The 61,411-nt window shown below is 41.9% G+C and overlaps 2 protein-coding genes across 3 annotated transcripts; one reads left to right on the plus strand and one right to left on the minus strand.

Moving 5' to 3' along the window:
* Positions 1 to 16,999: 16,999 nt before the first annotated feature.
* On the minus strand, positions 17,000 to 34,277 carry clcf1 (cardiotrophin-like cytokine factor 1). Its single transcript, XM_050042336.1, has 3 exons — positions 33,994 to 34,277; positions 22,903 to 23,057; positions 17,000 to 21,526 (listed from the first exon to the last, which is right to left on the minus strand). Exons 1-3 carry the CDS (start codon positions 34,010 to 34,012, stop codon positions 20,210 to 20,212), a joined length of 1,491 nt encoding a protein of 496 aa, XP_049898293.1. The 5' UTR covers positions 34,013 to 34,277; the 3' UTR covers positions 17,000 to 20,209.
* A 1,962-nt stretch (positions 34,278 to 36,239) lies between these two features.
* Positions 36,240 to 55,412, plus strand: ssrp1a (structure specific recognition protein 1a). Of its 2 annotated transcripts, none has more exons than XM_050042408.1 (18): positions 36,240 to 36,316; positions 37,120 to 37,199; positions 39,458 to 39,643; positions 42,891 to 42,996; positions 43,702 to 43,895; positions 44,388 to 44,488; positions 44,743 to 44,872; positions 44,974 to 45,077; positions 45,374 to 45,502; positions 45,586 to 45,807; positions 46,954 to 47,026; positions 49,959 to 50,091; positions 50,177 to 50,222; positions 50,354 to 50,486; positions 50,682 to 50,849; positions 52,519 to 52,616; positions 52,717 to 52,882; positions 54,882 to 55,412. In XM_050042408.1, exons 2-18 carry the CDS (start codon positions 37,146 to 37,148, stop codon positions 54,945 to 54,947), a joined length of 2,109 nt encoding a protein of 702 aa, XP_049898365.1. In that variant the 5' UTR covers positions 36,240 to 36,316; positions 37,120 to 37,145; the 3' UTR covers positions 54,948 to 55,412. The 2 variants fall into 2 exon arrangements, with proteins under 2 accessions (XP_049898365.1, XP_049898366.1); XM_050042409.1 differs by lacking the exon at positions 36,240 to 36,316 and adding an exon at positions 36,656 to 36,731.
* The last annotated feature ends 5,999 nt before the right edge of the window (positions 55,413 to 61,411 follow it).

Raw genomic sequence — 61,411 nt, forward strand, 5'->3', positions numbered from 1 at the left:
GGTTAGGGGTTAGACTCCCATTGTGGCTCCTCAAATTGAAACTGTATGTTTGCACAGTATACTGAAAGACCAATAATAAAATGTATCCTCCAAATTGCTTATGGTGCATTTGTACCCTGTGAGGCGCGTAGGTGCCTAAAAGTAATTAGCACATTCATTGTTTGTCTGAGAACGACAGCCTCCGGCGAGAGCGCTGGAAAATCAAAGGGTTCCCGCTGTGCTGTTGGGACTGTGGGCCAAACGTCTCCCTCTGGCTTGAATTATGACATGAAGCCTTTTAAGCCAGGGGCATGGAGTCACAGGAACCCTGAGTGTGCATAAAACCAACGCAGCACTGGTACAGGACAAGCATATTCGCATAAATATGAGATAATTACACGACAGCGTCACAACCGCCGGCGACAGCACATGATGGATGAGCCAGGGAAAGAAAACATGTAGAAGGCGAGCGGAGAAAGAGACAGGGCTACTGGTGTAACACAAACTGTGGACGGAGGGATGGGAGCGAAAGGCAAAACAATAGGTGGACTGAAGGAGGAGGAGAGAGTGGTGGAGGTCTTAGTGTCTCAGGCCTCAAGTATTACCCCTCTTCTATTTCTGCCTTTTAAGGAACTCCATAACTTCAAGTAGATAATGAGTGCCTTGAAGCAGGCTGAGTAAATCAGACAGAGAACAACGGAGGGAGAGAAAAGGTGTGTGAAGGGGGGTGAGGGTGGATTGAGTGAGGCAGTGGGAAACAGTGGAAGGAAGAGGAAGATTAGAAGTGATAACAAATGAAGCGAAAGAGGCAGAGAGAGGAGCTGAGCTGAGTGGAGATGCGTGATAAGATCTTGCATTAACTTAAAAGCATACTTTAATGAAACTCCACCGAGAGCTTTAGAGAGGGAGAAGCAAAGATGGGTCAGGTTAGGAAAATACATGTCCGTGGTGGATGTTTCTGAGTTCTTGATTTTGAGTTTAACCCCAAAGCCCCTTCGCACCATTCTTTACACTCATCATGTTTCTCTATTTACAGTCTGAGCAGCCGCAGTCGGATTCCCGTCTTTCTTCGCCGTTCTTTTTAAAATGTGTAGCAGAGGGAAAACATTAAAAAAATCCCAAACTTTATTTTTTTTGTTGAAATGTTGTGACTTCGAAGGAGCCTTGAGAGGACACAGCAAAATTCAGGATTCAACAAGACTGCGACCTCATCACTGGGTTCAGATTAACAGTGATTGAGTCAACTTTGAACTTTGACCTCTATTGGGATCATATGTGTCAGAGTGAAGGTCTCAGTATGCTTCAAACAAAGGCTGTTTTTTCAGTCTTTATGCAACTTCTACCACTCCCAGGTCAAGAAAAGCTGGTTTTATATACACAAAACATAAATCTACCCTAAAAAGCTTTGAATATGTACAGCACAGGACATCATGCCTCGGTTTGGATGCTGAAAAACTCCCCAAATCAAACCCTTTTAATGGGAAAAAGGAATAAACCTCAAGAAGAGCAACAGAGGTTGGATCCCTCTTCTAGTACAAATAAACATGCAGACATGTTGTATGTGCTACTGTCACTTTCTGTGTGTACAACCAAGTACAACACAATGAATGCCTTTAAAAAGAGACGGTCCAAAACTGTGCGCTGTTATCCCCATTTGTATGATTCACCGTATCGAGACTATAGACAGACTCTTGGAGGGACATCAGGGAGGAAGTGTGATGCAGCCAGGCCATATGAAACAGGCCTCAACACTTTTGTCTTTAAAATTTTTGTCTGCAAGTTTTTCCTAAAAAGACCCATAGAAAGTGGTGCCTCTTAATCATCTATTATAGCCACTTTCAAAAATTTACTTTTTGACTCACTGGCCAAGGGGACCAGTAGATTAAAAAAATCCTCTGGCACTAGCATGGATTTTACTGCCCCAAATAATATATTGCCTTTTTGTGTCACGTATGTTCCATCTCACCATGTGCGTCACCAATTTCCCATCACCAAAATATTTGTAAGCGTGGGTCAAAGTTTCTCCCATCAAGTCTACTTTTATAGATCACACTTTTGCATGGGAAATAGCGTGTGCCACTTTCAGGCCTAGTTTTGTGCGTATGTATTGTTTATAAATGAGACCCCAGAGCTGAATTTGAAGCAAAATTATCTGAGTAAATTGAACAACTCACCATCACACTCACAGGACAGGGGCGCAAATATAGACAGTGCAAGCACGGTGGCTGATGTCCTGCACAGTTAACAGTGCTGCAAAAGTAGGATAGCTTATGATGGTGAGTTTCTTGGCACTGTAAAAACACATCTTTAGTGTGTATGCGTGTGAGAGTGTGTGTGTGTACATCAAACTCCAACATTAACAGGAGAGGAGAAGCAACACGCCTGTTATACCCCTTTTCCACCAAAATCTGTGTGTGTTTGTTGGTTTTTTAAACATGGGATAACACGTTAAAAACATAGGTGATAGACTCCTCTCCCACTGTCAATAGACTAGAGCTATGCATACATGGCTCTGCAGCCGACAACCATGCTTTTCTGTGTGTGTGTGTTTTTTTTTTGGTGTTTCACATTCAACGTCACAGACAGGCCGGGGAACAGGTTAGTAAACAGTAGAAAGCAGCATGGAGGTTAACCCTTCTAACTCCACGGGTGCGCGGGCGCTCCCACGCGANCTCCTCTCCCACTGTCAATAGACTAGAGCTATGCATACATGGCTCTGCAGCCGACAACCATGCTTTTCTGTGTGTGTGTGTTTTTTTTTGGTGTTTCACATTCAACGTCACGGACAGGCCGGGGAACAGGTTAGTAAACAGTAGAAAGCAGCATGGAGGTTAAATAGGTTAGATATATCTTACTTACTCAGTCTCTCTTTCAAACTCAGTGCAGACTAATTTGGATCGATGTTTGAGCACTGCTTGGGCAGAGGCTGACGGTATTTTGTGGTGGCGCGTCACTGCATCTAGCTGGTTAAGGGGCTAAAATTAGCATGTTCACCCAGATGTTGTGTCACCATCAATGCTGATTGGAGCTGGAGCTGATAAATACCCTTGTCCACTGCAGAGTCTTGGACCCGGGTGTGAATGCCAATTAAAACCTTTCCCATCACATTTAAAAGCCAGATGTAAGTGGGTGTTTGCGGGGGTTTTTTTGTGCAGTGGAAAAGGGGCTTAATTGACACTAAAACACAGTAGAGACTCTCAGGGTAGTTTTTAATTACATAACTTTTTAAGGACAAACATTTCCCTACCAGATTTACTTGCCAAATGGAAACTCTATCCACATTTGGCGCTTAATGGGTGTTAATTTTGGACCCTGTTTATGACACACTTGAACTGTGTTGTGGTGTATTTATCTGAAGAGGCCTTGCCCTTTATTTTCTTATTTTATTCTTATTTTCTGTGTTTGGGACATTTCAGGACACAGCACACAGGTGAGGCTGAGATTTTATAAAAAGGTAGTGACCAGGTGCAAGACTGTAAGGTGCACACACCCAAGAGGAAGCTGTGAGAATCACAGTGGTGAGAAAAAACAAAACAAAAAACATATATAGCAAATCTAAGACTGACCTTCACTTCACGTTTGCTGGTGACACTGGTTACAGACATTCGCTGACAAAGTCCTGCATCATACACCTTTAAAGCTCCTCAAATAAATATTTTATATTTCTATTGTATGAGGAACCCACAGACAATTATCATCCAGCTCTGCATTCCCCCAACTCTATGGAGCATTTTAGCATCTCTCATATTTGTCATTATTGTGGTTTTTGTGGCCTGGAACTTTGGTGTTTTGACTCTAACTGCACTCATAGTGTCATTTTCAGCCACAGCAGACATCTTTTTAGTGAAAAAGCTACCTTCAAGCACCAAACAGCTGCCCCCAAGAGGCCAATAAATAAATAAATTCAAGTTTAAAGCTGCCTTGGAGTGCTCCACATAAGCTTCTACTTGTGGGATCTGAAACTGTTAACACTGTTACACATTGGTGTTAATCTAATGAGAAAATAGACACCGTAGTAAAATGCTTTTCTTGCCAGCTTGGCTAACTGCAGCTGCTGCAGACTCTAAAACAACTGTATCTGAGCATCTCTGTGGTATAGTTCAATTTCCTATTTTTCAGTCACCCTCCCTGTCAAAAATGACAACAGTCACTTTAATGGAAAACAAATAGCACCAGAGCTCCAAATAATAATCTCATGTGATGCCAAGGAAAAAAGAAGTCCCATTCTTTACCCTGCTTTCGAGCTCTGTCTCTGTTTTACTGTGTTTCTCTGTATTTTGCTTTCCCAATCGTTTGGTTCTCTGTCCCTAAACCACAACAGTTGTGGGAAATCAGTCCCAGCTGTCAGCACTTTGATTTGATTGTAGAATGTGTCAATCAAGCCGGGACACGTTGCGCAAAATCTAATTCTAGTCACTCGTTATTTCAGCTCCCACCGAGCTCTTTGCAGTGGGATTAACTTTGACTGTCACACAGAGCCGAGGAACCCAGGGCGAAACTGACCAGCGCATCTGATCTTTGTTCCATCTACCAAGCAAACCAAACATGAAAGCACAAACTTATTCAAAACAACTTGTTCTGGATCCCTTTGATTATTCTTGCTCCTAGCAGTAAATACTTGCATGGCAGGGTTGCATGGCAGCTGTGAGATTATTCTTTTTTTTTAATATTCAGAACTGTCTGCAGTCAAACTGCCAGAGACTCAGCACTGTGGGAATCTCTCCGCTGTATATCTGTAGTGGTGTGGTGGTTCTGCAGGTTTTAGAGTTCACATCTCTGTCAAACATCAAACTGGTGTCACAAATAGGATGTGAATCAAAAAACGCTCAGACTCATTTATCCGTCTGGTCAGAAATAAAAAAAAAAGCTGAACCCAGACTCTCTTTCTCTAAACTTTTCTTTCTTGCTCATCCTTGTCGTCCATCCTTTCTGGCAGACACAAGCATGCCTTGCTGGAGTTTGTTTTGGTCCGGTCTTGTCTTAATGTGCTGAAATGGTGAAAGACCAAAAAGGAATTAAAGAAAAGAAAACTCAGACAGCGTGACGGAATGAAGAAATAGCATCATATTACCGTGGGGTTCTTAAGAGGACCGTAAAAAGATATGCACTGTGTACTTTCCAGGCCTGGAATGAGAAAATATTTGGTTCTGCCTTTTCCTTTTGAAATGGTGCACTGTGGGAGAGGGAAAAAGAAATAGTCCAGTGTTTGTGAGAATTTTAGACAAGCAAAAGAGGAGGCCTGGAACGAGTGTGAGCGTGAGAAAATGTGTGTTGTGTCTGTGCAGGTGTGTATAAGACACTGAAGGGGTGTGAGAATAAAGTGGTCTGCTCATGAATGTCTGTTTCTCTATGTGTTCTTTTATAACTCAAGCTGTGGGGACAAACTATTATGGATTTGGGGAGTAATCAAAATAAACTATTGCCCTTTACAAGTTTCTTTTTTTTTTCTTTTGGTCTACAAATACCATGACAAGACCACAAACCAACAATGAATTAATCAGTTTCTCAAAATGTTATGCCTTTCCTCGCATGATGCCAGTTCCTGAAGATGCAAAACAGGCCATAAGAATATAGTTTGAATCCTTAAAAACACATTTCATGCTCTTCATTGTTCTCTGCAAATCACAATAGGATGTACTTTCTTACAGAAAAGAATAGTCATCTCATGCTCATCGTTTATGAAACTCCACTGTTCGGAAGCTTCCTTCAAGCGTCCCTGTGGGGCCTTGATACCGTTGGTGGGTGTAGTTTGGAAGAAAGAAAATTTTTCCTGTATGAAACTGCTCACAACAAGGTCTATCGATTATCTTGAGTAGCCGGGTCATGATTTCTGGAAAGAGACGTTGCTGTTGACTTTTTCAAATGTATTCTTTGGTGCTTTGAGCTCCACAAGCCGAGTGCCATCTAGCTCCATCATACTGGAGAGAAGGCAGACATCTCTATGGCCAATATCTCCAACACTCAACAGCTCACACCAAAACAGTCTAGATTCGTAAATAGCACTAGAGGTAAGAGGTAAAATATGTAGTTTTGATTTTGAGGGGATCTGTCCCTTTAAAGCTTTTCTTGTTTTTTTTTTAATGATTTTTGCAACTCTTTTTTTCAGGTGTAATACTGTGCGTAGAGTTGTTTCTGCTTTGCTGATTCCGTTCTTGTGAAAGTTTCTTGTTCTCAGGTCTCTGTTGGAAAAGACATCTTAATCTCAATGAGACAGCCTGATTAAATAAAGATTAAATTAAAATGATTCTTAAAAAGTGAGCATGTGTAGTTTTAGCCATTTTTACTCAAACATGAGTTTAAGTATTAAAAGTAATAGTACATTTGCTGGAGACTATTTCAGCCACGGACTAACACACATTTGGTGCTCTAATGAATGCTCTGATGCAGGACAATGTTTGTGGGTTCAACTGAAAAAAACTGGAAAAGTGTGCAAAGTTGAGTGCAGATGTCCGCCAGGTGGCAGTAATCCGACTGCCATTCAACGCCCGAGCAGATTGCAGCCCCTCCAGAAAATTCTTGTCTAGCTAACATGCCGGAAGCATATCATAAAAATACATGCCTCATCTATTTTTCACGTCACACAGAGCTGATCGAGTTTCCCTGCTAACAGGCACTGTGTATAAAATATAGGTACAATATATTTATGAGGATGAATGTATTTATAATGACTAAAACACAACCACAAATCTTTGATCTATGTTGCTAACAGCTGGACTTTTAACTGTATTAACTTTGTCTGTAGGCTACAGCACAACAAAGTATGAAATGGAAACCAATAAACACAAACAAAACAGACAAGAAAATCATTTAACTATGTCCTGCGCACATAGCCTATCAAGGAAAAATGAACAAAACAACAAAATCTAAAAGTCTACAAAAAAGGTAGGCAAAAAGCTCTACTTCTAAAATGATCTTGGTCTGGTGTGACGCTGTGTGGAGGAAGGAACAAAACTGGGTTGCAGCAGGATTGCGGAGAGCTGTGACTAGTGGAAGTGTCCTTCCTGCCTCCCTTATGGTCAAGATGGTGGCGAAGAAAAACAAAAATGTGGGTTCATTCATCTCATTTCGTGCCTAACCTCAGTGGATCATAACATATCTGATATAAAATCAACCTGCAGAGGCTCCGGTTAAAATTAGACCAAATTTTTTCTATGGATGTTAGTTTTTGAACATGACGAAAGCCAAAATGTGGCCTTGGTAAAGCTTGTTGTTTTTTTAGTAGAGACAGTTTCTGGTGGCCCCTAGCGGCCGATTAAGAGGAGCGAGCAGTCAGCAGTCAATGACGGCATAAAACATTCAGTAAAAAAGATTTTTCAACAACTGCAAATCAGCGCAATCACAACAGATCCTTGAGCATACAGTCATAAATGTGCACATAAAATATGAGGCCAACTGGTTAAGTAGTTGCGAGATAAAGTGCAAACAGACTGGCACACACACACACACACACACACACACACACACACACACACACACACACACACACACACACGACCAAATGCATGATTCCCTCTAGGCAGAGGAGATAACTAGAGTGCCCATGTTCATCATAATGAAGGAACATGTCACCAAGTGCAACAGTGTGGCTCATCGGTGTGTTTTAAAGATGACAATAGAGGTATGTAAAACAGAGAAATAAGCTTTATCAGGATTTGGCTCCACAGAAAATGGTTATTAAAAGGTTGCGTTAATGATTGGTTTGGTTTTCATGAGATTTGTTGACAGTAAGAAAAATATAGGATATCACAAGACATATTTTATCAGGTTAAGGTGGGGCTGTGGCATGTAGCCTTAAGATTATAGGGTAGGTCTCCAGGGAATTAATGTAACGTGTCTTCCTAAGTGACAAAAACAAGTGTGCGATTGTGTGTGTGTGTGTGTGTGTGTGTGTGTGTAGGTGTGTGTGTGTGTGTAAGAGAGAGAGTCTGTAGTTCTTCCATAATCTCCTGTCTTTGTGCGTCCCGCAGACAGTTTAAAAGCTTTCTATTTACCTTTCGCACCATTCTCCCATTTTCAGGTCACAGAGTGGGATGGAGGTGTGTGTGTATGTGTGTGTGTGTGTGTGTGTGTGTCTCTGTGAGAAAGAGTGAGACAGAGCACTGTAAGTCCTCCTAGTGTGGGTGGACAGCTGGTCCAAAACAGGCGTTTTAGTCTCTAACAAACCGTGACACGTCAAACATGTAATGTAGACCGCGACACAGCAACATGTAAAACGCCTCATTGACTCCCACCCAAGGCCTTGGGGAAAAGAAAAGAGAAAAAAAACTCTTTTTGCTCACACACAACTGCAGCCATTAATCATAAATGAAATTTTACGAGGGATGGGGAGGAATATGATTGTCATAAAATGAGCAAAACAAATGCGCAGAGGGAAGTTCCTGGCTATAACTGCTGGAATCACCTCAGGATAGCTTGGCTCAGGGAACAAAGGTGCTGAGATATACCCTGTGTTTGGTGGAGTGTGTTTACCTCGCTCTCCTTCGCTTCCCCCTCTGTTTTGAATTTGTGCGTCTGTGCGTTTGCCAGGATACATGTCAGTTATCAGACTTATTAGATGCCATCAAACGTCTGCTCTATCATCTGTCTGTCATCTGGCTCTGCACTCTCTCAGCTCTTCTCCTTCAAAGTAGCTCTTGCTTGTTTTCTCTTTTCATCACTTTCCCCGCACGTACACACAAAAACATACGTTAAATGCAAATGTTGGCAAGACGAGCCGAAAGAAAGGTACAGAGAGAGAAAGAAAAGCAGAAGTGCAGCAAACACACAATCCTTCTCCTAAGCTAAAACACCTGATTCTCAAGATTACACGGAGTCTGAACTGTTCTACTAAGAACAACACGAAGAGTCGTCACAGTTTGTCTTGTAATATGTGGGGATTTGAGAGTTGAGCCCGCTGACCAAGCCTCAGAACAAACTGAGCCGCCACAATTTCATCAAACGTCGAGTTTTTATTGGACTTGAAGCGGGACAAATCTGAACATGATACTCAAGTTTGAGGTGATTAAAGATTGAAATCCGCGCTCCGTGTAATTGTCCCTGACAGTAATCTTCACAATTGTCTTTTACAGCATCTCTCATCATCCATCAGGTGAACGAGCCAGAGGTATTTTTCTTAGGAACTCACAGAGCAAATCATTTTAACACTTACGTGGATATTGGGCAAAGTTTCAACAGGTGTCGGTGAGTTAGATAGCTCCACTGGGATGTTGCTCTGAGTCTGCCAGGTGTGTAAGTCATGTTGGAAAATTGTTTGCTGTCACATTACCCATGAGAAGTTGATAAGTTGACATAGTAAATCAGGGCCTTAATTTATTATCTTTGAGGCCAAAATTTACCACATGCACATGTGTGATATCATGACTTTTCATGGTCAGGTGAGACTTCGGTAATGCCTCATTTCCACTGCATGGATCGACTCGACTCATTTTAGGTGCCAGGTGCATTTCTCTATTTCATTTTCCACCCTGGATAATACCCCACAGTGCCGTCATGTGAAAGTGCTGTAACATCATCTTCAACATTTGCTGGATGCTTTTATTGGCAACCAAATATCTGCACTCCGTTACGGGCTACCATTTTTTGAAATCCTGGTGTCTGAGTGAATAAAACAATTGCAGTCCCTATGACAGTGACTCTGCTGTTTAAAAATGGCAGGTTTGTACAGGATGTGCGGTGACCAGCAAATGCCGATTCTAGTGACGTTTCTCTCTGACCAATCAGTGATCTGCTAGTGATGGAGAAGAATGAATGAGCAAATTTTTTTTGAGAAACTCTTTTTAGTGTTCAGTATGTACCGGGTCAGCCTGTGGAACGTCCGAGTGCTTGTGATAACGATAACGTGTCATAACTTGAATGAATGAGAGAAGACCGATTAAATCAGACTCCAGACTCCTCTGCCAACCAAGACCATTAAATTCATCTGCTCCTCCCACCCGGTCAAAGCTTGGTCAGTGGCCCTAGTGTCATATACCATCATGTCGAGACACTCTATAGCTGTTTTTTGACACTCTGAACTACTGCTGTAGTATAATGAGCAAGAAAATCCTAAAAGCACTGGTGGGAGAGGTGGTGGATCGGTCAAACAAACTCTGGACTTTCACCCGGTAGACTGATATTCATGTCTGGTGTGAAACCAAAAGTCCATCAAGTTATTTTAATACAACATAGTGGGCTGGTATGTGTAGCATATTATGCTAGTGACATGTTACATGACATTACATGATGTTTGTAGCAAAGTAGGTATTTTAAGTCAAACCATGAGTTTTTTTTCCTAAATCCAATCATGTGCTGTTGATGCCTAAACCTAAGGAAATGTACTTAAAACAGAGTACTTGTTTTTAATCTACGTTGTAGGTTCATTTTGAAAAGAGACTGTATGCATTTAACAAGCAGAAACTGTACATTACCTCTGAAAACAGTTTTATTTTGAAAAGTCAGAATGCATACAACATGTGTAAATAGACAAACTGTCCCATGGCGTCCAAAACTAATGCTGGAGGGATACCTAGGTCCTCAAAGTTTGACAGCAAGGGCCACTGACCAACCATCGGTATTTGACAAGTTGAGAGTGAGAATGTGTTAATCGTTCTTTGGACTTCGGTGCATTCATGGACTTTAAGGCGTAATGTAGAAACAACATGGACGCTACAAAGACGATGTGTTGTATTTTGGTCGATACATTTATGTTTCAACTTGAAGGAACCAATACAATGAAAATAATTGGTACACCCCTCACTATGGTCTGTATTGTTTTGACTCCACCTTTTACTACCACCTCAGCGTCCTTGGAACCTTAATCGAGGTGGCACCAGTTACTATCCACAACTTTTGCTGATGAAAAAGCCAAACAGAGAAAGTGTAGTTGAGTAGAGTCGTGCTGTACCATGCTGTGATTTGGCATAAGACACCCACACAACCGTGCACGAACATCCACCCATACAAGCCATTCAGTGATCAGATGAATGAATCGTCAGCCCCATTTTCTCCCTAATTGCTTTTGAAAACATGTCGGGGAGCTGCGCAACACAGGGAATGACAGCTCCCGGTGTTTTCCTAAGGGACTAAGTCAACATGCACAGACAGTGACATGAAAGAGCTCACACACCTCTGCGGTTTTGCTCACTCACACGGACGACCAATTGATTAACTCATAAATCAACCTCATCCCAGGCCCCAGGCCCTGGTGCACCCCTCCACCTCCACCTCCACCCCCACCAACCCAAAAAAAAAACGGCGATGAGAAGCAGCAGCCCAACCCTGCACCCTCCAGCTAAGTAAGTGGAGGCGGGATGTTTCAGCTCATGGCAGAAACCCAGCAGGAGGGTGAGGCCAGGTGGGGCAGGTACAGTGGGTGCTATGGATTTTTTAAAAAAATTTAAGGTGGGGTCATGGAAACGACAGGTATAGGATTAGTGTGTGTTATTTTAAAGACAGGGAGGGATGGAGAAAGAAAACACAGAGGGGCTTAAAGAGGGATACAAATGTGTTAAAAAGACAAAGGGGAAGATCTGAATCAAAAACTGTGTAGTGCTGCCAAAGAGGAGAGAAACATGGGGAGACAGATATGGAGAGAAAGAGGGAAAGAAAGCATAGAGGAATGCAGTAAATCCCTAAGCGACTGAGCAAACCTCTGGAGAAAGAAAAGAGGAATTTTTATGTGCTGCAGGTGAGCAGAACAGAGAGGGAGGGAGAGGGAAGAGGAGACGAGGAGATAGACAGATGGAAAAAGGAGGGAGAGAACGCGGGGGTGGCCGAGGGAATTTGAGGAAAACGTCAACGGATTTGATTGTAGCCGAGAAAAAGGGGACACACGGGGTGAAAATGAAGCAAAAGTGACACAAAATGACACAAAATGGCCACTCATACAGTGAGAGCGGATGGCATACGGATGGATGAAGGAAGGCAGAGAGACATATGGAAAAAAGATCTGGAGACAGAGTGTGACCAAAAAAAAAAAAAAAAGGATAAATAGGAGAGAGAGACAGACAGGGAGGAAGAGGAGGACGGCTCGACAAGAGCATCTGTGTATCTTAAAGGCACACACAGTTTTTTGGGAGATTGGTCAGCTTCAATGATGAGATTGCGCACACTAAAATCATCATGTGACATAAAAATCATGTAGAATATTATCTGAGTGTGAGTAAAATGACCATTTGTAAGGTATATTAACTGATGTATCATGACTTCAGCAGGTAATATATATATTTTAGGTGTTTTGGAGGACAGTGTGTACTCTAGTGCATTTTACTGCATTCAAACAAGACAACGCTCATTTCTAACCCTTGAGTTATATTTCATTTTGTAACTTTCTATCTACAGACCATATGTTCTGAGCACTGAGCCACATCAACAAAGTGTTAACAGGTGCATCAGCACTCATATAACCAAAACAGTTAGAGAATGGCAACTTATTTTACATTTTCTGTTCATGATATCTTCAATGTACCTCAACATAAAAACAAGCAAGTCTCCCGTATAGATAAATCCGAATAGGTTAACATTCTGGCCATCAGTCTTAATTAGACATAGCCTACTCAGGACTACAGACTACTACAGACATTTTATTTGTGAAAACACAAGTTCTGGGTCACTAAAACAGAGATTTTTGAAAATATCTTCTAAGGTGCAGATTTTTCAAAGCTCCTCTTGGCCTGGCGTGCACATGTAGTTGTTTTGGATTCTAGTGTGGACATACATATCTTGCAAAACAAATGTTATGCGGACAGCTTTTTTTTTTTTAGATGTAGGGCAAATATATACATTTTCAGAAGAATCCATATGTGTAGAGAGGCCCTTAGATACCACTACGGAGAAAATGACATTCAGCTGCATGAATCAGAGCTGTAATGTAATTCAAATGTTCTGTTACAACTAAGGAAAAAACATGTTAAGGGCCCCCCCACTTGCACAATGTCTTTCAAATCAACATGCATCAACCAGGAGTAGACTCAAAGTGACCACAAAGAAACACTAAAGTACGTCAAATGCTGTGTTCACGCTACGAGCAACACAGCAACAGTGCAACCAGCTACATTATTGCCGATTTGAGGTTCAACGTTCTTGAACATAATTATTTCATCACCATTCTCGGAACCCATCGGCTGTATTCGGCATCTGACTTCCGACAGACGGCGATACAGCCTCTGGGGGCAGACCCCCGATTTTTTGGCATTTTGGTTTGATTTGGGCGGAGGAGGCGAATTTCCGTTTCCGACTTCCGTTTATATCTAAGTAAATATGCTGAACCATTGCGATGGATTCAAAGTTTGCAGTGACGCCAATTATGTTCCGCCTCGTTAGTTCACTGCATGGACCGTTTAACCTGGCAACAACTGCAGCCGGCTCAAACGTGATTGGTCAATATCACGTGGACTACAAACAACCTACAACCGGAAACCAGGGCTCTTCCGCTCTTCTTCCGGAGGCAAGATCTCCAGGGTTTGCCTACAGACTCTACATTCAATGTAGAATCTGTATATAGAGACTATTTCATCACAGGCTTGTGTGTGACTGTTTCTTGCCACAAAGGTCCTCAACTGAACGTCATCTAAAGTTTGTATTTGGTCATAAAAATACCTAGGCTTTTCATTGTCAGTGTCTGAGCTCCATTTTACTTCACATTTCACTGTCCCATTACATCCCTGTGTGCACCACAATGCACATAAAGCTAGCATAGCATCAGCTAACTCAGCTAAATAACATAGTACCACAGCTTGAAATAAAAACATATGATTAGTTGATGCTTCAGCGCGTCATTGGAGTGCTGAAAATATTGAGGCCAGCTCAACTTTTATTTGTTGTGTCACGCCCTTTCGCAGTGACAAGTGTCGTATGTCAGTTTATAGCTTCCTGTCACCTACTTCCTTTGAAAATGACCTGTAGCCTGTTGCTCTGTTGCTCATAGCTCATGGCATAAAGTAAAAAGAGACACACAACAACCACAAAAGGGGGGACTAAACAACATAGAGACACAAAACAAACAAAAAACCCCACAAAATTACTAAAAGAGATGCAAAACAAAAAACAAACAAACAAAATAGCGATAAAACCACCACAATGTCTTTGTGTCTTGCTCCTGTGCAGGATAGGTGGTGGGATCTTTTGCATGTCTGTGCTCAGAGGCCCAGGACTACAGAGTCTAGTAATATTTNGGGGGACTAAACAACATAGAGACACAAAACAAACAAAAAAAGACAAAATTACTAAAAGAGATGCAAAACAAAAAACAAACAAACAAAATAGTGATAAAACCACCACAATGTCTTTGTGTCTTGCTCCTGTGCAGGATAGGTGGTGGGATCTTTTGTCTGTGCTCAGAGGCCCAGGACTACAGAGTCTAGTAATATTTTATAACGTAGTTGCTCATCTTTTGACTATTCAAGCTTTGCAAGTGCTTCAACTTCCAGGAACAGTGTCTGCGCAGTGAGCGATCCAGACTTTTACTATTACTATACAACTTTTAGACAGAATAAATAGTCCTTAAGGTGTAACAATCTTACCCATTAAAGTCTGTTCACAGGTCTTGGGGAATGAAACTGTTTGGGTAAGAGCAGTTGTACAAAGCCATTTGTGGCCCCAGATGGAGCTGTGTGAGTCTCATAAACTGCCTCAAGTGAGTCTCCAACTGAACTGTTGAATGGGAAGGAATGGGTAGAATAAAAAGACGATATCTTTGATTGTCCTGCACTGATTTTGATTTATTTTTAAATGCCCATCATAAGTCATAATGTTTTAGGAGTGCAGTACTGAATCAGTGCAGTACTCCAACAAGTTCAAATGTTTATTAAGTTTGAGGTGCTGCCAGTAGCCTACTATGATTCACTATATGTGATAATGACTTTCATGGGGGAACATGGAGAAATTTTGCCAAACATTTGAGTTTTTCTTTGTGTTTTCTAAAGGCCCTGACACACCAAGCCAACGGTCGGCTGTCTGTCAATGTTGGACTATCGATGAGCATCTGTCACCCTAGATTTTGTGGTGTGTCCAGCACTGTTGGCACGAGTCTGCTTTTTGAGGCCAATTCAGCATGTTAAATTGGTGTCCATAACAGCAGAGCCTGTCGATGAGTGAAATCTCTCTGAACTGGTAGTTCAGCTCAGTGCACTAGAAGAGAAACGGTGGTGAGGAAAGCAAACAAATGACTCTGGCTAACTAGCATCTTGAGCCTGTCTTGTTAATCCTTCGGTTTCCCCTTTTAAATGACGAATACAGAGTACAGCCGCCTGCTGCTATGGAGGGTTATTTTCTCTCATGTAGGCACAGAACATACGTGCTAGTTGACCATCGGCTGTTGTCTTTGCAATGTGTTCTGGTGCAACTTTTTTGGCGGAAACACAGACAGTGTGAGGTGATGCAACAGTCGGCCTTTGTCGCCGCTAGCTCTTTGATGTCGTTTTGGTGTGTCTGGGCCTTAGAAGGGGGCGAATTGTGAAGTGTGAAGTGTGAAGTGAAGGGGCCAGAAAAAAGACCAGATGAGGTTCTCGCCAAGAGAAGATAAAAGTTCTTTAACAAGATGGCCCACACATCGACTCCTCTGTAGGTCTTGAGTCTTTAATCACGGCCTGCCAGTCACACAGACACATAGGCCTTCTGTCTGCAGCTGCCTGATAGACCGAACAAGCCAATAATGTCGATGCCTTGTCACTCACAGTATCACTTATTATCGAAGGACCGAGCCAGCTGAGTCATACAAACAGGGCTCGGCGATCCTGTTACGTATTAGTTACAGCAATTTGTCTCTCCTCCGCTGACAGAGAGAGACAGACGGAAAGAGAAGGGGAGAGACGACGCTGAGTGATGGCTGTTAGATAGCTATGCATGACAAGCCTCATTCCAACAAAGTTCTGACACACAGAGATAATGATTCACACACGTGCTGCGCTTGCAAGCCCACACTCGGGCAAACAATACACACACACAGATAAATGCACGAACACGTACACACACACACTCAGACCAGACAAAGCGGCCTTTGTTGACTACTGGCGGCCCCTCACTCATTGCTTACTGAATGTAAAAAACACACAGCGTCTTGTGTGCATGTGTGTGTGTGTGTGTGCGTGTGTGTATATATACATATGTGTCACGTCTCTGTCAGTGTTAACCCTTTCACCCACTTAGTAAGAGTGTGTGTGATGATGTGTCAGCGTTGACCTCCCAAATAAGTCACTTCCTGCTCAGCTAATGCTGCTTTTAAAGGTTCATGTGTGCACTTGTTTGTCATCACATGGTCCACCTTTGTGTGTCAGGGTGGGCGTGTGCGGTTGCGCGCAGGTGTGTACCTCGAAGGTGATGGAAAGGAGATTCTCATTGATCCTTTAATATCTGGCCTGGGGCGAGGAGAGGGAGCCAGAGAGCTGCGGAGCACGTGGGAAAAAAGCGTAGTTGAGAGCAATAAAGCCAAACAAGAAAGAACGAGAAAAGATAACAGGTGAGGGGAGCGATAAAAGGGTGGGTGTGGAAAAGAAGGAGCAAAAACGATAAGAGACAGAGGCAGTGACAGAGACAGGGAGAGCGGCGGCATTGAAACACAGACACAACAAGAGAGCCGTGCGGTTGGTGGGATTATGAGGGGGTGTGTTTGTACCTGTGCCTGTTTCATGTAAATCCCTCACTGTCACAGGTCAGAGGGATGTTTTTTGGGGGAAGAGGAGCTTCGTGAGATAGTGTGATGAGAAAGGAAAGCAAAGTGGGAGGAGGGATGATGCAGTGGGAGGTGGGAAGACAGAGATGAAAGGAAAAATGAGAGATCGTAAATTTTTACCAGGACAGACAAATAAAAACTCTCTCGTACCCCGCCTCTCTCTCGCTCTAGTTTTTTGTCATGAATGTGAGCCGGCCTTTGTTTTCCAGAAAACGGCCCGACCCAAAGCTCCTCTCCCCTTGTGCCAATCACCCGAAACCATCCCTATAAAACTGAAACCATCGCAAACAAAAATCCCATAAGCATTTCTTTTTTTTTTTGTCTCCCCTCCCGATGGGCTCCCAAATGACCAATAACACCACGCTCTGTACAAAAGCTAGTGTTTATTCTCTCTTGAGTTACGATACAGTATATTCACACTGGAGAAAAATAAATAAACATCTTGTTCAATAAATATTATACAGATATGATCCATAACCTTTAGCCATGTCATCTAAGGCACATTGTAAAGACATAACATCAGATTTACTCTGGAAAAGAAATGAGGCCTTCTGTAAGTTGCCAAAGAAAAAGTATCTGATTTCATCTTTGAAAAGGCACAAAAAAAATTCACATTAATGTATCTTACGTTTTGTGTTTAGGAGTGTGAAGTCACTTAAAGGAATAGTTTGCCATTTTTGCATTATTTCTGAGAGTTAGATGAGAAGATCCATCTGTTCAGTGTGATTGTTAAATAATCCATATGCAAACAAAAATGAAGCTCACATCCATCTGTCCACTTGAAGTGTAAAATTTACACACATTAAAAGTTATATGGTTTTATGTGCCGGACTACTGCTGCCATCAAATGGGGCTGTATTGTTCACAAGAAGAGTCCATATGAACACCTCATCTTGTGGTATTCATGACCTTGGAAGTGGAAATTTTCTGATAGCTCTAAGTTTACGAGCTGTGACATGTTTGCTGGCGTTCTCAGAATTGGTGGAGGCCATGGATGTTCGTTTTTTGTTGGCTGATAAATTAATATATTGTAGTTTTAGTCATATAGAGTTGTTCTTAATGATTTTATAATATGTCTGAGGAAAGTGTTGACATACCTGCAGGCCTCATCTTTTTCCTCTGTCATTTTGCCTTTGCATTTCCTGCATTATGCAACCTGCTCCCTAGCTTGCTAAACTGTTAGCCTCAGTGGCTTTTAGATGCCGACAGTAGCCTATACATGTGTCCATGTTTCCTAGCTCTCCTTGTGCTCTTACAACTTAACCTTGAACGCCAAGCACATGTACATGCATCCCATGTGGTAACCACGAGCTCACAAGTTCCATTTGAAGGTAGCATATTTTTTAGCTAAGGACAGTGAGTTCCTGGAGTCTCCCCTGGTTGCCTAGCAACCTCACTGTGACAACCATTTTCCACAATAGCAACTTGACATTTTTACACCTCGGTTTTTGTCTGGATTAAACAAACAAGATATTTCTGGTTAATTAGTAAGTGCTGCTGTTTGGATTTTGTCGCCTTTGGACAGAGTCAGGCTGGTCCCCGTTTCCAGTCTTTACGGTAAGTTGAGCTAATGGTCTGCTGGCTCTATCTTCATACAGTACATGATGACAGGACATGATGTGTCAAGTAAGGTGGGGTGGGGCACGGATTTTTACCTGCTACACAGACACTGGTATTTCTCAAAGTCAAGGATGCTTCCTTGGTAGGGTGGGTCCTTCCACGTTGGGACCAACAGCAACTAGGCAAGACTCCCTCTTAGCATTCCGTGACCCATGGTTGGAACAGGCTGGCAAGTGCCCAGGTGTGCATCATTACAAAAGCCTCGCCTTCAATTCTGGCAAATCATGTATTATTACTATTATTATAGAATTATAAGTACATCATGCCCACTGAGGATACACACATTCATCATTGAAAATTCGCTAAAGGAAGGACTAAGTCCTCGATAGAATTTGAAGGATCCTTCGCCAGAGTTTGATGACGCAGCCTCCTTGAAATTCAGCGGTTTAAGGATCCTTCCTTGACTATGAGAAGCACCACTAGTCTCTGCAGCATGTGGTTGCTACCAGCTTCACTGTGTGTGTATTGGGTTTTTAGAAGTGTGGACTATATTAACTGGTGCTGAATTATTTAAACGGATCATTTTAACTACAGGAGATATTTATTTTGATGTGAAATGTGGAAGCACATGCTTCACATTGCCTCTGGTAAAATGAGGTATTCATTTCAATAATTGACCAGCGTGGACAGATAGAGAAGAGACATGCAATGCCCACATGAGCAAGCGCAGCTTCCGTGGACAGTGGAGCAGCCTCAGTTGATTATAATGGACCCACTCCGCTGCGGGCATGCTGCGGCAGACATGTCACACCATGTCGGTGTCCCATGTATTGTGGCTGCAAGTGCACAAATGTGAGAGAGGTTTTGGCGGTCTCATCTTACTCTCAGCAAGAAAGCAAATAAGTGTATTTCACAAGATGTCAAACTATTTCTTTACACAAAGAAGACAAAACTGTTTCTTTAGGATAATTGATGCTATTCTAAAACATTTTAAAACTGTGTAAAATATTTGTTGCTACGGAGTGAAGTAATTAAAAACATGGTATAAATGAGTGAGCACTGAATGAAAAGCAGCAAAGAAGTGAAAGATTTGTTAAGGCACCAAGGTGTGAGTGCGTGCGTGTGTGTGTGTGTGTGTGTATGACTTAAGTTACCCTCTGGGACTCAAGACCAGTTTATTGGGGACAGCTTGTCCAGTCGGGAATAAAAGCTGTGTCCCTAATTTTGGGTCACTGGTTTTGGTTAGGGTAAGTCTTCAGGAAATGAATGCAAGTCGATGTAATGTCTTCTGATTGATGGAAACACAACGGTGTGTGTGTATGTGTGTCTAGACAGTATGTGTAGCGCTGTTGTAGAGTTACTGTAACTGACCAGTTGACTTCTGATTACTAAGCAGTACCCCTCTGCCCGTTATTTCCAACGCTCATCCCCTGACTCACCCCTCCTCCCGTCTTCCTATCCCTTTCTTGCCTCTTCCTCTCCTCCTCTTCATCCCTCTGGCCATTTCCTCCTCTCCTTTTGTCTTTTCTGCCCATTCAGAAAATTTCTTCATTTAGAGAAAATGAATGTTTGCTGATTCACACATCTGGGGGTCACTGAATCAGTTTGCACTCAATGGCTGCACTGTTTGTCTCTCCGCCTGTCACTCGGTCTAACCCCGTGTGCGGTGTGTGTGTGTGTGTGTATGTGTGTCTAACCACCTACAGTGGTATTTCTGTTGATCTATGAGCCGTGAAGTCCGGTAACTCAGCCCAGTCTCAGTGTCTCGCTCAATGAGCTGCTATGTGCATCAGGCGGGTGACAGTGCTGGTAATGTGTTGGCTTTGTGTGTGTTATATTCCATTAGCGCTTCTGGTGACCTGCCAAATAGTGCTTCATTCACTTATTCCAGTACGGTATGAATGAATGTGTTAAGCATGAATGTGTTAATGTGCTTCTGTCTGTTTAAACCTCTCAGTTTGTTTCCACTCAGATTTTGTGCAAATAATAGATTTCCGATAAACTGCACTCGAGTGTCTCGACGTCTCAGCCTCTGAGTCTCTTCTTGAGGCGGTTAAAGTCCTTCGCCGACCGCCACAGCCAACTCTGCAGCTCTCTCAATATCCAAAACCCCTCCACTTTCCTGGCAAAGTCGTTCATCGTCGGCCGCACCGACAACAGCGAAGAGGAGGTGGAGGAGGTGGAAGAAAGGAGCGGAGTCAGAGGAGGTGAAAGGAGGGAGGTGCCCCTTTGTAAAGACAGAGGGACAGGCTGGGAGAGGAGGGTGTGCTCCTCACCTGCTCCAAACTGGTAGAGCAGGGAGAGGGTGGACAGAGGAGGTTGGAGGGTGGGGGAGAGGAGGGAGCGAGGAGGCCGACGCTGATGATGGAAAGTGGAGGAAGAGGAGGAAGCTTCCATGTTTGTTTGCCTCTCCTCCGCCACTATTACCCCTCTTCTCTCTACAATGAATCCATCTTCTTTTCTGAGTGTGTCGATGTGATGTGAGTTCAGGTTGTAGCTGTACTGATTGCTGATGGTTTGGATGGTCGGTTGTTGGAGGGAGTCGTCTGTGCCTGGGTACGACACTTCTACCCTGGGTTCAAACTGCCTCTCCTTCTCTTCATCCTCACTGATACTCAACAACCGTCTCCTCTCCCATCTCTCCTCCCCTCCCTGTTCCTCCTGTGCCTCCTCTTCCCATTCTCCTGCTCTCTCTTCTTCTCCAGCAGCCCACTTCCAGCTCTCTGGCTCTTCCCTCCTCCCTCTCCTCCCTCTTTCTCCTCTTCCCTTCTCCCTTGATCCCCCACTCCTTCCTCCAGCTGCGGCCGCGTCTGCCCTCCTCCCCTCTTTCCCTCTCCGCCCTCCGACACTGTCCTCCCTCTCTCCTCTGACCACCCTCGTCCCACTTCTTCTTTGGTTGTTGCGCTGACCAGACTGTGTCCTCGTCCCAGCTCTGGACCTGTAAAGGCTCTGGCTCATGAGTGGAGCAGGCCGGTCACCTCCTGCCCCCCTTAGAGGGTACTGCAGCTCTCCGCTGTTACTTCCCATGTTTGCAGATGAAGGTGGAAGTGCGTAACCGAGGGTGGTCATCAGTGCCGATATGGAGCCCAGCAGGCCATCCAGGCCTGTGCAAAAGTGCAGTAGTGAGGTTTTGAGGGAGGGGCAGAGGGTGGAGCGGGCCAACTCCCTAACAGCTGCCAGCAGGACAGAGTAGGCCTTCTGGTTCTGGGCGAGCCGAGCTTGGTTTTCCAGGCCGTGCCACAGCTCCAGGCGGGTGGCAGCGCTGGGCAGGGACAGAGCGGTACTGTTGGGTCGAGGAGGGGAGAAGTCTTTCTCGTTGAATGGGGGGCCAAGGTAGGTCAGCTGGAGGAGATATTCAAAAATCAGAGGGATGAGAAGGTTAATTGGATGATTCTGGTTTGTCACATATCATAATTCATAGTTTGGGCAATCATTCATCATAACACTTTTGGGCATGGGCTTTTACCACCTGGAATACATGAGGTCAGGCATTGGGTGGCTACTCTTGTGCCAGCTTTTAAGGGTTGCAGGTTGCACCTGAAGTTCCTAAGCAACCATAACCTACTCAGCCCTACCAGAAATCCCAAGTTCAAAGCTTATCTTCCAGTCATTGTTAAGTGTGTATTAAAATATTGTCTGTAGGACAGATCGCAAAGCTCTAGGTGGCCCTGCACTGAAGCAATCAACCTCTGCTCCATATTTACCATAGACTGATATTTACGAAGACAGGAAAGATATCTGCAGGCTGAGATTGGTAGTTCTTGGTCACATGGCAGTGAGCATTGCTGCCTTCCAAAAGTTGAACCATCATGCCCTGAAAAAAGGGCAGAGCTCACCTAGTAGGCTAAACTCTGATGGATGTTAAGGACAATCAATTTGCAATTTGGCTTTGTTTTCTCCTCAGAATTAGTTTGGCAATATTAACTCTCTTTTAGCTCTGTTTTTGGTCTAAATCTACAAAAACTTCTAAAACATAATATCTGGAAATATCTGGATCTTCAGCTGCTAAATGTTCCACTGTGTTCATCAGCTATTTGCTAACTGTGTCTGTTGCCTATTTGGTGCGGAGCAGGTCGTGTACAGTGGATAATTTTGAGAGATTTCTTTTGCGAGTGCTTGTCATTCAACCATCATTAGTGGCAGAAATCAAGCTTAGTTACTTGCAGTCAGTTAGCCACACATTACCCCGTGACCCACACAGGCGTATTCAACAAACGTTAATGTCTTTATAATTTTGTATTTGTCAGATAGCGTCAATTATTTATGTTGCGCTTTACATGTAATTAATGTGGACTGAACAAGTTTTCATATATTGCATTTATTGAATCCCCAGACCCCCCAGCAGATTGGGTCCCTGCTTAATGTTGACTCCATTACTACAACCATGCTTTCACAAACTGTGGCAAATTCTGAGAAGCAAGTGGGAGTGATATGGAGAATTAGTGCTACTCGCTCCAACTCCAATTCCCAAAATTCACATTACAGAAGTGGATGGAAAAGTGCATAAATTCGCATTTTGTTTTGCAGGTTTTCTGAAAATTCTTCATTCTTCATTGCATTTGGATGAAAATCTGGCTATTGTTTTCACACTGCCATTGATACACTGTTATACAAATACTGATTTTAACAGCTTTAATGTGAACCTTTGTGGCAGTGTTTCTAATTGTGATTAAATCAAAAAGACATACTGAAATAGAATATCACCAAAACTGACTCACATATATGACTTTGATTTCCTTGAGCTGATACTCCAGGTATTTGGTCAGCTCATATGTGCTTTCTATCGAACTCCTCTCACTGGCCAGGTTGTGTGAAGAATCAAGGGCTGTCGCCATGGCAGCAGCCAATATCAGGAGGAGCTGGTGTTGAAGTGCTGCGGAGAAATAGAAAAATAATTAAAACTTAAACAGACAGTGTGAAATGTTTCTTCAAGGACACTCATCTCATGAGTGTCCAAGTGATAATTAAAACACAGCGCAGAGGTATTTGTAGTCATAACACTGAGGTGATATTTATCTCAGGCGGTATTTTCTCAGACATTTCTTGATTATTTAACTTGGTTTTTAATGAATTTGATGATTTGAGAGCTCAACAGGCAAAAATCACCTCCAGCTACAGTTTCCAGACGTTGTTGCACCATCAGACTGTTTATAGGATTTTTTTTTTCTTTTACAATATTCTGGTTTATTTCTTTGTCTCTATGGCGATGGCCTCGTGTGTTTACATATTGCCAGGTCAAAGTCATCTGACACTGCCAATAAAGCTTTTTCCGTTTCCCATCTAATTTTAGAGGTTTCTGGCTGTCGGAGGTTTACTCTGGCTTCAAATAAAACCTCGCTTAATAGCTTCAGACAGTCAGACAAATGGCTCCTATGTTCAATGCACCAGCCTGTCAAGCAAACAGCCGCTTCAACACACACACACACACACACACACCATACGCACACATCAGCTCATTCCTGACTGATATCCCAAAAACAAAGACATGTGGCTTTCTTTACAATCACAAACATTAATGTGTTTGTATCAGTTTTATGTTTGCTGTGGACTTCTTGTTTAGGTTTCAGAGTGTTTGTATAGGTGTTTTATGTTACTGTGTGAGTGTTTGTGAGAATGTTTGTAGCCGTAATTTAATATGTGGATGAAATGTACATAGCTGTGAGTGTATACAATGATTTTGTGTGTGTGTGTGTGTGTGTGTGTGTGTGTGTGTGAGAGGGGGGGGGTTGTAACACTGGGAACCTTTTAGTGCCCCTGTCTCTGGTTTCAAACAGAGAAAATTGGAGCTGAAAGGTGGTTTTCAACATTTAGGAACTTCATGTACGTCCACTTCTCTTGCTGTCTCTTCCACTTTCACACTCTCCCCTTTTTCTCTCTAACTCTCTCTCTCTCTCTCTCTCTGGAGGCGTCTTCAGCCCTTCGCTCGAGCGCGACACATTTTTCTTTTGTCGTCTCTGCTCTCCGACATCCTTTTCCATCCTCTCTGCGCTCTCTCTTTCATCCTCCTGACACCCAGACGGTAGGCAGTGATTCATGCTTGTAATTATGGGCAAAACATGCTGCTTTTTAACAGGTGTGAAATATGTATTGCACAATGTCTGTCAGCGTACTCGCTGTCTTTCTCTGACTCACCTCGGGCCTCCCGTTGCTTCACCAATCCCTTTCTCCTCTCAAACCTGTCATGCCTCACTCAAACTTTCCTTTCTTTCCCATCATACCTTTCCCCTCCCCACTTTGCCTCCGCCCTCTTATCTCTTTTCTGCCTCGGGTCAAAATAACAGCTACCAATTAACCCCGATTAGCTCTCCTACTCTCCCTCTAATGCCTCCTTTTTCTTTCATCTATCCATCACGACAGGCCCCACAGGATGAAGAAGTGAATGGCTTCAACGCTTAAGACGCGTTTTCGGTGGTTCTAAGAAAACAAGTTCTGACCGAAAACAGTCAACACTTTTTCCCTCTGACTCAACCGCTTACATGTGATGTGTCGGTATGCACTCCCTAACAAGGGCTGGGTAGAAACTTTATGGTGTTAAAAACTCCATACAAGTCATTACACAAAACTGTGTCATATGCTGTGCTATTCAAAATGAGAATGTGTTGTAAGTGCGGTGAGCGTTATAAAATGTGTCACAAAAGGAAATATGCAGTTGGGAAATTTGTTGTATTGTTTAGTTTTTTGTCTTCTGTGCCTTTACGCAAACATGTGGAGTAACTGAAAGACACGAAATCATCAGAGTACATTGAGGAAAACTTCACCCACTAAAGAATCCTTTGTATATCAATTACTCACCCTATGTTACGTCAAATTTGTGAAGAAAATTTTGTTTTTCTCACATGCAGTCACGCAACACAGAGCATTCTTGAATTTCAGTAAACTTGTTTTGTATTAACCCAAGTCTCATTTATCCAGCCCTTTGCTCAGTATTTCCTAAACGCATGCATTTTAACTAAACCTTACTACTTAAAACACCTCTGCATGAACAGTCATGCACTGATGATAGTGCACCTGGGAAACTCAGTGGAATGCATGAGCAGAGTTTAAATTCATGCACTGCCCAGGCACATTCAGGGCTGGCTCTGCATCTAATGATTATTTTCATTAAAAATTCATCTACCAACTATTTTCATGATTAATGGATTTATGATTTGGTTTATAAATTGTCAAAAATTTGTGAAAACACTCTTCATTTACTCTCATATATGTAAAAGAAAAGCAGCCAGTTTAAGAAACTAGAAACTAAACTCACATTTAGAAAGCTAGAACCAGCAAATATTTGACACTTGCTTGAAAAATGTCAATTAACAAATCGACTAAGTGTTGCAGCTCTACTCAGGGTGCTACTTGCATGCCAAAGTAATTTGAATAGTAAGGTTTTAGTAGAAAATGCATGTGTTTGGGAAGTACTGAGCACACGACTGGATAAATACGACTTGGATAATGCTGCACAAGTTGTGTGGGAATTTGATGTACTTTGCTGTTGTTAAATTCGGCCGTCTTTTGCTTCAATTCATCAAGAATTTTCTCAGTTTTTGGATTTGTCTTTCAACTTGGAGGCCTGCCAGAAAAACAAAGTTTTCATCATGAATTTCACGCACCACTGGTGAGTAATTGATAACAAATGATCATTTTGTGGGTGAAGCATTCCTTTAATCCCTTTTATTATGTAACAAATTGCAATGATGACAACGAGTAACTGTGATGACATAATGTTTTTAAACTAGCCTAACAAGCTCGAGCTCGCTGTAAAAACGTTGCACTCGTCGAATGATGAGTTTTATTGACAGATTGAATGACAGACTGGGAAACTGGCAGTTTGAAATTAAAACAGGGTTAGAAATGCTTGTCAAACAAACAGCTTCCTTCGCGGCTGGTAACTCTTCCACTACCTGTTGACCCTGAGTTGTCGGCTACATCAAAGCCACCTCCCAGACTATTTTCTTAAACACTGTGGTTGGGCCCGGGCAACTCCCACATGCTCCCACACACACCTTGAAATCAGTCAACTAGGACAACCCCCAGTCAGCCAAACCTCCTCCGATCTCCTCAACCGCAAAAGCCTCATCACCTGTCAAAAGCAATAAGCATCTTTCAGCGACGCCTGAACATTTGGAGCTCATAAAGCCGCGGGCTCCTCCCTCCGCACATCCACCATTAGCATCAAAACACCCCGAAATCAACACGACATTGCTGAGTAAACAGCCCTGGAGGAAGAGGACACACAGCGTGCAAAAAGGGTCCCATTCAAAAGGAATAAACAGGTACTAAACGAAAAAAGGAGCCTGGGACGCAGAAAGAAAATTTTCCCTGGCAAAAATCAACCCAAACTGTTCCAAACCATTTCCTTTTGTCTGCAGCCACATGCTCGGAGATGATTGCCAGACGTGAAAGCCTCTTGTTGTTTTGATTGAGCGCTGACATGTCTTAAAGCATCCTCCGCTGTGGATTAAAACAACCGCTCTTTTGTACGAGTAAACTGAGATAACTCAAACCCAGAGCCCTGTTGTTGTTATATAATATTACATTGAGCAACTACACTATAGTCGGCATATAGCCCGACATCAAGGGGAGCCCTGCAGGCTTGGGGCTGTGTACCTGGCAGGAGAAGCACACTCCGCAGGGCAGGGTTGAAACCAGAACATTCTCCGTGGGAGGATTGCATTACAGCAACACAGGGGTTCCCTACAACGGCCGACCATGACCTGCCTCTGTGCACTTATGTGTGTGTATCACCACATATTTTGGCACACACACCTATTAGGGTTACACACATGCACACACAGGGGAGCTCCATTACTCACAACAGATCTTTTTTTTTTTTTATCTACGGTTTGTTCGCCGATGTAAAGTCAAATCTGGCACTGCGGAGTCTGGCTGCCATCTGCAATACAGAGCTGAACATGAGGTTCGGGCGCCAGAGCTTCAGAGCTCCTAATAGGTCAAAAATAAACATCGGCACAGGTTAAGGGTTCAGAGTTGAATTTTGGGGCGCAAGGGTGTGTTCAGGGGCAAAAAGAGGCTTGTAGCACACTTGACATTTACACTCCAGCCTGTGTTTTGGTAAACCAGTGACCCTGTGGGTGCTGTACCGCTTCCATCCAAGAGGACTAGTATTTCATTTTTCCCAACATGCACCACCACTTGAGGTTTTAAACAAGCACTTGAACAGAATTTGGTATTGTGGGAAAACCATGTGCGAGTTAATCTCTCCAGTCTGGTCCAGGAAAAACTAGCTCCGGTGCCAAAAGAGGTTGCCCTTCATTGATCTAACCACTTGAAAGAGGTCTTAAACAGAAAGGAAACAGTAACAGTATGTAGACGATGTTAGAATCCGGTCCAAATTAGATGTTTATTTACTATGTTTATTCCACAGCAACATTGATTAGGATGACAGCAGCATATTGTCATGCCATAGTTTTCGTGAGCATACATTGTAAAACTGACAAGATTTAACATTAATCAAACCACACAGGCTGATTTTGGAACAAAAATGCTGAAACATCATCCGTGGTGTGTTTTCCAGAACCAGACAACATGCCGCAGGCGACATCTCCCACTCCTCACACTCCAGTGTTTTCTGCTACATCAGAGGACGATACCAGACAGCATGAGGCACAGATGTGACTGATGTATCCAGCCATGTTTCATGCTATATGCACATTATGTCATGTTGTGAGTTACTTTAAAGACAGATTTAAATTCAATCTGAAAGTCTGGAGACACATCTCTAGAAGATTGACTTGAACTGGATCCAACACGCTCATTACTCTGATTTAATCTGACTCAAGTGTATTGTTTCTAATGTGTGTGTGTTTTTTTAATCCAGACTTGATGAAAGAAATCTGGTTACAATCTGATGATTTGATTTGTGCTGCAGTTTATTTCCAAACTGCTACATATACACTGTAGAAAGAAGTTACTAAAATCAAATGACACACACACACGTTAGCTCATTTAGGCCCAATAAATGATAGGGGTGTTAACACTTAAAAGCCAGAGTACTGGGGAGTTTTACTGTCCTTCCTATTCCGCCGACACTGCGGTGTGAATGCATCATAAACTCAGGGTTCGTGTACTGGCTTTTTCGCAACGGTGACTTCAGTGACTGATCCTGTTCAGGTGTCATCACCCATCGAAGATCTGCGCTGACATGTGATGACACCTAAAAAATGTCCATTTGATGAAGAAGATCGTTTGATATGCAAGGGTGAAGGTTTTGTTTGTGTGAAACAGGGGGTTTGAGGGTCCTCCAAAAGAAAATACCAAGCATCAAACACATAATTTCCTGCATCCTGGTACATTTTTATGCACAGATTTGTGCCATTTCTGCATCCATTGTTGGCAAAATTTAAAGTCCTCTGCTACTTCATGTTTTTACTGGGCTGACAAATGGGCATGTTGTAAATATTGAAGGAGACGTGTCCCCTGTCCTGCCTGAAATTTACACCGATATGCTTGAAAGCTGCAGAAAAAGCAAGCAAGTGAACTTTGAATTTAGAATATTTTATGACAGATATGTGTTCCCAAGATCAAGAATGTTTCTCCACACACACCAGATAACTTCATTATTCAATATCACTAAAATCCACACGTTATAACTTTGATCAGTTGTTACATAAAGTTGCTTTTTGTTATCTGTAACCACTTTTTTACTCTCACACAAGGGTCACATTTCTTTCTCAGAACACGCAGCCGTCCTCTGACTCGCCTTGCATATTTGTTGTCATGTAGCTAACGTGTCAGAGATGGAGCTGGAGGCTCATTGTGGCTTTGTTGACAGAAAAGACCCATCTGAGCCAAACTCGGAGGAGCTGTTTGTCTCTTGCATAGTTTTTTAATTATCCTGCAGCACTGTACCTGGTGGCAATCCTGCCTTCTGTCATAACACTTAACCCTGAACATAAACACACCTGCGCAGGATGCCAGGGGGAAAAAATCATGCACACATGAACAGGCTGATGTGAGGGATACACAGACAGTGGAAGTGGACAGAGACACGCGTTGGGTGCAGGGGGGGGGGGGTGACAGTCTGGGGTCAGGGTCGGTGTTGTGTGTCTGTGTACAGTTAAAGGCCAGATTTATGTGCAGTCTGTACTCAATCAAATGTGCATTCCTTTACTAACTCAACACACACTAATGTGCACACACACACGTGCACACACAAGCATCCAGATTGTGCACTGGAGATTCATGTGCGCACAAACGTTATCCCGAACAAATACGTATAAACAAACACACACAGACATGCACAAACACACACACACTTTTCCCATTTCTTGTCCCGTGAGATTCCTTCCTCTGGACTTTGTTCATACGGAATTTCAAATTGATCCTCTTGGCATCGGACACGCGCTCGGGTTGCCAAACAACATCAATGACCCAAAAACAAAGGCGAGAAAAAAAAAACACTTAAAAAAAAAAAAAAATCCAATAAAATTTTTGTTTATGCTAAGAAACTCTGTGAAACTATTTCTCACAAGTCGTAAACTCAGCGTCCTGTTTAGATCCCCTTCTTACCCCGATGTCTGTCTCCCTCTTCACCTTATAAGCCAATCCATCCATGCCTTTCTTTTTTTTTTTAATCTTTGGATTCCACTCGCTCCAAGCTTTATCGCCATGTTTGGTTTCAATTTCGTTGTCGCTTCATCTGTCCCCCTCTCTCCTTAAATCTTCCTGAAACATCAAACCTCCATTTTAAAGTCTCCTTCCTTTCTCTCCCTAATTACCGTTCCCCTCTCTTCCTTTCACTAATTGGCTCCACTCGCTTCCTCCATCGACATCTTTCACTGCCTCTTTCCACTTTTTCAGACCTTCGGTTTTTAATTTACCTCTTAAACCCCCCCCCTCCTCACCCCGGCTACTCCCCATCTCCACCTCATGGTTTTCTCTTAAATAATACCCCAAAAGAGAATCAGACAAGAGCGCGCTGCTGGATTTTAAAGTCTCTGCTGTGTCACTGCTTTAAGAGAAAGTAGCAGCAGTGGGAAAGTAACAGAGCTCTGACAGTTGTGCGGTAGTACTGAGTATACAGCTGAAACGATTAGTCAGTCGACAGAAAACATATCAACACCTTTTCTGATAATAGATTCATCATGTACATTTTCAAGCAAAAATTGAAAATATTCTCTGGCTCCAGCTTCTCACATGTGACGATGTGTTGCTGCTTCTTTGTCTGATTTCATAGTAAACAGAATATATTTGAGTTTTGGACTTCTGGTTGTGCTTTGAGTAAAGTAGTAGGAGTAATCTGCAGAGTAGTCCCTAATAAAAATATTTGTACGTTGCAACCATTTCGTGACGTCTTGTTTTTATGTCTCGTAGTTGTCCTTGTTAATCATTTTTATTTTAACATTTATTGCCTGTTTCAGTGGTCTTTTTTTAGGAGCATCACTGATGGTCTTTCTTTTAATTAATTATTTGATTGTATCAATATATTGTCTTTAATTCAGTGGCTCGCCAGGCTCCTGAGCTACACCGATGTCTTCTTCGAATCTGTGTTTGCTGTTTGACTTGTGCATCTTTTGTTGTTTGTTACTGTGAATTAATAAAGTTATCAATCTATCTGAGTATTCATTTCAGGAAACTATTTCACTTTTTGCTCCAGTTGGTGTGTTAGACTGCCTATATGCTTGAATAAATTTATAGGCTAATAATGTTTCACCTGAAGACCTTTTTACCATGGTTTTCTGCATCACCTAATATCAAGCAAGATTTCCTTTTTTGTGCCTTTATGTGACAGTTAGTTATTTTGCAGTTTCAGATTTTAAAAATGAGAATTCAAATATTTAATGCATTGTTATACGGCCATGCAGTGGCATGAGGAAGTTATGATGGGCCCTAGTGCACACTGTTGTGCATGTATTGTCTTAACACATACTACACTGTGGTTGCATGACTTCAACATTGCCACCATACAGTAACGTGGCTGTAGAGCAGTGGGTCAAGGAAGTTATGACGGGCCCTTGTGCATGCTATCGTGCATGTATGGTCTTGACACAAATACAGACTTGACATTTGATAACATCAGCATACATATTACCCAGCAATCATCACTGCATATCTGGCCAAAATACCAAATAAAGTGAGAAATGAATCGTTCAACTGAATAGTTTTATAGTATAGACTTTGCAGCCTATATAGAAAAATCATTAAAAAAAATGTAACTAGCCACGGACTATTTAAAAAAAAGAAAACCATGTCGCAGATGGGTTTGTCTTTTTGAGTACTGACATATATATTTCCAAGGTGGCAGTCTGAATCACTTGCAAGGGCCCGCTCTCTCTACGGGCCCCCCACCCCAGGGGCCCCAGTGCAATCGCACTACCTGCACTGCCTATATTTCTGCCCCTGCGGCCATGTAAAAACTTAACATTAGCTCCACTCTGACCTGCAACATCATGAAGGTGCTGAGAACATATTAATCCATCAGTGATACTGATCCAATAATATAATTCTTTATTCTTCCTGCATTATGTTTACTGCTTATCTTGCAGGTGATACGAAATCATTTTTTGTCTGTACAGTTTAAAATGAGGGGCTTTTGCCGTAAGAGAATTTTCACATTGTGGTATTCAGTGTCTGAATCTGGAGGGTGAGGAAAGATATTTCAGGGTCTTGAAGGATCGGGACAGAGGGGAGCAGGAGGAGGAAGAGAGGATTTGAAAGGAAGGAGGGAGAGGAAAAGGAGTTGGTGGAGGGGGGAGAGAGAGAGGGAGAGTTTTCTGAAGCGAGGGGCCATGTTAATTTGGGAAAAATGTAAACAGCATGTGTAACTGTTCAAAGCGTGACCGACTCATTTTATATCATTCCCCTCTACTCTCTCCTCTCTCTTTCCCTCTGGGTGCTGCTAACTTCTGTCAATCGGGAATCTGCACTGCATTAACCCCTCTACCGCCAGTTCCTCTCTCCTTCTCCCTCCCTCCCTCCTTCCCTCTCTATTTACTTTTATCTGTCTCTACCTCTCTTTACTCCCTCTCACCCCCAACACACACACACAACCTCCCCCCACCTCCACAAATCCTCCTGACATCCATATATATATACCGTGAAGAATTGAGGATGGCGCTGAGCGAATCAAAAGATGTGAAAGGTTCACTTTTTCCTCTCTTTCCCCTGCTCTCTCTCTCTCTCTCTCTCTCTCTCTCTCTCTCTCTCTGTCTTTGTTTCCTCCTATCGGCGGGTGTGTTTAAGCTCACTGGTCCAACACACACTAACGCCTTTATCTGAAACACACCGACACTAATTCAACTCTCCCAGCAATAACAGGCCTTGTCTCTCTCTCCTTCTCTGTGTGTGTATGTGTGTGTGTGTGTTAGAGAGAGGGATTGAGAGGTATGTGTATTAAATGGGAGAAAAAACATGAACATGTGCATCGATGTGTGTGAACATGTGTTATGTGTGTGTCTACCTGGGGAGGTAAGAGTATTGTGTGTGTGTGTGTGCATGCGCGTGTTACAGAGTGAGAGAGGTATGTGTATTTAAATGGGAGAAAAAACATGAACATGTGTATCTATGGGTGAGAACATGTGTTGCGTGTGTGTCTACCTGGGGAGGTAAGAGTATTGTGTATGTCTTTGTGTGTGTGTGTGTGTGTGTGTGTGTGTGTGCGTGTGTTCCCGACCAGCTGAGCTCTCTGTATATTTATTTGCTCTGAGTATCAGAGGGAGCAGCAGTTTGTTCTGCGCTCCACTCTCCTCATCTAGGTGGTCACATCATGTGAACCCAGCCGGCCGGCCATCAGCAAATTTGGCCTCACGGTGTGACCACCTATGGGATGAAGAAGAGGAGGGAGGGAGGGAGGATATGGCAGGAGGAGTGGAGGTAAAAAGAGAGAAAGGAACTTGGTGATCTTTTGCTCAGCGCATCATTTCATCATCCCTCTCTACTGTCTTTCTTTCACCTCCTTTTCCTTCCTTTCATAGACACGGAGCAGCAGCCGCACCAGTCATCCCAGGGGGACGTGTGTGTGTGTATGTGTGTGTGTATGTCCTTTCACACCCTGACTAACGTGAATCATGTACTTTCTCATATCGGTGACAGCTAACTAGACAGGGGCTTTAGCTGCCTCTGACCCCATCAACCCCTGTCATTTTTCACTGTGAATAAAAGCCACCCCCCTCCCTCTCGCTTTTTATACACACACACACACTTTCTCTCAGTGTTTTTACTCTGTCTTTGTGGTCTGTGTATCTCACATTCTTCTCACACAGCCTTCACATGTCTTGGAGAACTTGTAGAAAATCCCCAAATGAATCAAAGTTCATCTCTGTCCTGAACGGGTCCATTCAATGTGTAATTTTTTTTCCTGTTATTATTTCTTTGAGGTTTGCTGATGAGCCATAAATCATACATCTTCTCTTATCAAGAAATCATCTACAACCACATTTCAACTAATTTAGGATGTATGAAAAGCATTAATGCACAAAAACACTTTTTGCATTTCCTTCCAGGGTGACAAAGACAATTTAAATGGAATATAAGAGCATGTTTGTAATTTGAATTTTTAGGGTTTAGCTGCAAAATGTATGTGCAATTAAACCATAAGATATGATAATATATAGAAAGTGAAAAAAAACACGACTTAATATTTTACACACAACATTTTTTCCACAATTTGGGATATTAACTGGATTTGGAGGAAAATAAATCTCAATATCAACGACAGGAATATTGCGCCTAAATAATAGGTAATAATCCTAAATATAGAGCAGGGCAGATGATGAAAATTAAAAAAGTAGGACCCCATACGTGTTCTTCTGTTTGCTGTTTTTATTTAACTTTCATAAAAAATATTAAATTGATGCACTTACCTCCGCAAAACCTCCTCATTTTCTCCAATGTTTTATTCCGTTCAGTTCACAAGTTCATCCACCGGTGAATTTAGGAGCTTAAATACACCGATAATGATGTCTTCTCTCCTCTTGTAGATGAGTTCGCTCCCTAAAAACTTTCTATCAGTTATATCTGCCCTCCTGCCTCAGCCAACTCAGGAGAAGATGAAGGAAAAAATGCGCGTGGTGTCGATTTAATCCAATAAGTGGATGTATTGATTATAGGAAAGGATGGAGTTTGAATATTGACGCTGCGCTGACTTGGTGTGTGTGGTCTGTGTGACGGACGGAATGACTGCGGAGCCTTTTTGTAGCCTACCTCCTCCTCCTCCTCCTCCTCTTTTTTTTTTTTTACCCCTTTCTCCTTTTCCTCCCCTCCTTCCCATCCCCTGTCTCTCCTTCTTTCGTTATCCTCCTCCTCGGTGCTGGTGATTCACCGGGGTTGACGCATCACAGCTCAACTTGACAGAGCCGCTGAACCACGGGACTTGTCACAACTCATTTCTGTCTCTCTCGGCTCGTCATCCTCCTGAACGCGATCTGACTGCAGCCGTTTGATCTTTAATCTGCTTCGCTTTAATAAGGTGCGAGTCCGGCTGGATCAGATCTGTGCGGGCTCACAGGACCCGGCAACCCTGTGACCCTCAAATGATCCAGGACGCAGGGAATTACATGTCCTCTCTTTACTTCATGTAGCCTATCTGGTGTTTGCCTTCCTCTCTTTTTATATTAATCATTTTAAATCTCCGTTAATATTTTATAATTCGTGGTCCTTTCCCTAGATTAAAAAATATTTAAAAATTAAGCGCGCTTTTTCTCGCCTTGACGCACAATAAGGCCCAAATTAATCTCAAAATAATTTACAGACACGCGAATTAAAACTTCAAATAATAAACTATATACAACAAAAAGTCCTTAAAAATACTACAGTTCAAAAAATGATTGCATTGAGCAGCCTGTGATGTGAATAGCTGTCGACATGAATATTATAAGAACACCAGGGCCTATAAATTTAGAGGCCTCCCACAAACTGCGATACAGTTGCGCCACACGTTACATCAGTGGATCATACACATATATATACACTGAGTCCCTATTAGGAAATATTCCGTCTGTTTTTGTGTCTGTTTCTAAGAAAGGCAGAGGATGAAGACAAGTGATTACCTGCTCCACTGCGTCTCTTTCTTCTCTTTCTTCTCCCTTCATTCCTCGGGTTTTACTTTTTTATTGACGCTTGGATTACGGTGATCTTCTTCTCTCACCTCCAGCTGTCACTCATAGCATACCAACAACAGCCCACGCCGTGGCGCGCGCATGTTTGTGCCTGTGCACGTGGGAAGAGATTCATATGAAGAGGTATTACCACTGATTGTCAAATTGTCCTGGAACCAACTTAAAATTAATTTCTTTAAATCATGTCAACTGCTTTTGTTTTATTTAATTGTTTGGGAGTATGTACAATTTCATTTGACATGATAAGGGCCTTAAATGGATCCCAATTTAATATACTGAGGGTCCATTTGTTTATTTCAATTTTCTGCCTTTATTGTACGTCACATTTTACATTTTTTAAATCAAATTACCATCAAGCATATTTAAGGCCTAGTAGAAAAACTACACGCTGCACAGAGTGGGAGAAACAGGGGAGTTTACACAGGCTAAACTGTTCATTTGTGCCCAAAGGCCCTGAGCAGCTTATGCAGCCATGAGTTTTATTTGATCCAAGGCCTTCCCACAGGCACATGAAATCTGCTGTGTATCATAGAGTTTCAAAATCTAAATAACTTTTTAGACTGATACTTAGGAGGCTAAATTATGTAATATCAACCACTCAATGTTATTACTAAAGTCTTTGAGTTGGCTACCCTTGTATTGTTTTAGGCCACTCTGTGTCCAGTACTTTTTTTATTTTATTTTAACTTTTCTGACATTAGAATAGAATAGAATAGAATAGAATAGAAATATACTTGGCCCTATTTCATTAGATGAGTAGTGTGCCATCCAGCGGTGATGAGTGCTCACTGCAGTCTGCTCTTTCCCGCGCGGACTCTGTCACAACTCTCTGTTTTTAAACAGAACTTAAAAATAGTAGCTCGATAGTTAAACTACTGCACAAACGGCTGCATTTAAAACATAGCAGAGTGCGTATACTTTCAGTTTTAAGCTTATTTTAATGGTAAAAAGAAAAACTCTTCGCCAAACCGGAAGTAAATACAAACACCCGCTGATTCTTTCCTGTGACGTAGCGCTAGCTTCCGATGCTACACGCGGGAAACAGGCGAAGCGGCTCATCACATTGACAGTAAGATATGAAGTTTTCAAATTGTGGTTTATGGCGTGTTTAGAAGCCAATTTTGAGATATTATTGAGTTACATAGGAGTATAAATCGCCTACGTGCTTTATTTGGAGCTATTTCCGGTGTAAAAAGTAATACTGAGTATCATTAGATTTCCTTACACCGGCCTAGCTCTGCTGGAGCGCTCGATTTTATGTATGGTGTGTCTTTACTGGGGCGGTGCCGTAGCGCGTGTCGTCTGTTAAAGTGAGGGCTATTCGAACGCAGTGCAACGACGGTTTATAAAAGAAGTGCACCCTAAGCAGTTCAAGTTAGCATAGCTATTGTTAGTGGCGCAGCACGGATATTACTTATCGTTTTTATCAAAAAACAGTTCGACCAAATAGTTGAACTGTTACCGACCGCAACTAACCGATTTATGTAAGATGTAAATAGTTATTTAAATGTTCGTAAAACTCTATCCAACTGCTAGCTAACAGCCAACTGTTAGCTGTACTGTTGTAAACTGCTAACGCTAGCTAACAACTCTAATGTGACTCGGTGATTTAAACAGAGAGCACAGTAACGTTAGCTAGCATCAGTCTGAGATAAGAATATCATAAAGTAAACTTGCGTGTAACTGGGTTGTAGTAATATTTTAGTATTTATACCATTACAGGACGGCAGGGTTTTCCTCTCTCTTTTCAGTGACTCAGTGTGTTTTCATCCACATCAAGGAGAATAGGGACTTTATGCCTCCATCTGAAAATACATTGTACCAGCCCTGTGGATGTTTGGTACTATCTTATGCATTTTCTTCTGTCTGCAGAGCATCAGTCGTCGCCTGTAGCTGAGATGGGAGACACACTGGAGTTCAACGAGATTTACCAGGAGGTGAAAGGCTCCTGGGTCAGTATCCTCATCAACCACCCCTGCTCTATAAACTGATGTGTAGAGAGGAAGCATGCTGAAAGGCAGCCCAGAATACAGTCAATACACAGGCTGATGTATGTACTTGATAAAGTTAAGATACAGGCACTGCAGTATTTTGTATATAGGGTTGCAGCGATATGCTGGTTTCAGTATATACGTCATGGTATATACTGAAACCAGCATATCGCTGCAACCCTATATACAAAATGTTGGTGGTTATTACACCGTGTTCATTTGCTTATCTACGATATTGGGGAAGAAAATACATCTGAATGGAGAGTGTCCCCTTTATTGTAGATATTTTTAAGGGGGAGACTTTTGACACATACTTCTATTAACAAAATGGTTTCGGGTTTCCGTTATGGCAAAAAAACATCTGTTCAACCAAAAAATAACCCATCCATTTCATTCCATTAGGGTCATTCTGACCTTTTTATTAAATAAAATCTGTAATACTGTGTCATTTAGACGGTAATTGTACCCTGAAAATCTCCTACCTGCAACCCTAGTATATATATATATATATAATAATAATATATATAATATATATATTTTATAATGTTTGTTCATTTGTAATGTTAAAGTGTGTGTCCTGAAAGAGCTGTGAAATTGGTAACTTTAATTAAAGTAACTTTTTGTCATATTTGCTGAAATGTAACTATATCAGTACAGTATTGCACGAGACACATGATCTATAAGAAAACATCCTGTTTCTCTGCCTCTTCGTCGTGCTTTTAATGGTATTTGAAAGAATCCACAGCACACGAACGAAATCAGCCGCTCAAAGCCGAGGAGTCTGTTACACAGCTGCCAGTCATGTCAATCACTCTGTAAACTGTGATCAAACTGTCAAACTAAGCATCGCTGATCAAATATGAGTCAAGATTCCGTTACTGCATTGCCTGTTTCTCACTGAAAATGTTTTCAGAAACATAGTAAAGTGTACTGTTTAGCTGTAACAAAACACAGCGTACTGGCCGGAGCAAACTTTCTAATTTTACAGCTAAACAGCACATTAAAACATGTTTCTGAAAACATTTGAGGTGAGGAAAGGCAAACGGTAAGAGAATGTTGATTCATATTTGATCAGTGGTGCCTTTGAGGGTTAGACCGCAGTTCACAAGCAGTGGTCGATATGATCGACAGCTGCGTTTAAGACTCCTTGGCTTTCCTTCAGCTGAGGTAGATTCTTGCCTACAATGAGGCAGAGGAGCACAATTTTCACACATTATCTATCTCATGTACTACTGTCAGGATAAAGTGATAGTTTCAGTAAATATGTAAAATAATATATATATTTTTTTTTATAAAAGTTACCAACTACAACTTGAAAGACAGTCTACCAACTGTATAACGGGCATGGGTCTGAAAAAGTAATCTGCTTTGTATTTACTGACACTTGTACAAAATAATTAATACAGACTCAGTTATAAATATATCAGTGCATCTCAGTTTTAAAATTGAGCAATAAGGCACAAGAGGCTGTGGTTTACAGTGATTTCAAACGGCTACAGGACGTTGTAAGGTATGATGCACTGTAAACTGAAGTGGCTTATTGCTTTTATGAAACGGTTACTACATAAATCTGGCAATGATCCATAAAACGAACACACAGCAAGAAAAAATAATGCAATTTATTGCTAACAAATCACTCCTGAGCTGAGCAACTGAGCTATACTGTCACAAAAATGATACTGCTCGCAATTGACAACATATCTAGAAAGATATAACATAACATAAGATAACAGGCCACAAATAAAAACATGCAAGCTAGTTAAAGTTACACTACAGCTTTGGATAGAGATATAAGGCTGGTGGATTGGGTGGCAGCAATGACGGGTATTTCTCCAACGAAGTGCAACAGGGCACAGTCGGTTCCCTAGCTGCTCAAACATAAATCCTTCTAGGCTTTGGGCTTCAGTTGGTGGTTGCCCTCTTTACCTCTGCGTCCCATATGACAATATGTGACTAATTGGCACAGTAATACTAACATTTTAATGCGGCCACAGCTGTGTTTTTATAGAGTATTTTACAACGGCTTCAAACGCAACTTGGCCAATCATAATTGAAGACTGGAACCAAGCGTTCTATAATTGATTTGATCATTTTTGTCAGTTGACTAATCAAAGTCTTTTCAGCTCATAAACAAACTTTCTGGGGGACTTTAAATCCCAGCATTTTAACACAAGTCCTGTTTCTGTTTGTGTCTCTATCTCTTGCCTTTGTTGCTGCAGAACGACGGGCGGCTTCGTTTCAGCAAGCAAAATGTGGTTTATAAGAGCAGCAAGACGGGGAAGGTGGACAGCATCCCGGCTGGTGAGCTCAACCTGGCCCAGTGGAGACGAGTGTGTTTAGGTCACGGCATCAAGCTGGGCACCAGCACAGGACATGTCTACAAATATGACGGCTTCAGGGACACGGTGAGTGTGTTTTTATAAAGCAATGCTTTTACAGTTAGGTAAGTTTAGAGGCCAGATCAGGCTCTCATGCTTCTGCATGATGCGGTCATGTCATTATTTTTGCTTTTGGGATACCTAAACAGACTCTAAATCCTTCTCCCTGGTTGGATTTTTCTGTTTCTGGGAAATATTTGTTACTCTACTCAGAAGAGAACAAGGCAACAGTGGAATATTACAGTCTGTTTTCTTCAACACTGTGTTTATGACAAGAGGGTAACACAAGCAAGGGGACCGCCGATAAACAACTTCCATCCCGTGTCTGACATTTCCATGGAAAAAACGCTACCATCTTGCGAAAAGGCCACCACTTGAGTGTGTGTGCGCGCATGTGTGTGTTGCTATCAAAAGTATGTGAATGATTCGTCTCCTTTCTCCAAAGCTCCTAATGGGATTAATGAGGGAAACCAGCGCTAGCATGTGTGTTCCATAAACAGTGTAATCATCGGCTCATGTGAGTCAGTGTTTATATCAATCCACTGAAACAATTTGGCTCAGAAGACTGACACGAAAAAAAAATTGTGGTCGTGTTTGTTTTTTATCACCCAATTTTTTTCATTCCCCCGCTGCTCCGAGTGCATGCGCAATGTCAGCACTCAAGTGAAAAACTGGAACAGAGGAGCGGGTATAACCTGGACTCTGTGGCTGCGAGCGGTGGCGTCTCCTGGGGTTAATCAGCGTACGTTTTTGGAGATGGATCCTCTCGTCCCCGGAGCGCAGGGTGTGATGTCATTGTTTATTATCCCACAGCCAGTGTCAGTAATCGGGAGTTGGCTGGAGGTTTAGCCGCTGGCGAGCTGTACAGGAGCTGCGATGCATCTGTCCTCGTGAAGTGTCCTTGAGCAACGACTCTCTGCCAAAGAGGCTGTTATGTAGCTGACCTGTAATTGTCTACTTGAGGATCAGGGAGTGTAGAGGAATGTCTATCTCCTGTTTGTGTCGCTTATACGTGTAGATGGTTATTGGCCCAAGATAGCATCTTTAACATCAAGAGTGTGGCGCTGAATGTACGCAACTGATATTGGATATAGAGCAGAAACAGACGATTGCTTGAGTATTCAATTCTCTGAAAATAATCAACATCTATTTTACATAATAAATGATCTATTCACGTCACTTACCATGAAAAAAATGCTCAATAATGTCTATTTTGGCCTCTCAAACATGAGTATCTGCTGTTGACAAATCAAGACATCACCTTGAGCTTTTGAAAACAACAAATTAAAAGTTTTTGTGCAGGGCTGGGAATCAAACCGCAATATTTTTGGGTTACAGGACAAATTGTGTCAACTACCAAAAATTAGATTAAAATGTCTGGTCAGATTCATAGTCTGTATGTTATTTAGGCAAAGCTCTTAAACAGCTGCTTGTCTGTACACAACATTTAACATTTTAGGTGTCTCACTCATTTTGTTAAGTGAATAAAAGAGTTTTGTAGTAAAGCTTTTTTAATATTCCTCACAGTAAGGTATACAAGGTCCCCACAGTCATGGGAAATGGGGAAAAGTCATTGACTTTCTCAGTCTCTTTTTCCAGGCCTGGGACAGTCACGTAATTAGTAAAATCCTTAAAGGCTTTGGAGAAGTCATGTAATTTGAGTGTAGTGTAGTTTATCTGCAGATACATGTATAGAAAGTACAGGAAAAAATAAATTAAAATTCAAAACATTGTGCAGGAGATGTTAGAAACCAAAAATGGGTTATGAAGATATCTCTCCTATTAAATAACAACAGTCATACAAAAGAAGAAAAAGATAGACGGACACAAAAGATGCAAAAGATTTGTTGTGACCGATAAAATTAAGTAATTACAGCAAGCTAGAATTATGTCTGAATTTGAGTTTGAATCGGATATGTTCGACAAACAGAAAAATAAAGTTGTGACAGTATGATTTAACATGTAGGGTCATGAATCCCAAAGTTTGCCAACCTATGCCGTGCCCCACTACTTAAATTGTCCTGCAGTTTTGAAATATCTGCAGTAGTTCAGATAGTTCACATAGTTCACATCTTTATTTGGTTAGTGAGTTTTGGTCATGATTCTCAGATTTTGATCCATTAGATCCAATAAAAAAAGTCTTGAAGAGCTTGATCATGAAATTATTTTATGCCGTCCATGTGTGCGAGGAGGCAAGAAGAAGCTGACTGGTTCAGTGGGCCTTAAAAGGCGGGAGCAGGAACGTTTTATCAAGTTTTTGTGATGCATCTGTAGTGTTTCAACAAATGAAATGTTGAAGGTTGTAAAGAGACCGTGGTTGAAAAATGTTGTAATAAAAGACAGACGGTTATGTTGGGTAAGACTGTGTGCGTTTGGGTCTGTGGTGGGTAGTGGGGGGTCTGTGTTTATTATGATTAAATGAGCTGAGCAACAACAAATCTGCCAAAACTGTAATGAGGAGTAGAGAAACACTCAACAGCAGGCCTGATGAGGACACTGGGAATGAACACACACACACACACACACACACCCCTACACACACATTCACACATGGACACAAACAGGCCACCTCTGCACAAACTCTTGATTTTTTTTTTTTTTAATGCATTTACACATCTGCTCACACATGCTCTCCTATCTAAACAATGCCTTAATCCAGGCTAACAAATGCACTCATGAACACACACACACACACACACTGGCTCTCTGGGCTCTAATTGGCTGTAATAACCTTATGGACAGGCAGATATCCAGGTGCGTAAACTCTGTTTCCCACAGTCTCTACCCTGCACACACTCGCACACCACAATCACTTCCACATGTGTGTGTACTACGAGGACAGCGTGTGTATGCGTGTGTGATTGAGCATGTGTTTGTCGCTGTGTGTGACTGTGTGTGTGTCCTTTCCAGTTGTAAGCGGGCCTGCAGGATAAATAAACAGGCTGATTGTCAGCGGCGGTGTGGAGGGGAGGAGGACAGAGAGGGCAGATGGATTACATTCACCTCCAGTGTTCCCAAGAGGCCTCAGCGGCGGGCGCGGTTATAATTGCGTCGTGATTAATTAGCCCTCCGTCCCCTCAGCCTTTTTAGAGGGTGTTTTTCTAAGCTTTGACCCATGCGATGCCAGTGTGTTAGTGCCTCACTTACATGAAGCCGCTTTCTTCTTCATTTATTTGCTCTGATTTTCATCACTTCCTCTCCTGTCAACTTGGTTTTATGCTTTACCCTTTGTCTCCTCACCTCTCTGATCCCCCTCTCATCCTTTGATAATCAGGACTTGGAGAAGATCTCAGAGTTTTTCAAGGCAAACTACAAGGTGGAGCTCGAGGAGAAGGACATGTGTGTGAAGGGGTGGAACTGGGGAACAGCAAAGTTCTCAGGTACAAATACACACAACCAGAATGTCCTCACCAGCAGGCTACTGCAGATTAGTTCAGGCTAGTCCTGCAACTAATAATTTTTTTCATTGACGATTAATCTGGCAGTAATTTTCTCAATTAATCAATTGCTGTTTGGTCTATAAAATGTTGATCAGTGTTTCCCAAAGCCAGAAGATGACGTCCACAAATGTACACAAGCCAGGACATTTAGTGTACAGCCATAGAGGAGTAAAGAAACCAAAAAATATTCACATTTAAGAGGCTGGAAACTGAATTCTCAAACCAATTAATTGATTACAAAATTAGTTGACGATGAATTTGATAGTTGACAAATAATCAATGAATCACTGCAGCTCTAGTTTTGGCACAGGGACTCTGTATTCATGTGTAGTCAGTCACTTTCATTATCAATTATTCTGCAGATTTCTCAATTAATGTTGTTTATTTAATGTAATTAAAAACCACAAAAATGCAACCAGCAGTTCAACTCTGTGTCTAAAAATGAACAGTATTCTTTTGACATGTATTTGTAATAATCCAAATTATCTGTAAAGACCAGACCAAACCTGAGAATATAGAGAACTTTTAAAATCTTTACACCATGCTGACCTGGTGCTTATTTCACCCTTACCAACTAAAATGTTCTGCAATAATAACACCTAATGAAACAGATTTAAGAAATTGGCTGTTTTCCTTCCACTGCAGGGCCACTGTTGTCATTTGATGTAAATGACAGTACAGCGTTCGAGATCCCGCTGTCCAACGTGTCCCAGTGCGCCACGGGGAAGAACGAAGTCACTCTGGAGTTTCACCAGAATGACGACACTGAAGTCTCCCTCATGGAGGTCCGATTCTACGTCCCGCCCAGCCAGTCTGATGAACGACAAGACCCTGTAGAGGTGAGGATTTTAGTACATTTTAATCACAGCACGGCACACACCCACACGGACCAAACAGTGATGATTATGTCAACGAAGGTAACTGCACAGAGATGCAGTTTGGAAAGTGGAAAATTCTGCTACAACGTCCTTCATATTTCTTGTGTATAAAACCATTCTGACACCCAAAAAAATGCTTCTGCTCCCCTCATTTTATTTATAACATAGTAATTAATACGTGTATTCACACAAAACTGAAAAGCAAAAAGTAGATAGTCTCTCTGTTAGTAACGGCAAATTAAGACACACACAAACACGTAAGCACCAGCCACTGTGGTTTGCCATGGCAGAGATATGCACACTAAACTGCACCAGCCACTGTGGTTTGCCATGGCAGAGATATGCACACTAAACTGCAGCTTAACTAAGGCATACAGCCTTTTGAGGCTTTTTTTTTTTTTTTTTTTAAAATATGTGTTGATAATAATGTTAATACTGTGTGTTTTCTTACAGGCTTTTGCCCAGAATGTGTTGTCTAAGGCTGATGTGATCCAGGCCACAGGAGACGCTGTGTGTATCTTCAAAGAGCTGCAGTGTCTTACACCCAGAGGAAGGTAGAAAATCAAAACAGTCACTCACAGATTTCCTCATTTATGTTATTTTACCAGTTGTAAACAGTGGCCGATTACCCAGAGCACCATGCAGTTTTATTCATTAATGCAGTGTTGGCATGAGAAGCCACACTGGTATTTAGATGTCCAAACATGACTGGATTAGTCCTCAGCTCTGTCACCTGCAGTACCTTGATTACACCATAGTTAAGACTTTGGTTCGACTGCTCTCTTATTCCTCTTTTTTCCTCACTCAGATACGACATCCGTATCTACCCGACTTTCCTTCACCTTCACGGTAAGACCTTTGATTACAAGATCCCCTACACGACTGTCCTGCGTCTATTCCTGCTGCCTCACAAGGATCAGAGGCAGATGTTCTTTGTGGTGAGTGGACTTTTGTACCTTTACTGTAAGCATTTTTTCCCCTTACTGTTTCTCTCGGTCCTTCTCACACTTGTTCTCCCTGTTTTACGATGTCATCATAGATCAGCCTGGATCCTCCCATCAAGCAGGGTCAGACGCGTTATCACTTTCTCATCCTGCTGTTTTCCAAGGAGGAGGACATCAACCTCACCCTAAACATGAACGAGTGAGTGTGTGACAGTGGAGGACACCATGAATTTATGGGCTGCATGTGTGTTAGGGAGTTTGTGTAAAAGACCTGTTACATTGATAATGCAAGACCTCTCTTACCTAATAATGCAAGCTCACTTTTTGATGTTGTAAAACAAGTGTCCACTAGAGGGAATTAAAGGACTGGAGGAGTCACCTTCATATGTTTACAGTAGCACCAGCTGTTCTTTGCATTGTTCTTATAAATTCAGAAAGCTGTCTCAAGTGTTTAATTTCATCATAAGAGACCTGTCTTTCCTCTGTGTCTAACAGGGAGGACGTTGAGCGCCGTTTTGAGGGCAAACTCAGTAAAAACATGTCAGGGTCTCTGTACGAGATGGTCAGCAGGGTGATGAAGGCCCTGGTCAACCGCAAGATCACCGTGCCCGGAAACTTCCAGGGGTAAGCACCTTATAGACCCTTTCAGAACACATTTTCTAACATACTTGAGAAGATCCTGTTAAATGTGCCTTGTTCTTCTGCAGTCATTCTGGAGCTCAGTGCATTACCTGCTCCTACAAAGCGTCCTCAGGCCTCCTCTATCCCCTGGAGAGGGGCTTCATCTACGTCCACAAACCCCCCGTGCACCTGCGCTTCGAGGAGATCTCTTGCGTCAACTTCGCCAGAGGTACCACCACAACGCGATCCTTTGACTTTGAGATTGAGACCAAGCAGGGAAATCAGTACACCTTCAGCAGCATCGAGAGGTGAGGATGCTACACACAGAAACATATAACCGCCTATTGGGAGTTTTTCTGGTCATGAATCTGTAATAAACATTGTGTTTGGTTAGCACCTATTCACACTTTTAAAGTTTAGAGTGTGTAGGGGCTTAGAACATTACACATGTTGTTGCAGCAATTTTTTTGATACCATTTGTTACACGGTTTTAGTGCTAATTTAAAGCACTTTAAACCACTTGAGAATAGATAAAAATTGTGTTAATATCCCTCCAAAAAACCACATTAAACTCCAAAAACTCAGGGAACATCATAGAAAAATCCATGCTGTGATTTTGAAGATTGTGATTTGGAGATTTGTGTAAGAATTGCAATTTTCTGTGATTGGATGGTGAGCACTTCTGTTGTGGAAACTGCTCAGAAACCCCCTTATTGTCATGAGACCTATAAAAGCCTTACATCCTCTGAGTGCTCCAGGTCTTTAGTTTGTGGTTGTTATGGGGGAAAACATCATCATACATGAATACAGTTGGGCTCATTGAATCCACAAGAGTCTCAGCTTTCCAGTCATACCCAATTTGTGCAATTCCAAGACTGTTTAGAAACCCTTCTATGCAAAAAGGATAAAATACAATAGGTGAAAGTAACACGTTAGTACTGCATGAGAATCATGGCATGCTTTAAAGTGGGCATGTCTGTAAATGGGACACTTGTGGGTACCCATAGAAGCCATTTTCATTCAGATGTCTTGAAGTGAAAGATCAGGGGACCCCTGTGAAAGTAGCCATGACAGTTTTTCCCTCGCTAGAATTTAGCCTATGCCTTGAGCGTTATTTAACCCTCTTCCTGACAAGCTAGCATGACAAAGTTGTTACCAATGGATCTCTTCTAGTTTGATAAGATACCAGAATCGTCAGCTCGCTACAGCCTCTGAGAAACAGTAATGTCGGCAGAGGATTCCAGCCCTTGCACAAACATTTAAAAAGAAAGCAAACATTAGAACAGAAATTTAGTGTATTGATGTATTTGAAAAATACTTAAAGTTTCATCCATTGTTACTGAGATAAATGTGGCAACTCATCATGATGTAGATGTCAGATCATATCGTCCAGCCCTGAACCTATCGACTGAATTTCATCCAAAATAACCCCAGTCTTTCTCTTTACCTTTCAGAGAAGAGTACGGAAAACTGTTCGACTTCGTTAATGCCAAGAAACTCAACATCAAGAACAGAGGATTCAAAGAGGTAACTCATTTGTTATTGTAAGCAAATAATGTACACAAGTTTTGTCAGACTTCCATCCCAGATATTGATGCTTGTTGCCCTTCTCCTGTGTGTCTGTCCTTGTACCCCTGTAGAAGAAGGTGGGTATGGTCACGGGCGTCATGTGTGAACTATGCACTTGATTTTTATCGGTGTGGAGTGATTTCTGCTTGCATGGCGTGCCGCTGCGTGTGTGTGTGTGTTACCGAGGATTGTTTCCTATAATCTTGATTTTGGCGAGATGTTACCAATACGATTGCTGTTGGACCTGATGAATCCTGAGTGATTTACGACTAATCATGGGACATGGGGGTGAAGGAGTGTGTGACTCTGATAACTAAGTGAGTGTGTGAGTGTGTGTGTGTGTGCGTGCGTTTGCATCGTGCTGACTAATGTGTGGCCCGGGGGCTTTTGGTGTGCTTTAACACTCGACACGGCTGTCGGCATGACCACTGCCTGACATCGGCAGTGCTGATTGGATTATGCCGTCACGAACAAGTTCCCGGTCTGTCTGACAACACAGTCGAAGCAGCAACGTGGTTCCTCTGGTAACAAGGCCATCTGTTGCCATGGTGACAGGGTCAGCCGAGTAGGTCAATAAAAATGAATGGGCCTGCTCTCCATTTCCTGCTGGTGTTTTAATATGAGCCTCCTGGCTTGTCGTCAGTCTGTTCTCTGGCAGACACAGATATTGATGCATGGAGATGGGAAGGATCGCATGGGAGGAGAAGGAAACTGTTTGGTTTTGGTCTAAGATAACATTACAATACAGTGGCACTATGCTTTTCCATCTGCTAACAGACAAGTCTGTGGTGTAAAATCCTTCCTTTCATTTTTGAGTGACATCTTTTGTGAAAGAAACTTGGCTCAAATAAAAAGGAACAAGTAGCCTTGTGAAGAAATTTAGAGGCTATAATATTCTGACAAATCTGATAATCGTACACCTACTCATGAACATCAGATGTCATTCATAAGGTAGCTATTTGTAATTTACTAGAAGGTGAAGCAGTTGAGAGAGTTTGCTGAGTCGGACTTGGGACACTCCAACAAGCGAGCGTCACGACAAACAGTAAGAGAGATGTAGGTTAAGAATTTGAAAATGGCTTAAACATGAGGCCCAATGTTTGTAAAGCTTTAAATCCATGAAATCCAACCCAGCATGGTGTGTTATTTTATTTTATTTTAATAATTGGTAAATCATTTAGTCAGTCAAAGGAAGTAGGTTACAGCATTGCAGAATGCCCCCTGAAAGTCTGCGATTCAAATCATCAGTCGGAAACTCCTCAGTGGGGAATCTACGTCCACTGGCCATTTTCAGTGGAGATTATTCAAGTCAAGCAGTCATTTTTTTTCCAGTGTGCCTCTGGAGATTTTTTAGTCCCCAGATCTAGCTATGGAGTGAGCGCTCCTTACTTTCATGCCGCTCTCTGGGTCAACAGCTGCAGACCTAGACCCAGAGTGTGTCTGTCAGTAGGACGGAGGCAGCTGCCCAGGGGGAAGAGAGGCTTTACCTGGTCACATTCAAAATAATGTTATCTTCTGCCTTCTGCTTATTCATTCATTTTCCGTAACCGTTAATCCTGGTACAGTGTTGCAGGGGGGCTGGAGCCTATCCCAGCTGACATTGGGTTAGAGGCGGGGTAAACCCAGGACAGGCCGCCAGACTATTATAGGCCTGACATCTAGAGACAGACAACCATTCACACTCACATTCACACCTACCAACATAAATTGAGGTCTTTGGACTGTGGGAGGAAGCTAGAGAATCAATTGAAATCTGGAGAAAACCCACGCTGACACAGGGAGAACATTCAAACTCCACACAGACGGGCTCCAGCGGGACGACTGGTTCAACACAGAACCATCTTGCTATGAGACGACAGTGCTTACCACCTTTTGCCTTTTGCTTAGAGGTGGTGAATTTACAGCTCACAGCAACTTGATGTGCCACAGTCTAGTATCGTTAGCATAGTTAGCACTAGGGCTGCCACGATTTGTCGACTAATCGATGACTAATCGACTATTAAAATAATCGATGACTATTTTAGTAGTCGACTAATCGGTTTGAGTCATTTTTCATAGAAAAGCACTATAAAAGTACCCCAAAATACTCTTACTGCAGCTTCTTACGTTCAGATATTGACATCTTTACACACTCTCCCGTGACAGTGAACTAAAACCCTTTGGCGTGAGTATGAAACAAGACATTAGATGACATAATTTTGGGGTTTGGGAGAGACAGACCGTCATTTTTCAACATTTTAACACATTTTTCGATGAAATGATTAGTCGACTAATCGAAGAAATAATCGACAGTTTAGTTGACAATGAAAATCGTTAGTGGCAGCCCTAGTTAGCAGGCATGAATTCGTAGGGCAAACTTGGCTTATTTACTATAGCTTGTCACCCTGGACGTCCTGCTGAACCCTGTTCAAACTCTGAAACTATAAATGGAAAAAACGGAATGAATAATTGAATATTCATTATGAAAAGACAAATCAGATTTGACTGACATCATTTGGAGTCAGGTGAAGCCCCACAGTATCAATAACTGATTAATCGTTCAAGTCCTATGTTAAGTAAAAACCTCAGATCTCTTCTCAAGTTAGCGTTTGCTTATTTCTGTGACTCTAAATTCAATTTTTATGGTTTTGGGCTGGTGGTTGGACAAAACAAGCAATTTGAAAATGTACCTTGGCCTCTGTGATATTGTGATCAGCATATTTCAGTATCTTCTTACATTTTATAGACAAAATGATTGATGATCGATTGTTAAAGTAATGGCTTACTGCCCTGAAATTATTTAACTTTTTAAGATGAGCTTTGTCTGTCTGCTGCTAAGTCATGGAAGACTCTCCTCTGGCTGTGCTGTATTCTGTGTGTAGTTTCTGACTGTGACCGTGTTTACTTTCAGGGCATGAAGGGTAATATCGATGAGTACAGCGACTCAGACGATGACCAGCACGATGCCTACCTGGAGAGGATGAAGGCCGAGGGCAAGATCAGAGAGGAGGGCAACGACAGCGACGAATCAGATGCAGAAAGCGGTGAGTAAAAGTCTCCCTTTGACAAGAGTAAGCAATGCATGTTGAGTTCAGGAGGTTTGATTTTCTGTCTTGTTTCACTCTTTAGATGAGTCGTTTAACCCCGGAGAAGAGGATGATGACATTGCAGAAGAGTAAGTGACTTTATTTTTTTTTTTTTTAATGAACATTTGTTTTTAGCCTGTTTACCCTTTGTTTCCATATCACCCTGGCTTCCTTTTCCGAGCTGACCTTCCTGTTCTGTTTCTCCACCTCTGACAATCAGGTACGACAGCAACGCCTCAGCAAGCGACAGCAGCGAAGATGGTGGCGATAGTGAGGAGGAGAGCTCTAAGAAGAAGAAGGTCAAGAAAGCCAAAGTGGTGAAAGAGAAAAAAGAAAGAAAACCACGTAAAGAGGTGAGAGAGCCGTCGGGACGGGGAGGAAACATGACAGAAATACTAGGTCATAAGGGCTAAAGAAAAAAAGAAAAAAACCCCACAAGATTCAAGCAGCATTTTTTCCTTTTTTTGTCTCTAGTATTGCAAACAGATGCACAGTGTGTACAAACCTCTTTAACTTACCTTTCAATTTACTCCCTTTACCCTGAACAGAAGAAGCAGAAAGATACCGGCGGCCCCAAGAGGCCGATGAGTGCCTACATGCTGTGGCTCAACTCCAGCCGTGAGCGCATCAAGTCGGAGAACCCAGGCATCTCCATCACAGAGATTTCAAAGAAGGCCGGAGAGATGTGGAGACAACTGGGCAAAGACGAGAAGGAGGTGAGGCAGGAGGAGGGGGAGGAGGAGGAGGAGGAGGAGGAGGAGGAGGAGGAGGAGGAGGAGGAGGAGGAGGAGATTTACTTTAGCTTTACTCGTCTGCTCTCACAACACTAGATATGTAATGGTAGGAGTATTAGTTTGCATGAGTGAATGACCAGTGTGTTACAGAGTATGACTGTTAACATAGAATGACAGAAAAGCAAAGATTGATTTTGGTCTGCTTGGATTTTGTAAGTTTTTTTTTCTCAGTTTTTACAACTTTTTCCTCTGCCTTCCCTGTGACTCACTGTGTCATCAAGATCGTGTCTAACTAAGCCTTTTAAATGGTTTCTTAATGTAATTTAAAAAGGAAAAAGAACCCAATTTAATCTTTTTCATATTTGTCAGAAGGGAGCTTACGCATATCTCAGGTCAAGTGGAACATGCAGTATGTTTTGGGTTACAAATGTATTCCTGTGCTAATCGATCTCAGTGTATTTAGTTTTTTAAAGCAATGAAAGAATGATGAAATCAGACTGTTCTAAAGTACAGTATCTCAAAGAGCTACAGCCAGAGGCAGTGTGTTGTTTTTCCCTGGGTTGGTTCCCTGTTATTTCCTTCCTCTGAAATAATGGTGAAGAACAGCGGGTCCAAATGCCAGGACTTGAGTTTTTATTAAAGCCCACTTCAGACCAAAGAGTTGTGACAAGAAGAAACCATCCTAGAACATTGCAGAGAAAGTTGCAGCGGTGTGAACTGGCCTGTCGCAGCTTGACTAAGGCCAGCTGATGATGTCACCTGCAGCTCAACTGGTCAAATCGCTGGCTTCACCTGTTTCTACAGCCAGTCAGCTTGTAGTGAAGTCCGCTGGTGAACTCAGAATGACATCACATTTCATCACTATTACAAATACAACTGTAGCCAGTATGTCACTATCACTATCCTCATTAATATTCTAAGAAGCTACAAATTATATTCAGCCACAAAATAAGCCTGAAAAGCTGGAAGTCAGAGAGGAAGTACAGAGAGTTGTTGCATAGAGATGATACACCGTCGCATCTAGTTGCATTGGTGTGAACTGGCAGGTTGCAGAACAGCACATTGCAAGTAGTTGCCTGTTTGAACTCGTTGCATTGTGAATCGTTGGCCTGAACTGGGCTTTACACGTCTTAGGTCTAGCTCGGCTAAAAACAAAACATCCAATCAATCATTACGTTTTTGTGTTGTTCACTACGGAGCCTGTGTGTAACTGCTACTGACCGATAACGTTATCTTCACATCATCTGTTCAATCGACTTTACCAGTTTAGATAACAGACACTCATCTGTCCTGCTGTTACTACATAAATGTGAACCAACCACAGACACTGGCCTCGTTGAAGGACTCATGCTGTGCACCTGCTGCAGAATAAATACATGTGGGAAATACTGTAATGGTTACTTGGTGTTATTTTTAGCATTAAAAAAGCATTAGTTTGACCTGGCTGGGGTTTGTGTTGGCCTGCAACCCACCAGGCCTCTACATTTCATGAGGAGACACTTAGATTCGATAGTTTCATCACATCAGTGCCACACTGAACTTGTGCTAAGCAGAGCAAGGTTTCAATAAATCCAGTTTTTTTATTCATTCAACCAATTATGTTTTATTTATTGCTTTCCTTTACATTTATCTGGTTCTCTGTTTCCTGCAGGAGTGGGAAACAAAGGCAGGAGAGGCAAAGAGGCAGTACGACAAAGCAAAGAAAGAGTACAAAGAGAGCGGTGGAGGAGCAACTTCCACTTCGAAGAAGTAAGGCTTGTTAGACACAAACTCACACTTGTTCGTTCTTTCTTTGATACAGTAAGTTTTAAATATATTTAACTTTTTCTCCCCATCATCCACCCCTAAGGGAGAGTAAAAAAGGAGGTAAGAAGGAGGACAAGAAGAGGAAGTCTGCCGGGGGAGACAAGGACAAGGAGCGGGGAGGCAACGACAGCTTTAAGAGTCGAGAGTTCATCGAGACCAGCGAGAGTTCATCAGACTCTGACCACAAGAGCAAGTCCAAGAGGAAGAAGGTAAAACCAGAGATGGTAAACGTTATTACAGCAGCATCCTGTATCTGAATCATCCTCTGAATGTGTCTCTGTAATCACTACAACACTCAGACATCACTCGCTGTAGACAGCCAGTCTCCACATATGTGATACACAATTTTGTGTATTTAAAAAACATAGATGAATAGCTGCTCTGTGAGAATTGGGCAGTTTTATTTTGAATCATATTTGATGTTGGAGTGAATCTGAACGTCCAAATCAACTAATGTTAGGAGGAGAGAGGATTTTTGTGATTGCGAAGAACAGCTGCAGAGGAGAGGGAAAGGACCAGAGAGGACTTGTGACCAAATTTCACAGAAAATAAAGAGATGCAGGGAAGTTGCAGGTAAGAACTAGAGAGGGAAAGAGTGACAGGGAGCTAAGCATCTCTGGTATTATGTGCCAAATAATTCCCTGTTGTTAGTTGAGCACCCTGTGAAATACATCTCTTCCTATGTGTAATGCAGCTTTCTCTAGGCTGATACTGATATTGCTATTTGGGAGCTGAAGAACTACAATATATATGCAATTCAATGATGTATCAGAGAATAGACATTTTTAATATTGCATTAAGAGAACAGCATCTTTACAGGGATTCATTAAGTTTGATGGGAAATTCTGTTGATATATTAATAACTTCTCAGTGCTCTCTGTTGGGAAAACAGTGTAAAGGAGAGTTTCTAATTTGTCTCAAACATATGTTTTTGCATTTTCCGTTACTTGCCGGCTGAGATATACACAGATACCAGTATATCTTTGACAAACTGATATCTTCACTTTAGCCAAGGAAAATGTCAAAGAAGGAATGGTCATGACGTCAGTGACAGTGTTCAAGAAGATTCTGGTGTTAGTTGTAGGAGTGTCAACAGGGTGGGCACCTGCAAATCACGCTATAACCTTATCTTAAAAATCCTTCCACCAGATTACAGACCACACATTACGTGATGCTTACTGACAATTTTTATCTAAATATGCACAGTCGGGGCGTCGGTAGTGTAGTGGATAGTGCAGGCGCCCCATGTACAATGGCGATGCCTCGCCGCAGCGGTCGCAGGTTCGACTCCAGCTTGCAACCATTTGCTGCATGTCACCCCCCCCCCCGCTCTCTCTCTCTCTCCCCCATTTCACTCTATCCTGAACATTAAAGGCAAAAAGCCCCAAAAAATAATCTTAAATATGCACAGTCATTTCCCCTGGTATTGGTCTCCAAACAGATCATGTCTCTGTTCAGCAGAGGCTGAGATGCAGCTGCTGGACAGAGACATGATCTGTTTGGAGACCAGTTAAAAGATTAAAGATTAAAAATGTCCATAATCATCACACAATGTGTCTTTTAATCTGGTCGAAGAATTTTTCAGTCAAAGTTAAAACAACAAGTGACACCCTGTGGCTCAGTTGGTAGAGCAGGCGTCCCATATACAAAGGCAATGTCCTTGCCGCAGCAGGCTCAATTCCAGCCTGCTACCATGCTGCATGCTATCCCCTCTTTCCCCCCATCATGCTTAGACTGTGCTATCTAATAAAGGAAAAAAGACAAAAAAAAACCTTTTAAAAGGAAAAAAATTAAAACAACAAAAATGTGAGTGTAGTGTGATTTGTCGTGCCCGCTCCATTGACTAATAGAACTGACACCAAACTGTGGCTCCTTGAACGCTGTCACTGACGTCATGACCGTTCTTTCTTTTACATTGTCTTTGCCTCTAGCCTGATCTCAAACTGTCAAACTTTTTCAACTCCTGGCTCAGCCTTGTGAAATGTACTTCTTCTTGTTCAGCTAGATGTTTTCTAACAATACAAGCAGGAGGAATCCTCAAGTAAAAGTTAGTTATACAAGTAAATGAACTGGTAGTTTTAATTTTATGATATTAAAACCTTCGGAGTTGTAGGTCACAGACATGTGATGGTTATCATGTAGCAGAGGAAACAAAAACCATTTTGTCTTTATTACACATCTCACGTGTACTTTTTTTATTTTAACCAGGAATCAGAGGAGGAGGAGGAAGAGGCCGTGTCCACACCTGCCAGCTCAGAGGAAGATTCAGACTAAACACACACTGTTTTACCCATCTGACACACACATCAAGGACCAAGCATTTATACTCTCCATGTTGATCTCATACGAACGGACTGACAGACAAATCAACAGATATGAGTTGCATTTGCTTTTCCTGCTACATGTTTTGTTTGAAGAGTACACACTGATGTTGTTGAGATTTGATCAGGTTTTCCCGCTGACAGACAAGTGAAACAGTGACATGCTGGTGTATCACTTTTCCCAGAATTCCTGAAGGGTTTTTTTCATCATCTCACCCACAGGGATGGTTGTAGTTTTATAGCACTGAGGAATTATTAGTTGATTTGATGTGGATGTGACAGAGAGGAGCAGATGCAGAATTGTTTTGTTGTTCTTGTGTAGAGCATTTAACAACATCAGTTAAGTGTTGTCTTTTTTTTGTGTTTTACCATGTCTTGTTTTCAGGCTTGAATAAATAAATGAACCATTTTTAATAAATCTGCATATTGCTGTTGTTTTTAACACACAACTTTTGTATCATGCTGCTGGGTGACAGCAGCTTAAATTTACATCGTATTTCTTATTTTAGCAGGAGATTAACTGCAGCCTGCTTGGGGAAAAAATGTTACAAAATGATCTTTTAAAAAAAATCTGAAGTTGTCAGATATGACGGCTGATAACAAACAGGTACTCCAAGTAATCTGTGAGGTTTTTGGGTGAAACTGACAGCAACTGTGGGTTTACAACAGTCTCATCCAAACTAATAAATAAAACCGGTGAAATCGATTAACTAAAACAAAGAAGATAAACTTAAAGTAACTTTAACTCAGGTTTTACTCAAGTCACATCGCTTCCATCACTTTCCGACTTCATAGGGGTCAAGAGTCAACTCCTGGAATATCAAATCCATCATAACCAATAAAAAATATGCACCTATTCAAGCTATTTACACTAAAATACAGTTTGAAATGTAATCCTGTTAGTTCCATCATTTGTGCATTACAGAGGACTGTAGTAATGACTATAAGACAATAAGACTGGGCAGTCTCAGGTGGTGTCTTCATTCAGGATCCTTGTGGCCTGAGGGTAGAAGCTCTTCCCAAGCCTCTGAGCGCTGGCCTGGTGCGACTGGTACCTTCTTTCCGACCTCAACAGAGAGAAAAGGCCGTTATCTGGTGGTAATAGTCTTTAATGATTCTCCTGGCCTTACTCTTGCAGGGTCCGGTGTAAACATCTTTTGGGCAGGGTAGAGCAGCGCTTAATGTATGTATAACCAAACAAACCACTCTGTGCGCAATAAAGCAGATGCAATCAAATAGCAGTGAAAGAAAAAGACATGGCTATATCAGTTAACCTTTTGAAACCTGGATCAACATCACTTTTTTGTGCTGCATTCAGACGCCTTTACCCAGAATTTAAACCTTTGAAACGTGAACAAATTAGTTTTAATGTCTTTCGAAAACATGGGGGGAAAAGTAATGAACAACTTGGCAAGAAATGTTCTGCAAATTGCGATAAATTATAGTAGAGAAAAATCATTTCGAAAATGAAAAAAGCTAGGGAAAATCGCTAGAAAACTATTCATGATTAACATAATTAAATATTTAAGATTATGTCACAGAATTGTTATAATTTTTTAAGCACTTTTTTCTAGCCTTTACCCTGTTTCTTTTTGTGTTTTACTTTATTTTTTAAATTGCTGATTTTTTAAGTAATTTTCTTGTTCATTTTACCGATCTCTTGCTAATTTTGGTGTCATTTCTTCCTAAGTTGCTTATGGCCTTTTCCATGTTTTGAAATAAATAAATAAAGTCTATTTACTCAGGTTTTAAAGGGTTAAATACAGGAAATTAAAAGTAGTGACAGTTACAATCAACTAGATTAGCAATTAAACCATTGAATCATCTCAGTGGATTTAATAAGATCAACTTAAAGTTCTGTTTAAGTATGCTACAACAACTTTTTTCATGGTGGTCTGGTCTAAGGGCTACTTTCATCACTTCAGTGCATGTGTGTTATGGAAACATTTGCGTGAAGAAATAAGAGCCAATTTTGGCCATCTAATAAAAAAAAATATGCCAGAATGATCACATAGCACAGACGGCCCCAAACAATAAACTTTGAACTTCAACTATTCAGTCAACATGAAGAAGAAGACCTTAAATTGCTCAGGAAAAAGTGGAAACTTTTTCGGTTTCTTTGTCATTTGTTAATGTCAAGGTCAAGAACGGACTTTGAACCTCACCTCAGGCCCTTGGGTTGGCCATATTTCTAATCATACCATGTTAAAACACTTCTTGTGAATAAAATGAGCACGCAGGACAAAAATCTTGGCCGTTCTCTAAATTCTTCTGAACGCACTGCACAAGCACTCATTTATACATTTTACTGTTATTTTTCACAACATGAAAACATCCACCCTTCATCTATAGGAATGATGCTGCGGTTCAGAGAGATCTCAGCTCTTACTGCACTCTTACTCAGGAAATCCCCTGGAGATGTCTTTTCTCTGTGGTGTTGTTCATCAGTCCCATTTAACCAGGCAGGGCGGTTTGGGAGTGTGTGTTATCATAGGGAGTTAGATGGCGACCAAGTGAACATTGGAGAGACAGTGGTTTCAAACGGGAGGCCGAGGTCTAAGTACACAGCGGTTTGTAAAAGGGTGGCTAAATTAGGGTCGAAGTTGGTGGTTTTTAAGAGGCAAACACTCCCGGATGTGTGGTTCACTTTAACTTGGACAGTGTTGGATTTAATGATAAAATACTCCTCCTGCACATCCTGCTGCACTAACACTGACTGGATGTCCTCAGAATGACCCCTCGTGTTTGTTGTCAGTTACATGTTGGGGCATTTTCTACATTAATTCCTCATACACTGATTTTTGCTTAAAGATCTCCATGTATTCTCAGTTTGAACCACTTCAGGCAGCCCCCTGGGGAGTGCGTTGGGCTTTGAAGCCAATTTTTGTAGTGTTCTAACACTGGAATTGAAACTTCCAAGCCCATCATGTGATGCCATCGGGCCCCAAAAGACTTCTTCCTATAAACTTAACATTATGAAAGACATCACCCCTGTCCTTCAGAACCTCCACTGGCTCCCTGTCCCACAACGCATCCAATTCAAAGTCCTTCTCCTCACTCATAACCATAGGCGTTTCTAGCCCATTTTTGGGGGTGCTGAAGCACCCCTAAATTGAATCCCAGCACCCCTAAAATTTGAGAGATTTTTATTTATTTTATTTTTTTACTGTATGTACCTTTTTAACAAGGTAGAACAGTGTCAAAACCATACAGTACTTGGCTGAAACGTAATATTTTAACAACAAAAATACAGCCCCCCCCCCCTTCCCTCAAAAATGGTTTGATCCACCCGATCCCTCCCACCTTTCCCACCTTTCCCCGACTCGGGCTCTGAGCGCTCTATCTGCACAGAGCAATGCGCTGCCTTCCAGAGTGGGTGATATGCAGTAGTGGTGTAAGTACCTGGCTTAAACCAGGATATGTGGCACATTTCTTAACTTCTACCACTCAATACCAACACATTATTATCATTACCAGTCCTCATTTTTGCTGCATTTAATCGTAGGTCACTGTTTATGTTGTTAGGTAGGAGTTAGCTGACGTTTTTTCTAGCTAGGAAACGTTACAGGTGGTCAGTACCACTGTCCTCTGTTTGAATTGGAATGAGAGAAGCTAGCTGTTGTGTCATATGCATGTGTTAATATTAAAGCCAAGGTGCAACTGACTAGCTAACTGACTGGATGCCCATTAACATTATAACTGCTATTGTGTGTATTTATTATTATTATTTTGTAGATTTCAAGCACTTTTCTTTTTTGAAGTGTATTTTTATTTATGTATTTGTATTATATAATACAGACAAGAAGGAAAAAGGCAGAGACAAACATTGAAAAAAAAAAAGTGTTGTGCTTTACTTTCACAAATGTGGGAATGAAATTGAGTTAAAATGTACAAAACAGTGAAATTTATCTTGCCTGGCCGGGCAGCTCTCTGGGTGCTCAGCACCCCTAAACCTTTGATCCTAGCATCGCCCCTACTCATAACTAGGTCCCCCCCTACCTCACTGACCCGCTCCACTGCCACATTCCTTCCCGCAATCTCCGCTCCTCTGTTGCCAACCTCCACGCTCCACCACTCAGGACCAAGCATTGGACAGCTTTTAATGTGTGAATGATGTTGTGTTTATTTTACTGTAGTCTATTTTATGCTAGTTTTTAACTAATCTAAAGCGTCTCTGAGTACCATGAAATGCACTCTGTAAATACAATTTATTATTAATACTATTAATAAGAGACGTCTATAAATAATTAGATACATTTTCCATTTAGTTTGATAACATTTGGAAAGTCTAAGTCATTGTGGCCCAATGATGTGGAAGCAGTGCCAATCATTTGGGTAATTTCATATGCAGCAGGTGAACTTTTGTTTTTTTGACTCCCATTTTAACACAAAAAATATACACATAAAGTCAGGGAGTAGATGTAATGATGCTACAACACAATGAGATACAACAAAGAACAATAAAGGTAAAAATAATACTGAAAATCAAGAGAGAAAAGGCATTTTTTAAATGAGCAGGCAGCAAAAACAAGAAGAAACAATCAGGTAAATAAAAAAAGGAGCACAGTTGAACTATTTTGCATCAGTTCGGCAGTTCTGGCTCTGGAAGGTTCTCACAGGCCGTATCCTCTTATTGTCTTTGGTATTTTTTGTTATATACAGATATGCAATGATGATGCTGGGTAATATGAATGTTGATGTGATCCAATGTCAAGTCTCTGATCATGTGATGAGACAATATGTGCACGATAGCGTGCACTGGGGCCCATCATAACTCCCTCACGCCACTGCATTTCTCCAGCTGTATATTCTGACTCAACTAAATACGGCTGAATATCCAAGTCAGCCAAAACAAATGTATCCTGGTCCGTTACATTCTCTGCACTCATATTTTGGGATGCAATTTTTTACTGTTCTGTTTTTAGGGGCTTCTATAGTGCGCCCCCTGGCTACCCAATCCAAGCTGAATTACCCTGTAGGTCTTCTGCCTCCAGATACGTCGCTGTCACGTCACATGACGGTGCTGGATGCAGGGAGAGCAACAGATTTTGCAGTTGCAAAATCAGTTTTCTTCGTCAGTATAGCATGCACTGAGGAATTTATTACTTCAGTTGATTACAATTACCTTCAACACTGATGAGATATCCATATACTGTAAAAGGTGGCAAACCTTCCCTTGAATTTACCGTCAGCATGCTAACACTTGCTAATTAGCATGAGGCTGATGTCAGTGTCATGATTTTGCAGGTATTTGATTTAAGAGAAAACAGTATTGGACAAATGAAAATGTTGACCTGATTACGGTGCTCAATGAAAAGTCAGTGGATAACCAAAGTGAGTGAGACTGATCCTCTGGGGAACATGAATATTTGTACAAAGTTTCATGGTTGTTGAGATATTTTGGAGCAAACTAGTGGAGCCATTTCCATCCCAGAGCCAGAAATAAGTCATGTCACAGTTTATGTGTGAGGTTACGTTCACGTAATGTCGGGATGTGTGTGTGCCGGCATGTTGTAAATGTAGCGGTCAAAGATAGATCGAATGAGAATGTGTTTACATACATCCCTTCCTGCTGAGGGATGATCACTTGTACAGTGGTTTCCCCTTTCATGAAGACATCCATCCAACAATCCTCCACTCCCGCCTCATGTGTGCCCGCATCTACAAATGGTGTCTCGTATTTGTAGATGTATATGTTTCACAGTATCATTCCCTGTTACAGGAATGCTCACAGTCTTGTTGATGAACGTCGCAGTCGCATGAGCCTGAAAGCTTGTGCATGTGTGTTTATCCTATCCTATATTAGGTTACCATTAATTGACCACAAACATAATGGACCCACTTAAGAAATGACAAAGTCTCTCTGCACATACATCTACACACACGCACACACACAGACACACTGTCATTGCATCATTACATTATCTCCCTGACGTGAGAGCCAGTAATGCTGTTGGTGCTCGTGAGTGTATTGAGAAGTGGTCGTATCATGTGTCGCAATTATTGCACAGTTGTCAATAACGCCAAAGTCTGTGATTTATAACAGTGCGTCAGGCCTCCTATAGGACCCTGTAAGTATAGAATCAGATTTCTGTTTTCTATACTGTTGATGTTCAGAGAGGAACAAAATGACGTGTAATGCGGACATACTGAACATTTGGATCGGTCTGAGTGGTTACATTGAAAGTTGTGACATTTTTAGAAGTTTTCACAGCTGCTTTTAAGAATGAGTCTCAGATGACCTTCGTCCTGACTGGCTAACAACCTGTCCTGTTTGTAGTGTTTAAAACAGTAAAATAGATATTTAAATGTATTTGTCATGAGCCAGAATAAACATGTATGAATCATATATGGATAAATATGGAAACACAACCAGTCGGCAATGCACAGAGACATTTTCTCATCCCGGATGACACA

This window comes from Epinephelus moara, chromosome 4 (genome assembly GCF_006386435.1).
Source record: "Epinephelus moara isolate mb chromosome 4, YSFRI_EMoa_1.0, whole genome shotgun sequence".
NCBI lineage: Eukaryota > Metazoa > Chordata > Actinopteri > Perciformes > Serranidae > Epinephelus > Epinephelus moara.

Coding starts and splice junctions, on each gene's coding strand:
- clcf1 (XM_050042336.1), bottom strand. Junction 21,527..22,902: donor AGGAAATCAAAGTCATATAT/GTGAGTCAGTTT, acceptor TATCTCCTCCAG/CTGACCTACCTTGGCCCCCC.
- ssrp1a (XM_050042408.1), top strand. CDS start 37,146: ATGGGAGACACACTGGAGTTCAACGAGATTTACCAGGAGGTGAAAGGC. Junction 50,092..50,176: donor CGAATCAGATGCAGAAAGCG/GTGAGTAAAAGT, acceptor TTCACTCTTTAG/ATGAGTCGTTTAACCCCGGA. Junction 50,223..50,353: donor GATGATGACATTGCAGAAGA/GTAAGTGACTTT, acceptor TCTGACAATCAG/GTACGACAGCAACGCCTCAG.